This window comes from Tamandua tetradactyla, chromosome 11, assembly GCF_023851605.1.
Source record: "Tamandua tetradactyla isolate mTamTet1 chromosome 11, mTamTet1.pri, whole genome shotgun sequence".
NCBI classification, from domain to species: Eukaryota; Metazoa; Chordata; class Mammalia; order Pilosa; family Myrmecophagidae; genus Tamandua; species Tamandua tetradactyla.
Window position 1 is genome coordinate 96,618,064 of NC_135337.1, and position 68,928 is coordinate 96,686,991.

Genomic DNA, 68,928 nt, shown 5'->3' on the forward strand with positions numbered 1-68,928 from the left:
GGTTGCGGTCGGGCCATGGCTGAAGAAGCCACTGGAAAAACACGGATCCCACCGCAGGGCCCGACTTAGGTTTCACCAGGAGGGAGCAGCCGCCGGTGCTGCTCCCGAGGAATGTCCGCTCTCCGGCCCTTTGGAACCTGCTGTCTGGGGAATCTGGTCTCGGGGTGGCTGCTCTCAGCCCCCTTTCGTCAGGCTGTGACCCTTGGGTGTGTCCTAGAACACACCCTGGCCCAGCCATACTCCAGATGCTATTGGAGACTCCTTATCTGCTTGCATGCCTCTGATGACAGGGAGCTCACCCCCTACTGGCCATCCCTCCATTTCCATAGGAAGCCCCAGAATGGAGGTAAGCGTGGCCTGGGCCACCTGGCACCCTCCTGGGCCTCTCCCCCGGCACTTAAATGGACCAGAATGCCTTTCTCCAAAACCCACTTATCATCCCACAGGTCTCAGCACCCTCCATCTCAGAGCCACAGGCCTGGGAGGGGGTCGGCACATCCATTGGGCACCTGCTGGACATGGAAGCACTCATATCTCCTCACTGCCCCTCCCAGTGAGGCTGGTCCCACGATTTGCCCACTTTACAGATGGGGAAACGAAGGCTCAGAGGGTTCACTTGGCTTCCTGGAGCCGCAGGCACAGATTCTGGAAGGAGGAACTTCTCCCCTCCCAGCGTGGGGCACCTGGCAACCTCGTGTGCAGGCTGGGGCAGCCCCTGGTGGCTGAAAAGGGACCTGCAGCCTGGGCCTTGTGGCTGTCCCCTCCCCTCCCCCACTCACCGCCCCAGGACCCCCTCGTTGGAGCAGGGGCGCTGGGTGACCTCTGTTGGGCCCCACAGAGACCCCTGAACCCAGAGCACGGACCTGTGAGTCAGAACCAGGCCCTGTGGCAGCCCACCATTCACCCTCGCAGCCTCAGTTTCCCCAGCTCTGCCTCGAGGTCATGACTGTGCATGGGTGGCATGCAGTAGGCGCTCAGGAATTGCAGTTGTCTACCCTCGGTGACATGCAGGAGAGGGGCAGGGACTCCAGCTGAGTGTCCTGCATGGCCCTGTCTCCCCTCCCACGGGATCTCGCTGGCCAGCACCATCTCAGGAAGGCCTGGAAGGGCTCGGAAAGGTCCAGAAAAGCCCAAGGCCACAACTGTTGCATAAACAAAAGCTGCCTCCTCCGCCTCCTCTGAAGGGAAACGAAACTGAAAGCCTCAGCCTGTAGACAGCCCACTACTCCAGGGCTTCCAAGGTGGGAGGTCATTGCCAACAAGTGGACAGCCTAGAAGGTTCCTGCGTGGCTTCAACCCCCCCCCCCCACGGAGGTGTGGATGGCACCCACCTTTTACCACCATTCTCCTGTGCCCATGGCTGACCCCTGGAAGGAGCTGGAGCCAGGGGGCCGCAAGCTGCCGTGGCTTCTGGGTATCCTGCTGCTCCTGCTGGCTGTGGGCCTCACGGGCCCCCTGATCTTCTTTGCAGTCAAGGCCAACAGGGAGGCCTGTGCGGACGTCCTCCAAGCTGAACGAGCCAGTCGCAACAGCACCCATCAACTGCAGCGCCAGCTGACCTGGGCCTGGGAGGATTTACAGGCCGCCGAGACCCGTGCCCTGACCTGCAACCAGACTGCGGTAAGCTGCCCTGACTCCCACCAGGCCCTGTGTGGGGTGCCTAGAAACTCTCCCCAGAAATCCCCGCAGGGGCCAGGTGGAGGTGGGGGAAGCCTTGTAACTGCCTCTGGGCCCCCAGGTCAGGGGTCTGGTCTCCCCGTGGGGCTGAGAGACCTCCAGCCTCTCTCCATGGGCGTGGAAATCCCCACCAGGGTCTGGATGGGGTCCCACCAGACCCTGAAGAAGAGGCCCTTGCCACTTCTACTGCACCCCTGGACCCAAAACTTTCACCAGTGGCTCTGATGTGGGGAACCTGGAAACTCCCGTTGGACATCTAAGTTACACCCAGAAACCCCCCCTTGATGGGGTTCCAGGGGGACCTCTAGATCTTCCCAGTCACTCGTCCAGGAGATCTGGAAATTTCGACTACAGTATGCATGTGGGAAGCCTTAAAACCCCCCTTTAAAAGGATCCCATCCTTTTTGGCGGCCCTGGGAGGGTGGGAGGTGCGGCCATTCTTCCAGGTTGGAGACTGAGGCCAGGGGAGGGCTGGAGGGACGCTGGAAGCGGATTTAGCTGGAGTCCCTCCGACTCCGGATTCCGGGAGGGAGCCCAGGCCCCAGGGCCAGCAGCCAAGGCCCCAGGGGGGCCCTGCTCGCTGACCGGCCCCTTCCGCGCAGGTGGGCCTGGAGAACTCCCTGGCGCTGGAGAGGGCTGGGGGCCAGCAGCTGCAGGCGCAACTGGAGGAGCTTCGGGGTGAGTAGGGGAGGGGGCCGGGGTTCCAGGTACGGGGGCGCGACGGGGAGGGGGTGGAGTCTGTGGGGGAGGGACCAGGAGGGGAGTGGTCACTGAAGGGGCGGGGCCAGGAGCCCGTGGACGGGGGCACGAGCAAATCAAGGCTCCGTTGGGGGCGGGGCCTCCAGGTAGAGGGCGGGGCCAAATCCCCACGAAAGGGGCGTTGCTTGGGGGGCGGGGCCGCGGTGCTGACACGCCCCCGCGGCCCCGCCCCCAGGGGAGGTCGCCGATCTGACGCAGAAGCTGCAGGAGGCCTCGGCGGAGGTGGAGCGACTGAGGTCGGAGACCCCCGCCCCCGGCCACGGCCCTGACCCCACCCCTCCCGAGAACCAGGACCCCCTTCCCCCCACCCCGAGTACACCTGGGGCGGCCGCCCACCCTCTACCCTGGAGTCCTGGGGGGCCCCGCCTGACCGCCCCCGTCTCCGCCACAGGAGGGAGCAGTGGGCCCCGGGCGCCTCCGCGGGCAACTCGGGCAGCCCCGGCCCCGGGCCCTGGATGGCCGCCACGCTCCTGCTCCTGCTCCTGGGTCTCCCGGCGCTGTGGACCTGAGGTCCCCGACGCCGACCGGTGAGGAGGGGGCGGCCCGGGGCGAGGGTCCCCGGGGAGTGGCGGCGGGGGTCCTGGGGGGTTGGGGGTCCAGGGCAGAGGGGGTGCCTGACTGGAGTGGGCGCGTCTGCGCGCTGGGCCTGGCCCTGAGCCCCCTTCCTTGTCTTTTAGGGCGCAGCCTGCCCTGGTCCGCTCGGCTCAGCTCCCCACTTCTGCGCCGCTGAACCGGGCCACTTCCAGAAGGCCATGGGGACCCGGACAGTGGGGTGGGCACGGTGAGGGGGTCAGCCTGGAGGTGGAAAAACCGCCCAGCCGACTCCCGCCTGCCGCCCCAGAGCCGAGTAGGGCCGGAGGCTCCTGGGGGACTCTCTCTCCTGGGGTCTGTAGGCTCCCCAAAGTAATAAATAAACACCGTTCTGTGCATTCCTGGCGTGTTCCTGGGGCCTCCTGTGGCTGGCCAAACCCACTGTTCCCGCTCCAGAATGTTCCCGAAGCCCTGGGGTTCAGGCCGGCGATCCCCGCAGTGCTTCCCCTGTGGTGGTGGTAAAGACTCCCGCCTGCTCACCTGACCACTGCCCAGGGCGTGTTTCACTTGCTTGTCTGATGTCTGTGGTTCAGGGGAATCGGGTGTTGTGATGGGCCCCCTGGCCCCCCACTACACACGTACACAATGTGGGGGGCAGGAATTCAAATCTGGATCTGCGGACACTCATAGGTTAAGCCTTTGTCAGAATGTTACCCCTCCTCCATCCCCTGTACTCTTATGCATCCTGCAGCACCCAGCTCTGGGAAACCCCTCATCTGGAGCTCCTCTCTGCTTCTCCCAAGCTGAGGCCTAAAGCCCTGACAGAGCATTCACCCACTGTCCTGGACCCCCACTCCACTCCCCACCCTCAGCCCTGTCTGGCAGGTGAGGAAGCTGAGGCTCAGGGAAGTGGCCGCACTAGCTCAGGGCTTCCCAGCTGGTCAGTGGCGGAAATGGCAGTGGAGGCCCCCACTTCCAGAAGGTTCCCTATCGCCCAGGAAGCAAACCCTTCCCACGCGGTCTTGGTGCTCCCCCTGCCCCCCCATTTCCCCTCTTCCACTCCCCAGCCCCAGCCCGGACACTGGAAGGTCCCAGAGCAGCGTTGCCCCTTCCCCTTCAGCCCGGGCTGGGTTTGCCAGGGAGGAGGTAGCTTGGCCTGATAGGAATTCTGCTCATTTTGCCCCCCAGACATCCACCCCCCCACCCCAGCACGGGTATAAACTCCCCTCCACCCTCCCATGTTGTCCCCTTCTCGCGGGGCATGGCCTGGCCAGGCATTTCTGAGCAAGGGGGGGCGGTCCTGGGGCCGAGTGGGTGCAGCTGGGTGCTGGGAACTGGCAGGAGCAGCTGGAAGCTGTGGGGGGGGGCGAGAGGGGGGCAGGGGGCCCGTGTCACAGCCTCTCTGGGCCCTTCTGGCCTCATCTGGAATCTGGGAGGGGAGGTGGGGGAGGGGGTGTCACTGGGCTTTTCATCTCTTGGCTCCTATTCCGTTGTCACCTATGTACGGGGTGCCGCCCACATGGGCATTGAGGCCGAGGTGGGCTTTCTTTTAGGGCTCACCCAGGCTGAAGGGGGAGGCAGCGGGCACCAAGCACACACAGCAGCGGAAAGTGGGGGAGCAGGTCAGAGGGGCCTGAGCGAGCGGGGGCGGGGTGCCCTCTGGAGGTGGGCTGGGAGGTGAGGGGCAGTTAGCCAGGTGGTGGGGGGATGCTCAGGCCAAGGGAGCGGCAGGTGAAAGGCCCGGGGGTGGCATGTATCAGCTAGGGCACAGGTGAAGGGGGTTTGACTGGGTCTTGAAGCCAGAAGGCTCCCCCTGAGTCCCAATGTGTGTCTCCCTGTGTGCCCCCGTGTGTGTGAGCCCCCATGTGTATCCCCCCTGTCCCAGGACACCTCTTTCTCCATTAGCAGCAGGCGCCTCACCCTTTAGCATGGGACCGCAGGAGGACTTTCTCTGGGGGCTGCGTGGTGTCTGGCGTCAGGAACCTCCTCTCGGAACAGGTGGGACGCAGCTTCCCTGGCCTGGGCCAGACCTGAGACCCCCAGTGCCCCCGCGCTGGCCCCGGGCGCCCCGGGCACAGGAAGCCCTCCTGGACCCAGCCATTCACCGCAGTACCTGCTCGAGGTCCCCCTCTCCAACCCCCTCTTCCCCCCTCCCCCATCCCCACCTACCACCCCCCCTGTCTTCCCCCTCCCCCTGCCCCCTCTCCTCACACATCCCCCCAGGTGGAGCCAGGCAGCCTCAGATTCTGTCACCGTGAACCACCAAAGTGGCGGTTAGTGGGCCTGGAGGGGCGCGTGGAGCCCATCTGATGGCAGAGGGGCTTGGGTGGAGGGTAGGGGCCAGGCCCCAGCAGCCAGGGACAGTGCGCGGGGCAGGGGGCGGACTTCGTCCTCCCCTCCCTCCCCTAACCAGCCCCTCAGCTCCCTCCCATCTCTTCTCTGGGGACACCTTGGCATGAACTGCTTTCGCCACTTTGTGAAACTGCCACCTCTTTCCCAACTTTGTCATCACCCAAAACAGGAACTCTGCCCCCATTAAGCAGGCCCCCCCCACCGCCCCAGCCCACAGCCCCAGTCCCCAGCCCCACTCTCTGTGCAGTGGACGCGTCTATCCTGGGGCTTCACACAGGCAGAGTCACATGGGGCGGGCGGCATCCATATTCAGGGGGCCCCTGGAGCCAGAGCTCGGGGGTCCCGCTGGTGGGAGCCCAGTGGCCACGGGGTGCACATTTCCGTTGTGCAACAGGAGACGCTAATAAAGGAGGCTCTGCACAGTGTGGCCTGGGGCTCCCCTGATTGAGCCACCCCAGAGCCCTACTCCTTCCCCCCCCCCGTGCCCTCCCCCTCACCCCCACTCTTGAGGCCCCCAGTCGTGCCCTCCCACCCCCTCCTTGCTTCCTCCTGCTGCCTCGCACACCTCACCTGCCAGCGTCCCTCCCTCTGCGCGACATTCACCCCTGCCCACAGGCCCAGGCCTGGCCTGTCCCCCTTCCTGGGCCCTGCAGCCCAGGGCGCTGCCCCCTCTGCCCCTGCTTGGCTGCGGCCTCATGCTCCCCACTTCTGGTCTCCCCGAGGCCCCAAGCTCCCCACTTCTGGTCTCCCTGAGGCCCCGAGCACACCCCAACTTGGAATCAAGCAGACTGCCTCTGGGCCTCCACCCGGGTAGTTTGGCTTTCAGTGCTGTATTTGGTCTTCATCTTTGTTCATATGGAATTAGGGGCGAGCAATTTTTAGTTGGAATTATTTCCCAGAAGACAAAATACTTCCCTGGGTAAAAGTATATTTACTTCATAAGAGGGTTCGTGATTTATCAAAGAAGAACCATCTCAAGCATTTCCATTTTCAGTTTGAAAATATTTGCAACTCCTGTAGACCCTACAGAAAGGCCCCCCAGGACACCCCCCCAGGGCTCCCCCAGGATGCCCCCCCAAGGACACACCCCCAAGACTCTCCCCCCAGGACACCGCACGCCTGACGATGCCTTGACCTCCCATTGCCCGCTGATGCCTCATCGGGCGGTTTCTGAATGGGGGGTGACAGCGAGGTGAGCACGAGAGGGTCCCTGGGTCCGGCCAGCCAAACCAAGTCCTGCTTGGCCCTCGGAATCCCGCCTAGGGACACAGAGGGCTGCAGCCTCTCCCAAGGGTTTCATTTTTGCAGATTTAAAATAGAACAACAGATAATCCTTGAAAGCATTTTCGTTCAGTGTGAGGTAGGGTCACCATCATCCCTTTGCATGTGGAGACCCAGCCATCTTTGTGAAGTCTCTTCTTTCCCATGAATTGTCTCAGGACCCTGGTAGAAAATCAGTTTACCATAAACATGTGGGTTATCATTCCTGCACTTTCAATTCTATTCCATTGATCTATTTGTCTGTACTAAATGAATGGCATTTTTTCTTTCATTTTTGAACATCCGCTTTATTGAGATATAATTTACATTCAGTAAAAGTCCTTTGCTCTAAGGGTACAGTTAGGGGTGTTCTAGTCTGCTGCCAGACTGCAATATACCACGAACAGAACGGCTTTTAAAGGGGAATTTAATAAGTTGCTAGTTTACAATTCTAAGACTGAGAAAATGTCCCAATGAAAACAAGTCTATAGAAATGTCCAAACTAAGGCATCCAGGGAAAGATACCTTGGTTCAAGATACCTTGGTTCAAGAAAGCCGATGAAGTTCAGGGTTTCTCTCTCAAGTGGAAGGGCACATGGCGAGCACAGTCAGAGTTTCTCTCTCATCTGGAAAGGCACATGGCGAGCAGTCAGGGTTCCTCTCTGATCTGGAAGGGCACATGCGAGCACAGTGTCATTTGCTACCTTCTTCTTCTCCTGGTTTCTTGTTTCATGAAGCTCCCAGGGAGGCATTTTCCTTCTTCATCTCCAAAGGTCGCTGCCTGGTGGACTCTGCTTCTCGTGGCTATGTCACTCCGCTCTACTCTCTCTGAATCTCTTTCATGCTCCAAAATGTTTCCTTTTTTATAGGACTTTAGAAACTAATCAAGACCCACCCAAATGGGTGGAGACATGTTGTCACCTAATCCAGTTTAACAACCATTCTTGATTAAATCACACCCCCAGGGAGATGATCTAATTACAGTTTCCAACATACAGTACTGAATAGGGATTAGAAGAAATGCTACCTTTACAAAATGGGATTAGGATTAAAACATGGCTTTTCTAGGGTGCATACATCCTTTCAAACCAGCGCAGGTGAGTTTTGACAAACACCTACGCTCACAAAACTGGCACTACGACCAAGTACAGACATTTTCATGACTCCCCCCATGCCCCCATGCCTCAGCTCACCCCTGCCTCCAGACCACCATGCCTTCTGTCCCTGTAGTTCTGCTTTCTCTATAATTTCATAAAGGTGGAATTGTACAGTACATAGTCATGTTTCTTTCATTGAACATGCTGCTTTTGGGATTCATTTGCATGCCAGTTACTTTGTTCCCTCTTTTTGCTGGGCAGTATCGCCCTGTATAAATAAAGCACAATCTGTCTGTCCATTTATCAGGTGATGATCATTTGGGTTGTTTCCAGTCTATGCTATTCCTTAATAAAGCTGGTATAAGCCTTTGTGTACAAGTTTTTGAATGAACGTGTTTTACTTTCTCTTTGGTAAATATCTGGGGTTTGTACAATAAAAGTATTTGTTTTAACGTGAAATATAACATATACCAAAAAAAGCAATAATTTTCAAAGTACACTCTAACAAGCAGTTACAGAACAGATTTCAGCATTTTCCTTCTAGCTGCTCTAAAACACCAAAGGCTAAGAGAAATTTCATTATAGTGATACTCATTTGTTGAATCCTATCTTTGCTGTTAAAACTCCTCCTTCTTTCTTTTTGTTGAAAAGGGATGATGATAATATAGAAATGGGGAATGAAATTAGTGATGTTCTGGAAGGTTGGATACTCTGGGTTTCAGGACTCATCTGGCTGAGTAATCCCCTGGAGGTTATGGGTTCCAGGAACATAAATTTAGTGCATGAAACTTTTATAGAGTCCCAGAGCCTTGGGTGAAGGGATGGCATTTAAAAATATATATATATTTTTATTGACAAATCTTCGCACACATACAGTCCACATATGGTATACAATCAGTGGCTCACAATATTATCACCTAGTTGTGTATTTATCACCATGATCATTTTTATAACATTTGCATCACTCCAGAAAAAGAAATAAAAAGAAAAAAACTCATACATCCCATACCCTTTACCCCTCCTTCTCATTGACCACTAGTATTTCCAGATACCCAATTTATTTTATCCCTCCTCCCCCCTATTATTTATTTACTTTGTATCCATATTTTTTATTCATCTGTCCATATCCTGGATAAAAGGAGTAACAGACACAAGGTTTTCACAATCACACATTCACACCATGAAAGTTGTATCATTATACAATCATCTTCAAAAAACAGCTGGAACACAGCTCTACATTTTCAGGCATTTCCCTCCAGCCTCTTGGTTTACACCTTAACTAAAAAGGTAACATCTATTTAATGCTTAAGAATAACCTCCAGGATAACCTCTGGACTCTGGAATCTCTCAGCCATTGACGCTTTATTTTGTCTCATTGCTCTCTTCCCTCTTTTGGTTGAGAAGACTTTCTCAAACCCTTGGTGCTGAGTAAGGGGTGGCATTTTAAAGTAGAAGGCCGGGACTGCTGTGTTCAGACTGGACGGCAGGAAGGCGAAGGTGGAGCCAGGAGGTACGTGAACAGGCCAGAGAGGGTGAGGGCCTGCATTAGGGTTAAGGAAGTGGACGTAAAAAGTAGGTGGGTCTTTGCTTTGGGGGACGAAATTCAAAGGACCTCCTGATGCACTGGAGGTGGGGTTTCAAGAAGGAGGTGATACGAGGCTAAGTCCCCGGCCTTCCGTCCCTACCACCTTACATCATGCCTCAGCTTCTGCATAAAACTCCTTCCATGGCCCACAAAAGGGATTCCACAGTTTTGGTAACTTATGAGGAAGAGAAAACAGAGGTCTGGACTTTGCCCCTTCTTGCCCAGCAGCTGGGATGCAGGCGCCCTGGCTGAGAGGGCAGAGGTGGCAAGATGCGTGCACCTGGGTGGCAGACCTGCCCTGGGGTGGTCACTTATTTCCCAGCCTGTGACTTACTCCCGCTAGGCCCGGCAGGCTGAGGAAAAAGCTCCCAGCCCCATGCTGGGGAGGGTGGGGGATCTCTGTCTCTGAGGAACTCAGCTGTGCTGACAGCCAGAAGGACTGGGCCTGTCGCAGCCTCACGCTGCTGCCCGGAGACCCCTGACAAGGGCTCAGCACCCCTGACTCCCACTACACAACCAGGGCCTCATCGGAAGAGCACAGGCAGGCTGCAGACGTGTGGGGACTCTGAGCAAGGGCGTCATTTGGAAAGCACTATTTTTTCAAAAGAAACAAAGAAGAAAAAAAAGAGAGAAATACTGGGGTAATTAAGAAAGCCATGCAAATCTCTACTGGCAGAAAATACATAACGAATCACACATGTAAACAGCGAATAAAGGAAAAAGAGAGGTTGAGATAAAGCTCCTCCTCCTAAGAACAGCCTGCCAGGAGCTTATGCAGCCACCCACAGCAGCTCCCGGCACCCACGGCCGCTCCCAGCACCCACGGCCGCTCCCGGCATCCACGGCCGCTCCGGGCAGCCACCACAACACTTGTGCCTCAGGAGCTGGAAAGGGGCTGTTCTCCACTTGGTTCCATTCAACCTGCAGCATCTCCCTGTCCTGAAAATCTCATTCCCATTCAGCAGGGACCCCGACGTATGAAGGGGACCGGGGTGGGCCCTGGACCTCTCTGCGGGGTGAGCTTAGGGCACAAACCCGGGCGGCTTTGCCCTGTCCCCGCCAGGATGGAATGTTTTCTCCCCATGCTGGTCAACGTGGTGGCCGCCTGCCACGCCACGAGTGAGCCCTGAGCGGTTGGAAGGGGCAGCGCCGAGGAGAAACGCGACCTTCCATTTTAGACCATTTCAATTGTAAAGGGACACTGTGGCTACCACAGGGACGGTGCAGCTCCTGGCATTTTGACCGCGTACGGGCCAGCCCCAGAGGGCTGGGAGCCCGCCACCGCCTGTCACTCCCCGAGCAGGGAGGCTCTCGGGGCAGGAGCTGTGGGCCCGGGTCACTGCTCTGCTGGTTTCCATGACCTTCCCTGACCCTTCGGAGGTCTAGGGCTCTCAGGCCTTCTTGGGAATCTCAGTAACCCCTGCTGTGAAGCAGCTTCCAGGTTCCAGGGTCCCAGTAGTTCCGAAGCCCCCGAGGGTGTGGGGCTTATCTGCAGGGGCTGCGGGAGGGTGCGAGGCCTGCCACTGAGTTTCAGGGGGATCCCTCTACAGAGCACCCTGGCAGGAGGCAGCAGCCCTGACCACAAGCTGAGGCACCCAAACTGCACCTAAGGGTCATCAGGGGGAGCAAACAAAATCACAAATGTAAGCTCGAACGTGCCACAAGGTTTATTATCATTATTAAAAATAAGGCTACGTGTGATACAGCAAGTCTTTGGCAAACGAGATGATTTTTTTTTACTAGCCTTGTAAAATAAATGAATGAGAGAGTGCCCAGCGGAAGGTCTGTCAGAAGATGCAGGACTGCCCCTTCCCCAGGAAGGGCCCAGAGCGCAACAAGGAGGGTCAGAGGCCGGGGGAGACTCTAAAACCCCCATTGTGCTGACTGGGAGGCGCGTCCTCCCTCTCCGGGGAGCATCCCCAGGCCCCAAGCTGTGTCTTCTCCCGAGTGGACAGAAGGGCCCTCTCTGCCCCGACGTCCAAGGATCTCCCAACCTCAGAAAGAGGCAGGAAACCTGGAGCCTACCAGCAGGTGGCAGCCAGTCCGTGACCCCCCCACCTGCTCAGTTTCTAGGTCTCAAAATGAAAAGACGGGCTTTGGGGCCCGCAGGACACAGTCGGGTTCCACGGCGGCAGGTGGATGTCTGCGGGGCCTGCCACAGGCCCTGAGGCCCCGCTGACCTCTCCGGCTCACAGCCGGGCCTATTGGACGCACTCAGCCACTCCTGGGGACTGCAGGAAGGGCCGGTGGGCTCCACACTTCGCGCTCTGCCACTGCTCTGCTCCCAGACCTCACCCGGACCCCAGCCCCCACCCGGGCCCCAGCCCCCACCCGGGCCCCAGCCCCCACCCGGGCCCCCAACCCCGACGCCCCTCCCTCCGCGACCCACGGCGCAGGGCCTCAGCTTCTCCCAGACCCACCCCGGGATCCCTAGGTACCCCCGCACCGGTCCGGGGACCCAGCGACTCACCCCCGGCTGCCGCCTCCACCGCCCAGTTTCCGCCCCCGCGTTGCGACCAGCCAATCGGCGCCCGACTCTGCCCCCAGGTCCCGCCTCTTTCAGTGACCGGCCAACCTCCGCCCGGCCCTGCCCCTGGGTCCCACCTGCTGCCGCGAGCAGCCAATCGCCGCGCAGTGCCTAGGGCTATCCGCCCAACCACCTCCAAAGACTCCGAAGTCTACGGCGGCTGCCGTGACGATGGCGCCCCCCCGCCTTCGGGAGGAAGGCGCTGGCGCTGCCCCTGCCCCACCCCGACGCGCACGCGACCCCCAGCCCCTCGGCCCAGTTCCCCTCAGCCGGCTCCCCCCACCCCTTCTCACTCATCTCCTCCCCACAGCGCACAGTGCACCCAGTGGGTCGGGAGGGGCCTCCGCGTCCCTGTCCCGGCCTGGGTCCTCGCTCCCCCCACTGGCTCCACCCTCCGGGCCCAGAGCCGGGCGGGAGGTCGTGGCCGGTGTGTGGGATCCCGGGTCCCCTCAGCGCGCGTCGGCCCGCGCGGGGCAGGGAAAAAGCAGGAAAACCGTGTGAGAGCAGCGCGCAGGGCGCCCTGGCGACCCGGGGTCCTTCGGAGAAGGGGGTCCGGGGCCGTGGAGGAGGGGAAGAGGCCCTCCGACCCCGAAGGCTGCAAGCCGAGGACGCCCGCTAGGGGTGGGGCCCAGCCCAGTGCCCTTGGGGACCTGGGTCGGCACCGGGGCTTTTCCAACGGGAAGCTGGGACCCGTTTTAATGGAGAAAGACCTGAAAGCGGGCCCCGGGCGCCGCGGGCTTCCGTCTATGAACCAGGCGAGGAGTCTCCCTCCCACGTCCCGTGAAAGCCAGCGCGGACGTGTGGCAGGACGCGGGACACTCAAAACGCAGCCAGGCGTCGGCGCAGCTCCGGCTCTCTCCAAGCCGGTCCGCTCTGGGCGCCTGGATTCACAGGCCTAAGGCCCCAGGCCGGCGGGAGCGGGGTGGCAGGGGTATAAGGGGGAGCAAACCGCTGAGGGGAGAGAAAGAGATGACAAAGCTGCAGGACAGAGGACACAAGACGACCAGTGTGTGTGTGTGGCGGGGGGGACGGGGCACGGCTGGGCCAGAGGGGTGGCGCGGGTAGGGCAGGAGGGTGGACCCCGCGGAGCGCGCCGCTGGGGCGTCAGTGCTCACGGACACAGTTTGGCCCCTCGACACCCGCCTCACGGCCACGGTCCCTCCATGCTGCCCCTCGACACCCAAAGCACAACATCCCAGGGACCCTCTGCCCGTCCCCAGGCCACCGGGACATGCCGGGTGGAAGTGGGTTCCAAAGGCCCACAGCTGGGGCGCCTGACGAGCCAGATGGTGCTGGTGGCCACCGAGTTCCGGCCTGGGTCCGGGCGGGCGCTCGTTCACCTTCGGGTCTGGCCGCCTGTGGGTCGGGCTCCCGGGCCCTCCGGGGGCTACAGGCTGGAGTCCATCAGGGGCTGGCCGTTCTCGGGGAGCACTAGGCGTGCGGCGCCTGCGTGGGAAGAGGGCGTGCAGTGCGGCGCGCGGCGGAGGCAGCAGAGCAGGCGGCGGAAGGTGCGGCGCATCTCCGCGTCGCGGCACGAGTACACCGCGGCGTTGACCAGCGAGTTGGCCTCAGCCAGGAGCAGGAAGTATTTCTCCACGGCCAGCACGTTGCAGGACTCGCAGCCCAGGCCGTCCAGGAGCAGCACCACCTGGGCAGGGGTCCAGCAGACCACGAACGCGCCTGTGGGAGGGAGCCTGGGTGAGAGGGCAGGCGTCCCTGGGGGCCGGCTGGTCGCTTCGCCCCAGTGCGTTCTATGTGCACAGACCCCCTCGTCCCACTCTAGGCCCCACGTGACCCAGATCCCCGCTCCCAGCTGCGCGCCCCCCCCCACGCTGCCCCCCCCCGACACACCCCTGGACCTTCCTGGCACTGTCCGCAGCCGCACCGCTCACCCAGGATGATGGCCACCGTCTTGACCAGGCTGAGTGTTGTCTCGCGGTAGTGGGGGTGGCAGCTGACGTGCTCCGCCATGCGCTGCACGCGCCGCCGCACGTAGAAGTAGATGCGGGCATAGACGGTCACCATGAGCAGGAAGACCAGCAGGCTGGACAGCGCCCACACCGCCAGGTAGGTGCGGCTGAGCAGGGGCGCCATGCGCGAGCAGCGATCCAGGGCGCACAGGCAGTGCCAGACGCGGGGGGGCAGCAGCCCCAGGACCAGCGCAGTCCCCCAGACGCCCGCGATGAGCAGTAGAACGCGGCCGCGGGGCAGGCGGCTGTGCAACTGCACGGCCATGACGCTGCGGTGCCGCTCCACTGCGATGGCCAGCAGCGTGGCTACTGACGCTGTCAGGCTGGCGTCCAGCAGGCCCTGGCGCAGGAACCAGCTGCGGAGCGAGAGGCGTGCGGTGCGGGGGCCGGTGTGGAACATGAGGAAGAGGTAGGCGATGCCCGCGAAGAGGTCGGCGGCTGCCAGGTTGCCCAGCAGGAGGTAGATGGGCTGGTGGAAGCGGCGGTTGGAGGCGATGGCTGCGATGACCAGCAGATTGGTGAGCAGCACGAGCACGCTGACCGTCAGCCCCAGCGCCACCACCAACACGTCCTTGGGTCGCCAGTGGGAGGTGAGCTCCTTGCCGCTGTTGTTGTAGAAGAACCGGATGGTCTCGTTGAAGTGACAGCGCTCCATGGCCCGCATCTGGGGGGACACGGGGGTGGGGGGTCAGGACCAGCAGGGCCCCAGCCGTAGACCCCTGCCGGGGCAGGCTAGGGTGGCCCAAGGACAAGCAGTCCATGGGGTGCAGTGGCTAGGACCAGGCAGGTTGGCCAGGAGGTCCTGTCCTTGCGAGCGGGTTCCTTCCCTGACCCGAAGCAGCGAAACCAAGCCCACGCACGTGGGGCCATCTGAGTGAGGGCGGGGCAGTGGGGCGGAGCCATGGGAGGACACTGGGCGTTTCCGGCGGGGTGGGGGAAGGGGTAGGGGGCTGGGAGGAAGGGGTAGGGGTGAACGGCGGGGTGGGTGGGATGGGGGGCTACAGGAGGGGGAAGGGGTAGGGGGCTAGGAAGGAGGGGGGCAGCGGGTGGAGGCGGGGCGTGGAGGGAGGGGGGAGATAAGGGGGCCACTGAAGGGGGAAGGGGTAAGGGGCTAGGAGGAAGGGGTAGGGGTGAACGGCGGGGTAGGTGGGATGGGGGGGCTACGGGAAGGGGAAGGGGTAGGGGGCTGGGGGTTAGCGGGAGCTGGGGGAAGGGGCGGTGCCCCACCTCCGCCGGCAAGTGCGGCCTGGAGAGGCGGTGGACCCTGGCGCGCCCTTCCCGTCCCGGCCTTACCTGGGCGCTGCCGCACCGCGCCGGGGTGCGCTCCCGCGGGGTCGGGGGGACCGGCCCGAGGCCCACGGGCTGGCAGCGGGAGGGGTGGGGCCAGGGCGGGGGCGGGGCAGAGCCGCCGGGGCGCCCCGCCCCGGAGGCAGCCCTGCTCTGGTCTCGCGGGGGTCCGGTCCCTCTCCCTTTCAGGCGCGTCCCCCACCCGCACCCCACCCCCGGCTTCCGCACACCTGAGGCGCCCACAACTCCGATTAGCGGGACTGGGCGGCCTGGCGGCCGCAGGATCCCACTAAACCCTCGCTCCGCCCCGGGCAGTTCCGGGTGGTCGCAGGCCGGCGCCCCCGGCCCGCCCCCGGCCCTCACGCCCAATCGGCGGCCGAGCTGCAGGCCCCGCCCTGATCCGACCAGGCTCGCCCCGCCGCGACCCCCGCCCAGCCCCGCCGTCCGGGTCGGGATACCCTGTGCGCACACCCCTTCCCGGGCTCCCCCCTCGCTGCCGAGCGCGCAGCCCCCTTGTCCCCGCTGCGTGCGCGCCGCGTGCACGGGCTGTGTAGGGCGGGATCGACCCAAGTTCCGGGAGGCCGGTGACCCAGCACGGGCGCGCAGGAGCGTCTGGGGTGAAGGGAAGGGGTCTCGGGGACCCTACCGCTGTCCCCTGGGAAGGATGCACGCGCACTCATGTCACAGTTTATTCAGTACCAGGACTGGGGAGTCGGGTCTGGGCTGCCCCCTCCCCCTCCAAGATACCGGCCCCCTGGTGTCAGTGGAGGGGGGGGCAGGAGCGCTCGTAGACCCCAACAAAGTTGCCAAGAGACAGGGTGGACCCCAAGGATCCCATGACCTGTGACCCTGACACTAACCCTTGTCTGGTGGGGTGGGGACTCTTGGGACACTGCCCAGAGAGGGCCTTAGGCCACCCCAGTCCGCCTGACGGTTCCTTTCAGGAGCTCTGCAGGAGCCCCCAGCACTGCCCCCTGGCCCAGTGTCTGGCCAGCAACTGGGGCTGGGGAGGCGGGTCCATCCTCTCAGTAGAGCCACCCACCCCACAGTCGGGGCTGGGTGGGGGGGTCAGAGGTGGTCCTCAGCCTCCTCAGGCCGGGTGTCCGGGCAGCATGTGGCCTTGGGCACAGCGTCGCTGTGCAGCTTGGAGAGAAGCCGCGCTGTCTCCTGGGTGATCTCAAAGTGCTTGGGCAGAGGGGCGCGGCGCAGGGGGCTGCCCTCAGAGGAGGTGGGCGCAGGGCCTGACCGCTGGCCCCGCAAACTGCCCTGTGGCCCCGATGTGGGAGGGGTCTCTTCACACAATGTGGAAGCCACCAGGGCCAGGCTAGACAGCTGGTGGGTGACAGGCCGCACGCCCCCCCGAGGGCACTTCACTGGCTGGCGGCTGAAACGGCCCCGGGACTGTGTCCCCAGGAGCGTGTCCTCAGGGCCTGAGGCAGGGCGGGAGGGTGGTCAGGCCTTAGGACGTGTCCCCCACCAAGCCACCCAAGCAGGGGCACCCCCCCCGAACTGCGGGCTGCTTCCCAACGGGCTCACCTTCCCCTGTCCCGTCTTTGCAGGCTTCAGCCACTTCCCCTCTCTGGTCACTCTGTGGAGAAAAACCCAACAGTAAGGCCTGTGGCTCTCGCCAAGGTTCGCTCCTGGATGCACTTCTGCTCCCTGGGGCCACGGAGCCCTCAGTCTTTCCGCCTTTGGGTTGTGCATGTGACCGGAATACATTTTTAACAACCCAGAAGTGTCCTGTGCCACTGTGGACTAGAGTTAACAGTGATGATGACTCGGCAGCCAAGACGCTCGCCCCGGGAAACCGCGTCAGGGAGCACCGTGTGGCTTTCCTGCGAACCCACAACGGCTCCAACGAAAAGTAAAACACAAGTGGGAGTGCTGGCCTCCCCACACAGAGCAGCGCTGGGGCTTCGGGCTGGGGTCCCTAGTTTAGCACTGTTGGAGCCCCTCTGGCTGCACCTCGGTTTATCCCCTTAGCCACTGCTACCAGCACCGGAGCCCTTTGCTCAGGTGCGTCAAGGCCGCCCTGTTTCTGAGAACCCCCAGCTCGCAGGCAGCCCCTCGCCCCAGCCCGGGGCAGCTGACAGGCCAGTGGGGGGTCCTGAAGAACAGGGCCTTCGCCTGGGCCGTGCTGGCTGCCCAGAGTGGCTGACTTACCGCTGGCCTGGTGCACAGCCATGCCCAGGTGCTGACACACCCCTCCCAGGAGAGGCTTTCCCGCCTGGGTGACAGGAAGCTGAGAAAGCGCCTGGGTGTGGCAGCCACGCGGTGTGGCTTCCTACATCGGGGACTTTGCACCTCTACCTGGAGCACTGTCCACCCTTGCCCCGTGACCCTGTGGCCACCCACCGCCCCCGGCCCAGCTGCCCCCTTCCTGTTTTCTGTCTCTGTGATTTAATGTTGGCCTCGCCCTGATGAGAGGCATCTACTGATCCATCAAAGTGATTCTCGACTGAGGCCTGGTGTCGTGTGGGGACGGTCACCCATGAGCACATCACAGGCCCACGCTGCCCATTATGGGCTGCCCCATTCCCCCGTCCCCTCCAGAGTGAGCTCAGGTGAGACCAAGAAGGGCTGAAGGGGACTCGGGGTGGCGGAGAGGGAGGAGAGGGCAGTGAGGAGGGTGGGCGCCTACCTCGGGGGGCGAGGCCTCAGGGAGCTCCTCCATGGCGCCCTGCAGCACAGGATCTGGGCTCGGGTCTGGGGCCAGGGCTGGGGGCTGGGAATCTGGGGGTGGGGGTGCTGGCTGGAGGCTGGTTGTGAGGGGCCCGGAGTCTGGGCTGGGGTCGCAGGGCAGGGTCTCGAGGGTGGGGGACAGCTCGTCCATCCCGAAAACCTGCTCATACTGCGTGATGAGGAACTCCACAAGCTGGGCCTGGTGCCCGGAGTCCAGCAGGCAGGTGACGGGGCTGGCAGCCCCCAGCCCGCCCGGCGGCCGCAGCAGCGTCGGCCCGAACACAATGCCCAGGTTGTTGGCAGACATCTTGTTCTCCTCGGACCGGGCAGCCACCCTGGGGGTGTGGGGAGGAGGGTCAGGCACAGTGTCACGGTCACCAGCCAGGGGTCCCGGGTCGGGCACCTGTGCACCTGAACAGGTGAGCCACCAGGTGCCGCAGGGTGTTGTAGTTGGAGTCAGGCAGCTGCCCCAGGAGCGTCTTCAGCAAGTGGATTGCCTCGGAGCAGGGGGTCCCGGGGTCGCCCCCGGCTGCTGCAGGCAGGGCTGTGGCCAGAGCGATGAAAGCATCGTAGAGGTGGAACGGGACCACAGGGTCGGTCAGCTGTGGGGACACGGGGCTGGGTGGCCGCACAGGCTCCTGGCCCGCCCGCTGTGCCTTGCCGCCTGCCCCTGAGCTCCCACCTCCTGGAGAAAGCGCTTGAGGACACCAGAGACGTCGTGGGGGGAGTTCCCCGACAGTTCCACCAGGGCTCGGCCGTTCTCAAAAGCTTGGCACAGCCGCTCCACGCGGACCCGGGACCCACTGATCCTGTGGATGCCCTGCAGGGCAGGAGGACAGAGCTCAGCTTGGGGGCCGCGGCCACCAGCAGGAGGGCCCATCCCGGGGAGCAAGGTCCAGGGTCTGGGGGGAGCGGCACCTGCACACCCAGGGCGCGGTGCTCTATTTCGGCCGTGCACCTGCTGACCACAAAGGGCACCTCTTCCGGGAAGTCCCTGGGCAGCTGCAGGAAGTCGACCCCAAAGAGGGGGGTCCGTGCCGGGAGCCTCCTGTGCCCACAGAGGATCAGCAGGGTCTCCAGGCAGCGCTTGTGGCAGGTCAGGAAGCACTGGGGGGTGGGTCACAAGGGTGAGGTCGAGGGCCATGGGAGATCCCAGGGGTCACAGGGGCCTGGGGTTATGGGGTTAACAGGGGTCAGTGGGAAAGAGGAGGTCATGGGGATTCTTGGAGGCCATGGGAGATCCCAGGAGGTCACATGGGAGATGCTGGTAAGGGGGACATGGGAGTGGGGGTCAATGGGGAAGAGATCATAAAAATCCTTGGGGTTGGGGTCATGGGAGGTCCTGGGGTCACAGAGTCAGAAGGGGTCAGTGGCCAGGCAGTACCTCCTCGCACTCGATCCCGCTGACCATGAAGGCCTCACAGTCGCGGCACTTGGCGGGGCCCCGCAGCCGCCGTAGCCGGTGGGTCTGTGCTGCGCTGGACAGCGTCCACTTCCTGAAGGGGCTGCCCGTGCCGTTCTCCAGACCGTCTCCCAGGTCTGTGGGCGATGGGGTCAGGCCTGGCCCACCCCCGCCCCCCAGCCACCCTCCCTGCCCGCCTGCCCGGCCTCACCAGTGTCTCTCTCCTCAAGGTCATCCGAAGACTCGGTGCCTGTGGACAAGGCCTTTGCCAGTCGCCGCGAGCCTGGAGGCCAGGGGTCACAAATCGGGTCACAGGGGTCATGGGGAGGTCACAGGGGGAGGGAACACTCCCGGTTTTCAGGGCTTCCGGGACCACCACGTTAGGGAGCAGTCTCAGCGGTCAGGAGGCAATTTCTCAGATAAGTCATAGGTTGAGGGAGAAGAAGGATCAACGGACAGCAGAGCCATCAGAGGGCAGCTCAAGGGCACAGCTTAACGCTTAGGTTAGGGACTGTAGGTCAGAGTGTGGCCGGTGGGTGGAGGAGAGCGGGGGTCAGGGGTAGGTCAGAGCCAGGTCCTGGGCCCACCTGGGCTGGAAGAAGGAGAGTCCAGGGAGTGAGATTCGCTGCTGCCGCCCACACTATCCACGTTGCTGGCCGGCACGGTGCCTGGGGTCCCTCGGAGAGACCAGGTCAGTGAGGACAGCAGCCAGGAGGATGTACTCAGGGAGGGTGTGGCCAGGGAGGACATAGGGAGGACGTGGGCAGGGAGGACATAGGGAGGATGCGGCCCGGGAGGACAGCAGTCAAGGAGGATGTACTCAGGGAGGATGGTGACCAGGGAGGATGCAGCCCTCTGGCAGCTCGGCGCCCACTTCAGGTGCTCACCCTGCCCGCCATGTCCAGCGTCCTCCCCAGGGCCTGGCTGGGGCACTGCCTCGTCCAGCCGTGGTGGAGGAGGCCCACAGGGCTTCTTGCTGCCGTCCAGGGTGGAGCTGAGGGAAGAGCACGCTCAGGGCTTGCATCCTGCCGGCCCCCACCTGCTCTCCTCAGCATAGGCAGTCCCCAAAGGACAGCCCGCCCCCCCACCTCCGCCCCCAATACTAAGGGAGCTCTTGGGCCCCATGGTGCCGCACGGCCCTCCAGCGTGGGTGCCCACCCGCTCCGCGGCCCACCTGTGCAGGAACTCCTGGAAGGAGAAGGCGGGCGGCGGGGCCTCGGGCCGCAGTGCCTGCACGAACTCCTGGTAGCGCTGGCCCGGCTCGAAGGGCGCGCAGCACTCCGCCAGGGCCGCGAAGGCGTGAGGTCCGCGCTCCGCCTGCGCCTCCCGCAGCCCGAACAGGCCCAGGGTCACCTGCGGGACGAGAAGGCGTCGTCGGGGCGCGGCCCAGAGGGGGCGGCGGGGCTGGGAAGCGGGAACTGGCCCGTCCGGGGCCCTGGGGGCCTCACCCGCTTCAGCACCTCGTCCCCCTGCAGCACCAGCTTGCGCACGTGCGACACGATCCGCTGCTTGGCGGCCTCCAGGTCCTGCTGCCGCGCGTTGGCCTCGCGGACGCAAGCCCGGTACAGCGCCTCTGCCTCCTGCGCCTGCGGGAAGCGGGGCGCGGGGCGGGGCGTGAAGGGGCGCGGGGCGGGGCATGTGGGGCGAGGGCGGGGCTTGAGGGGCGGGGCGTGAAGGGGCGCGGGGCGGGGCATGTGGGGCGAGGGCGGGGCTTGAGGGGCGGGGCTTGTGGGCGCCGCACCTTGGCCTGGGCTTCCTCTCGTGAACGCCGCCGCCGCTCCTGCTGCTTGCTGGGTCCCAGCAAGGCCTGGGGGCCCGGGTCCTCGGGGGACCCCTGGGAGCGCGCCTGCAGGTCCTCGCTGCGCTGCACGTACTGGAGCTGGGCCCGCCGCAGCGCCTGCACCGCCTCGTTCTGGGGGCGGGGAGGGGGTGGGTCAGTGGCCCTTGCCCCCTCGGGGCTTCCCCCTCCTGGACCCTAGCCGGGGCTCACCATCCGCTTCTGCTCTTTCACCCACTGCTCCTTGAACTCCTTCCGCCACTTCTCCATTTCCGTCCGTTTGGCCGCGAGGGGCTGGGGGTGGGGGCAGGAATGGGGGGTCCGGGGCCTGGGAGTCCGCATGGCCCCTCCCTCGCTGCGTGGGCTCCGCCTTTCCTCCTCCCTTCTCTGGGTCTGCGTTTCTCCCCCTCCTCGCCCAGGCTGCCCTCCTCCGGGCACCCCAGCCTGCCCTCCTCCGGGCACCCCAGCCTGCCGGCACCCAAAGGCCCCCCACACTTTGACCACTCGCAGGGGCAGCAGGGTGGGTGCTCGGCCGGGTGGCCGGGGGCGAGCCCCCACCTGGTAATAGTCTTTCTTCTGCTGGGCCACCGTCTGCTGCGCCAGAGTGCCCAGGCCGAGATCACGTTCCAGAAACAAGGTGTAGACGTCCTGTAGTGGCATGTGGCTCTGCGGGGTATGGTGGGGTCAGGGGCGCGTCCCGGGGGGGGGCATGGGGGCGCGCAGGCTCTGCAGCTTTCCTGCCTACCTGCTGGTGCAGCGACACCCTGCCCGCCTCAGCGATTTTCATGACGCTTTTGGCAAACTCCAGCTCTGGGGGGAGACACAGAGGGTTCCGTCCGGCCAGGGACTGGGCTGGGCTGGGGCGCTGGGCTCTGCGCACAAGGGGTCTCACCGTGGCTGGCTCTCTTCTCGGTCCAGGCCAGCAGCTCCTTGGCGTAGCGGCTCCAGGTCTTGGCGTACTCCAGGGCTGCATCCACACCCCCCTTGGCACGTACCAGCCGCAGGTCCAGCTCCTCCCCTGGGCAGATGGGCACACCCCTGCCCTGAGGGGATGCCATCCCTGCACCCTTGTTCCCCGAGCAGGGTGCCCCGGGACACTCTCTGGGATCACTTGTCCTGGTGGTGATTTTACACTGCCTGGAGGGAGGGCTCTGGCCTGCTGCCGTGGCCCCAGGCCCCTACCTGTGAGGCGGGCTGGGACTTCGGGAGAGGGTTTGCTCCAGCAGCTGGTTTCACTGGTCTGGGGCTGGAGGGGGAGAAAGGATTTAGGGGCCAAGCCTCCTCAAGGAACCCCCCCCCCCGAGCCCCCTAAGGACTCCCCTCCTGGAACCCCTCCCCTCTCACCACCGCAGCTCTAGGGGTCTGGTCAGGGTCAGGGTCTCCAGCCAGCATCTCGAGGGTCCTGTGGGGTTGGAGTGGAAGGAAGTCACTCAGCCTGCCCCCCCAGGGGTGCTGGGGCCCCAGGGTATTTGAGGTGGGCCCTGGGTATCACTGCTACGGCCCCTCTTGTATCTGGGAGGTCTGAGGTGGTTTTTTTTTTGGGGGGGGGGATGGGACAGGTGAGTTTTTAATGGAATTTGGGAGAGGGTTTTAAGGCCCCCTGGCAACTTTGGGGTTCATAGAGTAGGAGAATAATTGGAATCCCAAATGTTTTCAGGGACCACAAGCAGGATATGTGGGGTGCTAGGACCACTTTGGGGATTTCCAGTGGGTTTGGGGATTGCCTTTAGGATTGACAAGGGCTCGGTGGGTCCCCTCTTAGGGTCTTCAGGTTATTGGGTAAGTGGTCCCAGGTGTTGCAGGTGCCTAGGGCTTCAGGGCATTAAAGGGTTTGGGGTATCCCACCAATATTTCTGGATGCCCCAGACTCAGACTCACACATTCTCCAGTGAGATCTCGAGGTTGTCCAGGCTACGGAAGATATCACTGTACCTCTTCTTGCCCTCCGGAGCTGGGGGAAGCCCTAGGGGGATAGGGGAGTCCCAGGTGGGCCAGCTGCTGCTGCCCTCCCCCAGGGCTCTTCCTGTGAAGGCCCTGGATGTGCGAGTGTGCGACTGTCCTTCCCTCCTGGCCCTGTGCCGGTGTGGGACACGTGGGGTGCTATTGCAGGACTGGCTGGGATGGAGCAGATGGGCTTAGCGGGGACAGATTCCGGGCAGTCTGGCCAAGTGGAGACCCAGCTGCTGCGAGGGGCAGAGACACCCCCAGGGGCACAGAGCAGGTGCCTGAGACAGTCGGGGGAGCCGCCTTGACAGGGACCCCAGGGACCCCAGACCAGGTGGAGACACACCTGGGAGAGCCTGAGGCAGAACCACGCAGGAGGCAGCGGACACCAGTGAGGGACAACAGGATGGGGTGTCCCGCCCACGCTCGACAGACCGACACCAAAAGCCGGTCCTGCGGCAGGCGGAGCCGTGGGGCCCGCGCGCCTCTCCGCCAGCGGCCTGACACCCTGCCCCCATTGCAAGATCCAGAAGCAGAAGCGGCCACTTCCCCTTCCTGGGCCCCCTCCCCCAGGCATCCGGGGTGAGGGCTCCAAAGGGGGAGGGGGCCAGGGCTGCTGGGGTCCCTCCGGCCTGGGGTCCCCGCAATGAAGGACCGCGGCCGCCGCGCTCAGGGAACTCCTCCCCCGGCCCCCAGGAGCGGGAAGGCCAGGCAGGGCCCTCAACTGAGGAACTCGGGGACTGTCGTGGGGACCCTCCCGGGCCCTGACCCGGGCACCCTACCCGGCTCCGCTGCGTCCATGGCCCGGCCCAGCCTGGAAGTACTTCGGCAAGGGGACGGTACGGGGATGGGGTCGCGTGCCGGCTCGACCGGCTCCGGTTTCCTGCCGCCGCCGCCGCCACCGCCGCCGCCCTGCTTCCTCGTAGCTCCGCCCCCAGCGGGGACCCACCCTCACCGCCGAAGCCCCGCCCCTACCGCCCCCACCCTCACCGCCGAAGCCCCGCCCTCACAGCACAAGCCCCGCCCCCGCAGCCCGTTCCACGGAGGCCCAGCTCCCCAAGCCTGTGTGGCCTCAACGCCCACGAGCCCCAGCTGCCCACAGTGCCCAGTCCTCAGGATTCGCTGAGGGCACCCCCAGCTTCAGGCCAGTCGAATCTGAAGTCCCAGGCTGAAGACCCCTCCTTGGGAACCCGTGACTTGTCAGGCACCCGGAGGTGGTCTCCCAGGAGTCTTCCCAGTAGTATTTGAGTAGACTGCCCCCGGGGCTCAGTGAACCCCCCCCTTGCTGGGTCCGCCATAAGGGACCGCACACAGGCGGAAGCCCCTGCTGCACCCCCAGGCCCAGGCCCTCAGTGCATCTTGTACAACCGACAGAAACCCACTCTCATGCCCCATTCAGTGGGGTCTTCTGCCTGGAAATAAAACCCTTAAAACTTGTCACAACACCAGGAGACACACGTGGCTTTATTAGATTTAGGGCTGTGGAAAGGGGGAAATGCAGACCAGCTGGGGCCCCTCAGGACTCATTCCAGTTCCTCAGGGTCAAAACGTGAAAGCCACGTTCCAGCACAAAGGGGCTCAGCGCACCACACAGGGCTGTGTCCCTCTGCCCTGAGCCAGGACCTGCTTTGATGACACGGAGACCCCAGCCCAGGTCCAGACCTGTGGCCCCCACACCCCACGAGCGCCAGAGACAGGGAGGCGAGGCTTCTGGAAACGTGATGCTGCTTTATTGAGCAAGGTGCCCCGCACACGGGCAGGCTGGCGCGGGGGCCGGGCCCCAACCCGGGGATGGCCCTGGGCAGCTATGACGCTGGCACCGCTGCCTCAGGAAGGCACTTTCAGCTTCGGGGTCCCCAGGAAGAACTGCAGGGTACGGTCCGCCAGGAACGCCAGGCAGAAGTCAAGCAGCAGGACCTGGACGATGACCAGCTTGAACTGGCCGGGGTGGGTCGCGTGAGTTTGGGCCAGCAGGCCAGGGGGCTGGTCCCCGCGTGGCCGCACTCACCTCCACGGGGATGTCCACAAGGCCAAACTGGCCGTTGAAGTCGGGCGAGGAGCCCAGGAGCAGACCCAGGATGGCCAGCAGCGACGCGGCCAGACTCCAGACCAGGGGCTTGTTCTCAGGCAGGCTCTCCATGAAGGGTGGGCCCTGCGGGCAGGTGGGAGTGAGGGGTGTGCAGGAGCAGGGCACCAGGCGGCGAGGCACGGGCGGCGGGGCACGGCCTCACCTTGTAGTTGATGGCGAAGGTGGCTGTCTGCATGGCCATGGCCATGATGTACACGGTGCTGTTGACCAGGGTTGGCTCGAACTCCTTGTCCAGGTCCACGAACCGCTCCTGCCTGCGGGCTGCGGTCAGCCCTGGCCACGCCCACCTCCCCGCCCCCCCAGGCCAGCCACCCCTCCCAGAGGCGGGGGACACGCACCTCTCGGGGCTCCGGGCCTGGGCCTCGCGGTAGAGGAAGATGAGGCTCAGGAAGTGCACAAGGAACTGCAGCAGGACCGTGAGGACCGTGTACGCGTTGAAGATGTTCGGCAGCGGCCGCTCTCGAGACAGGGTCTTGAGGGGCTATGGGACAGGCAGGGGGAAGGCCACAGGCTTGCCCTGGGGTCCCCATCCCGCTCGACAGCCTGGCCCTGGGCTCCCCTGCCGCCCCCTCCCCAGCCCACCCAGGGTCCCCAAACCATCAGGCCATTCAAACCCTCACGGTCCCTGTGTGTCCAGCCCAGCAAAGCCCGGACCCTGCCCCGTGGCACCCTCTCCTTTTCAGAGGACACAGTGGTGGCCTCTGACCAGGTCTCAGCCCGCCCCCCCATGGGCCTGACCTTCCTCTCTCCCTCCTACTGCGTGTGTGGCCAAGACCCCCCACCTTGGAGCGTGAAATGAAGAGGAAGCAGCCGGCCAGCAGCAGCCCCTGCAGTGTGGCCTGGAAGTCGCTGAACTTGACGCCCTCCAGATAGAGCACGCTCTGGCTATAGGCCAGGATCAGCGCATTCAGCGCCAGGATCTTGAACATCTGCAGCGTCGTCACCAGCGTGCAGCGACCCTGCTTGATGACGTGGCAGACTGCGGGGGGGGGGGCATGGTCTGGGTGACCCAGGGTGGGGGGGAACCCAAGGATGAGGGGCCGGGGCCTGGGACCAGGGGTGGGGCCATGGGCAGCCAGAGGGGCAGGAGGGGCTCACTGCACTGGATGGAGGAGAGCTTGGAGGTGAAGGGTGCAGCGATGCTGGCGTCACCCAGCTTCACGAGGGGTGTGCTCTCATCCTCGAGGTCCCGCAGCACCTGGCTCAGGCGGTCCTGCAGGGAGGGGCCCATGAGGCCCTGGCCGTGGGGTGGGGGGCACCACACCCCGTCCCGAGACTCACCCGCTGGGACATGGGCAGCTCGTCGGTGGGTGGAGGCCCTGCCCTGGGCCTGGCCACTCTCGGGGCCACCCTGATGCTGCCGCTCTGGACCGGGCCATCCCGGGGCCGCCGCCTGCGCTCCACCAGCCGTTCGGGGGCGCTGGCCAGGAGTGCCACACCTGGGGGCAGGCAACGTGGGTCTGCGTTCCGGGCTGCTGTTCCACAGCCTCAGAGCGCGCTGCTCCCACCCAAAGTCCTGGGGAGACCCAGGGAGCTCCGGCTCTGCTTTCTACCAAAAACAAAGGGAGTCTAGGTGGTCACAACCCAACAGCCTCCAGGGCAGAGGCTGTGGGAGGCCAGGCCGGTCCTCCGTCTTCTTGCCTCCCAGGCCTGCCTTGGCTCACCCACGTCGGCGTGCTTCAAGGCGCCCACGTCGTTGGTGCCGTCCCCGCACATGAGTGTCACGTAGCCCAGCTCCTTCAGGCTGGTGATGACCAGCTCCTGCGCAGGCGAAAGCTGCTGAGCCCGGACCCTGCACCTGTCCCCCAGGACCCCGCTGCGTCCCTGGCATCACCCACCTTCTGCTTAGGGGCCACGCGGGCAAACACATGCACGTGAGGGATGAGGTGGAGCAACTGCTGGGGGTCCGCAGCCTGCAGGTGGGCCAGGCCGTCCCCCGTGAGGCACAGCGCGTACTTGTCAGCCAGCGCCTTCACAGAGCCCGGGGTCAGGGGCAACACGACGCTGCCATCGATGGAGTGCCACTCCCAGGGTCGGCCTGTATTGGGGTGCCCGGGGTCAGGGGCAGGTGGGGTGGCCTGCAGGCCCTGCGACGTGCTCCCATGCCAGCCCACCCAGGGCTGCCCCGAACCCGCCCGTCTGCCCCACCCAGTGTGGGACCAGCCTCCTCTGTGGTGGACCAGGGGCAACCCCGAGACCCCTGCCAGACACAATGCCCAGTCAGTGTACCCCAGCCCCAGGGATCCCTGCCAAGTCAGGCTGACTCTGTCTCGCTGGCCCATGATGCATGCCCACTCCCCAGGACCCAGTACGAGGTGGCACCCCATGACCCACCTCAGGGGACACGAGAGACCATGTGTTCTGGGCAGGTGGTCTCCCCACACGTGCCCGACAGGCTCCCGCCTACTCTGGGGGCAAAGATGTGAGAGTGCCCGTGGCCCTGGGGGTGCGGAGGGCGGTGCCCACCTCTCTCGAGCGGCGGCTGCAGGATCAGCGTGTGCGCCTTGTCAGTGAAGCGTAGCTCCCGGGCCACGTGGCAGGCGGTGAGCGGGTTGTCCCCTGTGACCATCACCACCTGAGGCGCGGAGGCCGGGCAGTCAGAGCAGCCCCTCCAGGACGAGGCGGCCCACCCCCACCCCAGCACGGCTGCTCCATGTCCGCCCCCCAGCCCCACCCAGGCGCCTTGTGTGACCTCACTTCTTCCTCCCAGGAGTGGGCCATCCCCCTAGGGAGGGACTTGCGGGAGGTGGCAAGCTGGCCCCCAGGGTGGCCCCAGGCACAGTCGGCTGAGGGGCAGCCTGGAGCCAGAGGTTGGGCGCGCACCCGGTGGGACGCATTCTGGATCTCACGGATCACGGCCTTGGAGTCGGCCTTGAGTGGACAGGAGACGACGATGAAGCCGACAAACTTGAGGCTGCACTCGAGGGCTTCGCGCCTGACTTCTCGGGCCTGTGTGGGGACACGCGAGCGCCCTCATCACTACACCTGCCCCACCACTGCATCCAGGTTGAGCGCGGACTGGCGAGGAGGCCCTCCTCATTGTCCTGTCTGGCACCCAGTGCCACAGGCCCCCAAGGAGCTCAGCCCTACTTGGGGGCGATGGAGGAGGGGGGCCGGGGCTGGGTGGGGTCGTGGCCTCACCTGCTGGTGGGAGAGGTGCCCCAGCTCCTTGTACCCCAGCGCCAGGACGCGGGCTCCTTCCCGGGAAATCTCAGTGTGGATGTGGTGGTAGTCGGGCGGGCACTGGGAGAACTGCAGGGGGCACGCGTGCCATCAGTGACGGCCCCCTCTCCCACCCCAGCCCGCGCCCCACGCCCTGTCCAGGGCTGGCTCACCATGGCGTGCAGGGTTTCGGGGGCCCCCTTCACGGCCGCGATGTAGCAGAGATCGGGGGAGCCGAGCTTCTCGTAGGAGGCAAGCACGGACATTCGCTTTAGGGCACTGGCAAAATGAAAGCGCTGGTGAATTTTCAGCCCCTGAGTTTTAATACTTCGGGGGAATACTTTCTCATCTGGAAACAAATAAGTAGGAGTCCTGAGGGGCTTCGCTCAGGAGAGGCCACCCAGCCAGCCTCTCCCGACCGCCTGCGCCCCTCACCCAGGGGCTGAGAGCCACACGGGGTTTGGCACTCAGGGAGACCCCACCCAGGACCCCCAGGGGTGCAGCCTGGCCCTGAGAGGGGCTGGGGGCTCACCTCGGGTCAGCGTCCAGTCCACGGCCGTCAGCATGGCCTTCTCAAGGGGGTCACCCACGAGCGTGCCGTCATCCAGCTGCATGAGTGAATGGCACGAGGCGAGGGCGCGATGTGTCTCCACTGGGATGCTCGACACGGGTGTCACCTCCCCATCCCTGCGGGGTGGGCACCACAGCAGTCACACGGCAGGGGCAGGGCCCACCGGCCACAGAGCAGGGGCAGGGCCTGATAGAGGCACCGGATGCCCGCAGCTACCCACCTGAGCCCAGCCACGCCGCGCACCACCAGACTGTCGCTGGTCAAGGTGCCAGTCTTGTCGAAGCAGCAGACCTCGACCTTGCCGGCGAAGGGGATCCGGAAGGGCTCCGTGCAGTACATGTCTGGGGGAAGCTGGGGTCAGGCCTGGCCACCCCACCCGCTGCCCCGCCCACCGCCCCGCCCGCCCGAGGCCCTCACAGAGCTTCGCCAGGGCAATGAGGGAGGTGTTGACGGCCAGAGACAGCTCGATGGGCAGCTCGGGGGGCACGACGGAGGTGAGGATGAGGGTGCACTCGAGAAACAGCTTGTAGCGGTTCCGGCTGGGGTCCTTGGTACCTGTGGGGACAGGGCTGCCAGCCTGCGGTGGCCGGCGTTACGCAGCCTGGGCAGGGGGCGTAGCTCACCTTCCACCCACACGTAGGCGGCTGCCGCGACAGCGAAGACCAGGAGGAAGAGGATGAAGATGAAGGTCTCCAGGTTGTTGGCCGTCACCCTCTTGACGCCGAAAAGGATGGTGCGCAGCAGCCGGCCCTGCAGGTGGGGTGCGGGGGGTGGGGAGGTGGGCAGGGCTTCTGGAAGGCACCGGGTCCTTGGCCCCACAGTGCAGAGACAGCCGCCAGCCGTCTACACTCCCCGAAAGCCCCAGCCACAGGTGGGCGTCCCAGAGCACACTGCCGGGGGGGGGGGGCATCCTGCGGGCTGAGGCGGTGTCCCTACCGCCCCCCACAGAGGGCAGCACCCACCTGCGATGTGTTAAAGCCGGTCCTCAGAACGAAGGCCACACACCCACTGTCCACCGCTGGGGGGAGGAAAGCTGCCGTCAGCCTGCAGCTACCCCAACTCTGCCTGACCCCACCTGGCCTCCCCCAACCCCTCGGGCAGCCTCGACCCCACCCGACCCCCCAGCTGGCCCCGGGCACCTACGCTTGAGGCCCGAGGCGGCCTTCTGTGGCGGGATGTGCTGCACCACCTTGGTGCCCCCAAAGACGACGTGGAGCCGCGCATCCGCCTGCAGGTCCAGCACCCGGGTAGGGTCGAGGTCTCCGATGGGCTCCTGAGAACAGGGTAGGGTGGACCCGGTGCCACAGCCACCCACTCCCTGCCCCAGCTCCCCCTGGGCCCCAGCCCTCCTGCGGCCCCCACCCTCACCTTCATCTGCGGCACCGACTCCCCCGTGAGCATGGCCTCATCCACGATGCAGCGGCCTCGCAGCAGCAGCACGTCGCAGGGCACCAGGTTGTCCTGGGGGGAGCGGCCTGTGGGGCAGGGGAGGGTTGGCAGTGCCCTGGAGGCGGGCCCCCCGGGCAGGGCCGGGCCTCACCGATGGAGACGATGTCCCCAGGCACGATCTCGTCACTGGCGATGGGCCTCCACTTGCGGCTCCGGTAGACCTGGGCGGGGCCAGGCAGGGCGTCCATCAGGAGTCCCCTCTGGGCCGCTGCAGCTGACAGGGAGCCCCCGGGCCCACCCTCCCTGGCCCAGGCCCGCCCCGACCTGGATGGCGTGTGGCTTGTTCCCCATCTTGCGGATCTCAGACATGTTGCGCATCTGCTGCTGCACAAGTGAGGCCTCGAAAGCCACCAGCATAGAGAGTGTAAAGACGCTGTAGTACCAGTACTCATCCAGGCACCAAAGCCCCACACACAGCACCTGTGGGACAGACAGTGTGCATGGGCCCTCAACCCTGGGCAGACGCTCTGCCTGCCACCAGCCGCGGCCCACGAGGACAGGGAGCAGCAGACAGGCTTGCCCCGACCCCAAAGGACCCAAGGACAGAGGAGGCGAGAACGGCGGAGCTGCCGCTTTACCTGAAACACAAAGAAGGGGGCTGTGGCTCTCTCCTTGAACAGCTCAGAGAAGTCAGGCACCACCATCTCGGCCCTGGAAGACATCACATGCCCGCCCTGTTCCTGGCAGCACTTGTCCTGCAGATGGGGGACTCCAAGGCTTGTCCAAATATGCCTGGAGCAGAGCCCCAGTGTGCAAGAGGCAGCTGCTCTGCAGGGGCCCAGGCTGCCTTCACTCTGCCCCAAAACCAAGAAGGACCCTGCCACAGGACAGGGTCATAGCAAAGGCAATTGCAGCACGAGACCCCGGGATGGGGTGCTAGGGGCCCTGCAACAAGCAGCAATGGTGTGAAGGGCCTGCCCAGGCTGTCAGTGGGGATGACATTATGAATCTCTGTGTTACATCGTAGTTCCGTCAATGCAGTCACCATTTGTGAAAACCAGGTGAGTGAGGACAAGGGTGCCTAGAGGTTCTGCGGGCTCCCCGGCTTAGGACGGGTACCATGATAGCTGTGACTGGGGCTCTGACACCAGGTGACTGGGTGCGTAGGCCAGGATGCCCCTCCCGGCCGACGTCAGTCCCTGCGGTGTTCGAAGTGATGCAAGGAGAGACGTGGGCAGAGTGGTCACTGCCGCCCATGGCTTTTTTACCACTGTTCCTAGGTGCAGGAACGCATGTGACAGTACCAGCAAAGACATAAGCTTAAAGCAGGAGAACTTGGGAAAAGGGCTGTGGCAAACACGGGGCCAGAAGGGGGGCTCACCTATTACTCCCAAACTTTTTCTCGGCTGCCCGGATCTCTGTGTCTTCCTGGAAACCTCTGCTGCTCTGGTAGTAGGAGAAGGTGTTTCCCACAGGAAAGGCAACAGGAAGGAACTGCTTCTTCTCGAGGGCATCATAGGAATACTTGATCTTCTGGAACTCGAAGGACAGCACCTCCTGCCCGTCCTCGTCCTGTGGTGGAAGGTGTGTTTGCAGCTGAGGCCCCAACTCGGGGCTGCGGGCCCAGGGGAATCTGCCAGTGGGGCCACCCTACCTTATCCCAGTGCAGGGCCACGAGTTCGGGGGAGCCGTTGTTGGGGGTCGGCACCACTTTCACGAAGGTCGCTTTGCTGGCATCATACTCCTGCGAGGGGCAGAGGACCCACTTCTCAACCAACAGTCCCCGGGGCCTTTGGGGAAGATGCGGCAAAAGAGCTGCTCAGATGAGCTCTGGAAAAGGCTGCCACAGGCTCTGCTGATGCCGGCACCTCATGCCGAGCTTAAAGCAGACCCAGCCACATCATCTGGCAGGTTCCCCCCACTGCCTCTTTCGCTGTCCTGGAGCAGGAGGGGCCCTCTGCTCTGCTGCCTCTGCCTGGAATATACAGCACACACCGGCTTTCTTGCTGCCTTCAGGTCTTTGTTCAAGCCTGCCCTTTCCTGAAGCCCAATCTAGTTCCAGCCCCGTTATGGCCTCAGCTTATCTTGGGCACTTACTGCTGGGTTCTTTCTCCTCCACTAGCTGCAAGAAGTGAGGTTTGACTATCTGTTCACTGCTGTCTGTCCAGCACCTAAAACATGGGAGGTGCTAGACGAAGCTTACTTAGACCCCCTCCCCGCCGACCCTGTGAACACACGGCTGCATTCACCACACCAATACTGCACCAGACCCTGGGCAGCAGTGACTGAGAAAAAAGGCCTCACCCCTTGGGGAGCTCAACGGCATGAAGCAGGGGGAAACCAAGACAAGAATCTAACTAAAATTCTGGTGGTACCACGTAGCAAAAGCACACGGTGCACTTCCATGCCAGCTCCATGCCACATGCCTTGCAGAAAGCACCCTCCACTTCTCCTCGCAAAAGCATTGTGCTTGGGTGTCACAGTTTCCATCCGACAGAAAGGGAAACCCTGAGAGCAGAAGTGTTCCTGGTGCAACCCCAGAGCTACCTCTCCTAACCCCATGGTTGTTGAGATCCCCCTGTTCTCGTCTCTGGAGAAGAAGTTAACAATGTCACTTTTTAGCTTCACGCCAATAAGCAAGTACAACTTTGTGTGCGTGTGTGTGGGGGGTAGCAACGTGCTCTTCCAATTCCCCTCCGTAATGCTATGGTTCCCTGGACTCTCATTATACCCACCTGAAGCCTCCATGGACAGAAATTTCAGACCCTCCCCCTGAAAAGATTTGTTAGAGAGAGCACAGGCCAGGCTGAGGTTACACTCTCTCAGAAGGGAGAATGTAAGGGTTCAGGTTCACAATCAGTGCCAGAGAAGCCTCCTGTCTGTTCTCACAGCCCTTGACGCTGTTCCCTTTCCCTCTTCTTCCAGTAAACACACACATGGAAGCTTTTGCAGGAAAGAAGGAGGACAAAGGGGGCTTTGGGGCAATGGGCTCTTTTCTTTAGGCCAGCTCAGAGGGGAGGCTCACTGGAGGCAGACCTCAGCGCCCAGGGCCCAAACCTGCTCAGGGCACCGGAGGTGTCTGAGGTCAACTGGCAACCCCAGAAGGCTCACAGCTACAGCCTCCTGCCACAGCTCTCACACATAGCATGCTGTGCTGAGCCACCCCACTGCAGGCGCACCTGGCAGCAGTCCTCCCCATCCTCCGCCCAGTTCACAGAGCCCACAGCAGCTAAGTCACCAGCTCACCATCAAACGGCTCCCGTTCCTTAAACAGTGTGACTAGCCCCGACTCGGGCTCACTGCGGGATCTAGGAAGACGCCCGAGACCAAACCACAGGACTCATGCCCAGTTCTGCCCTAGGGAGGACCACGCTCAGCCTCCGAGGCGTGGGAACCCACCCTGCAGGTGTCGCCAGGAGGAGGGAGAATCGACCAAGTCCTCGCTAGTACGGGGAGTGGACACTGATGAGTCCTCTGGCGCGATGACATCGAGCAGGCCCTGAGCTAGTATTTTTCTGAATCTCAACAAAAACGCAGGGAGCGATTCTAGAGACACGAAGCACCCTGCACTAGGGTCGTACGGCCGGACAGCAGCGGGGTCAGGTGAGGCCTGAGTCCAGGGCAGAGCAGAGGCCCGGGTCGGGGCCCGCCGGAACGCGCACACTTACCGGGGTGCAGGTGAGCGCACAGCGCGCGTGCACGGACCAATGTCCCGAGAGGACGGTGAGCGCGTGCGTGAGGCAGATGGCGGCGAGCACGAGCAGCGCGGCCTCGGGGACTTGCGTCCAGCTCCCACCCCAGCAGCCAGCGGCCGCGGCGCACAGCCAGGCCGGGTACAGCAGCCCCGCGAACGGCAGCACCGTGAGGCGCCGCAGCAGCGCCAGGCGTCGGCAGGGCCACACGGCGGCGACCAGCTCGTCGCCGCTCGCTATGAGGGCCGGTCCGGCGGCGAGGGGCGAAGACGGCTGCGGCCGGGCCTTAGGCGGCCCGCCGGCCCGGGCCCCGCCAGGCACAGCATTGCCCACCACCGCCATCTTTTTCTGCGCCGCGTTCGCTTCCGGGCGGAGGCACCGCCTCATTTCAAAGGTTTCACTTCCGGTAAGCCCTGGGCGCCGCCATGGCAGCCGGGTCTACGAAGGGTGAAGGCAGCAGGGAGGGCTGACCACGAAGTGGATAAATGGGCGCCGCCATGACGCGCTGCGGCCGGAAGGAGAAGCCAGGGGCCGCCATGACAGGGAGGGCACGAAAGGCTTAGGGCCACTTACCCGCGCTGCCACGCCAGACTGACACCGGAAGAGGCGGGGTGTACTGGGAGCCACTGTGACAAGCTGGGCCGGAAGAGGCGGTCCGTCTCTCTGGGGTTTCGCGGGCACTCCCCAGTCCGGGCCCGAGGGGCGGGACCTGACGTTCCGAGACGCTGCGAGGAAATGGGGCGGGGCCTGCGGCTGCGGAGGCGGGATTGGCGGTGGGGGCGAGGCCAGCGCCCGGGAGGTGGGGCCTGTGGCCTCCTCCAGGAAGCCCACCGCCCTCGGAGCGCTGCGCACGGAACGACGAAAGGGGTTGTGTGTGAGATGACATCGGTAAGGCTTGCTTTCCAGATGCGTAACTGCTGTTATTTAAAATAAACCTCCTTAGTAATTAATATACATTAATAAACCAACGACTGTGAGAAAAATGGAGCGATGTTTCGTCGTTTGTCATCTGATGCAGCGTCCTCTCCTTTTTAAGCCCCTTATTGGATATTTAAATGTTGTAGCCCAGGTTGTGGTATCTTCTGCAGACATTTAATGTGAGTCTTTTAAAAGACAGAATGTAAACACAGTAGGACTTGCTTAGCTTACTATACCCTCAATTTAATAAAAAACAATGGTATTGCTTTCTGTGCGGAAACAGCAGGGCATTTCCACCGGTCTGACTTTCTTATCCGAAGTCGCCCTTTAACCCTAACCCTAACCAACCCTAACCAACCCTAACCTTGACCCTAACCCTGTAACCCTAACCCTAATCCGAAGTCATCCATTAACCCTAACCCTAACCCTAACACTGACCAACCCTAAGGCTAATCCTAACCCTAACACTAACCCTAACCAACGCTAACCCTAACCCTTGAACCCTAAACCTAACCCTCACCTGAACCAACCCTAATCCTAACCCTTAGGCCTGGCAGGGGTAGGAGGTGCTGAGGCGGGCTCTGCGCTTACCCAGCTGTGCTGATTGGTGCATCAAGCGGAATCGTGTCTGAACTAGAGCATTTGAGCATGGATTTTACTTAGTAGCAAGAGCAGGGTTTAAAAAAAAATTTTTTTTGCTTGTGAAATATATGTACACAAAAGCAATAAATTTCAAAGTACAGTTTAGCCAGTAGTTATAGAGCAAATTTCAATGTATGGTATGGGTTACAGTTCCACTATTTCAGGTATTTCTTTCTGGCTGTTCTAGAAAATACACTAGAAACTAACAAGAAATATCTATATAATGAGCCAGTTGTCATAATCATCTGTTAAACACTAACTTCTCTGTTACCTCTCCCCCCTCTCATTTGATCCTTCTCTCAATCTTCTGGGTATTGGCCTATGACCATTCTAACTTCTTCATGTTTAGAAGGGGTGTCGACATTATGGGGTAGGGGGAGGCAAAGGTTGGTGTTTTGGGAAAGACTGGTCCTCTAAGTTTCAGGGCTTATCTGGCGAAGGAATCATCTGGAGGTATTAAGTTTCTGAAAAATAAACTTCATGATTAAAACTTTCATAGAGTCTTCGATACAGCCTTGGGTTTTCAGGAATACTGTTGTTTGAGGCTTGGCATACCATAAGAGCACATTTTTTGACTTGTAGTAACTGGTTTCCAGCTTCCCCAAAATCCACTTTTTATCTCCAGGTCTGTTGATAGACCAGCTCTTTGTCATTCAGTCCTTTGCACCTATAAATTCATCATATAGACTATCTTTATCCAATTTTTCCATTGCTTTTTTAAAAAGTTTTTTATTAATTTAAAAAAATTACAAGAAACAAACATTCCCAACACATACACTCAGCAATTTACAATATCATCACGTAGTTACATATTCATCATCATAATCATTTCCCAGAACATTAGCATCAATTCAGAAAAGGAAATAAAAAGACAACAGAAAAACATAACAAACAGAAAAAAAAAATTTTACAGGCCATACCCCTTACTGATCCCTTTCATTGATCACTAGCATTTCAAACTAAATCTGTTTTAACATTTGTTCCCCCTATTATTTATTTTTATTCCATATGTTCCTCTCATCTGTTGACAAGGTAGATCAAAGGAGCATCAGACACAAGGTTTTCACAATCACACAGTCACACTGTGAAAGCTATATCATTATACAATCATCATCAAGAAACATGGCTACTGGAACACAGCTCTCCATTTTCAGGCAGTTCCCTCCAGCCTCTCCATTACATCTTGGATAACAAGGTGATATCTACTTAATGCATAAGAATAACCTCCAGGATAACCTCTCAACTCTGTTTGGAATCTCTCAGCCATTGACACTTTGTCTCATTTCACTCTTCCCCCTTTTGGTCCAGAAGGTTTTCTCAATCCCTTGATGCTGGGTCTCAGCTCATTCTGGGATTTCTGTCCCATGTTGCCAGGAAGATCCACACCCCTGGGAGTCATGTCCCACGTAGAAAGGGGGAGGTGGGAGAGTCTGCTTGCTGTGTTTGCTGGAGACAGAGGCCACATTTGAGCAACAAAAGAGGTTCTCTTGGGGGTGACTCTTAGGCTTAATTTTAAGTAGGCTTGACCTATCCCCTGTGGGGTTAAGTTTCATATGAACAAACCCCAAGACTGGGGGCTCAGCCTATAGCTTTGGTTGTCCACACTGCTTGTGAGACTATCAAGAATACAACTTGGGGAAGTTGAGTTTTCTCCCGTTCTCACCATTCCCCAAAGGGGACTTTGCAAATACTTTTCCACTCACTGATCAAATCACTCTGGGATTCATCAGGGCATCACCTGGACAAACCAACAAAATCTCATGTCCTATACAAAGTTCCATGTACTTAAGGTATTCAATCAACTTTCTACATAAGTTATATTAGGAGATGCACTAGTTAAAGTATAGATTTGTACCAAATAAACATTTTTTGCTTTAGTCTCACACATAAGTTGAAATTTTAAAATATTAAGTACTGTCTATTTTCAGCACACTGCAGTAATGACATTCTTTTGTTCTTCCTCATACAAAAACATTTTTTAAATTTGTACATTTAGTCACTATCATTATACACTCTAGGCATTCCTAGATTACACCATCTCAATCTTTATCATCTGTCTTTCTTTGTGATTTCATTTATGCCCCAGCCCTCCTCCCTCTATCATTCTCATGTGCAGCTTCATTCAGTGTTTTAACATAATTGTATTACAGTTAGGTAATATTGTGCTGTCCATTTCTGGGTTTTTATATTCAGTCCTGTTGCACAATCTGTATCCCTTCAGCTCCAATGACCCAATATCTTACCCTATTTCTATCTCCTGATGGTCTCTGTTACCAAGGAAATATTCCAAGCTTATTCACTTATGTCAGTTAAATATTCCAAGTTTATTCACTTATGTCAGTTCATATCAGTGAGATCATACAGTATTTGTCCTTTTGTTTCTGGCTAATCACACTCAGCATAATGTCCTTAAGGTCCATTCATGTTGTTACATACTTCATAACTTTATTCTGTCTTACAGCTGCATAATATTCTATCTTATATAAATGTCACAGTTTGTTTAGCCAACTGTCTGTTGATGGACATTTTGGCTGCTTCCATCTCTTGGTAATTGTTAATAATGCTGCTATAAAGATTGGTGTGTAAATGTCCATTTGTGTCCTTGGCCTTGTGTCCTTTGAATAGAGACAGCATATAGATGGGTCCTGTTTTTTAATTCATTCTGCCAGACTATGTCTTTTGATTGGAGAGTTTAATCCATTAACATTCAGTGTTATTACTGCATGGGTAGTACTTTCTTCCTCTATTTTGCCTTCTGGATTTTATATGTCATATCTAATTTTCCTTCTTTTTACCTTTACTCATAGTCTTCCTTTCTACACTCTTCTCCACACCTCTCTCTTCTGTCTTTGTATCTGTCTGTAGTGTGCCCTTTAGTATTTCTTGCAGAGCTGGTCTCTTGGTCACAAATTCTCTCAGTGATTTTTTGTCTGAAAATGCTTTAATTTCGCCCTCATTTTTGAAGGACAATTTTTCTGGATATAGAATTCTTGGTTGGCAGTTTTTCTCTTTTAATAATTTAAATATATTATCCCACTGTCTTCTTGCCTCCATGGTTTCTGCTGAGTTTCCATTGCTTTTTAAAAAAATCTTTTATATTTAAATAATTTCAAACTTACAGGACAGTTGCAAAAAATACAAACTCAGTACAGAGAACTCTGACATATCCCCACCCCTCCTAGATCCCCAGGTCCACCCATTTTAATATTTTTCCACATTTGCTGTATCATTCTACTGATCTAACCATTCACCCATCTGTCTGCCTGTCCATTTATCAATGTATTTTCTGAACATTTGATTGTAGTTTGTACACAGCACGTTCCCAATACTGCTGGGTCCCTTTCCTAAGAACAAGAATATTCACTTATAGCCATCGTAAGTGCAGTTGTCAAGTTCAAGAAACTTAGCATTGATAGAAAGCAGTCTATATTCCAACTTTTTCATATATGCTGATTAAGTCCTTTTTGGCCTTTTCTCCTCCCTTGTTGGGGCCCATCAGGGTCACATATTCCATTGAATTGTCATGTCCCTTTACGGCCACCGTGTTCACACATTGGGTGTATGTTTCTCAGGGAATGAGTTTAAAAGCATAGAAGTAATTTGAACATGTGAAGTTGAGGTTGAATTACCAAAAAGTTACATTTTTGGGAAAGAACCCACAGAGTTCTGCTGTAGGTGGCAGCCCTTGTCTGCTGTTTACGTTCTGAAGCAGTCATTTCAAGAAATGAGTCCTTTTGGACTGATCTTATTTATTTATTTATTTATTTATTAAAAAAATTTAACAACAAACGAACAAAAACATTAACATATGATCGTTCCATTCTACATATATAATCAGTAATTCACAATATCATCACATAGTTGCATATTCATCTTTTCTTAGGACATTTGCATCAATTCAGAAAAAGAAATAAAAAGACAACAGACAAAGAAATAAAACGCAAACAGAAAAAAAAGATTATACATACCATACCCCTTACCCCTGGCTTTCATTGATCACTAGCATTTCAAAGTAAATTTATTTTAACATTTGTTCTCCCTATTATTTATTTTTATCTTTTGGACTGATCTTTTGTCTCAAACTGCAGATAACATCGAGCAACTCGGGACAGTCAGTTTATCCTTTTCTAGGTTCCATATAGTTTCTTCAAAGATCCTCAAGAAGCATGGGGGACACAGGCTATACATTCCAGTTTTATTGTCCTTTTTCTCTAACCCAGGACCAAAGTGGGTCTGCAGGCTGCATATGGGTGTGTATTCATCACCATGATCATTTTTCAGAACGCTTGCATCACTCCAGAAAAATAAGTAAAAAGAAAAGAAAGCATACGCACCGTGCCCCTTATCCCTCCGTCACAATGACCACTAGTATTTCCATCTACCCAACTTATTTTACCCCTTATCCTTTGTGCCAGTTTGAAAGGATTTGTGCACCCTAGAAAAGCCATGTTTTAATCCTAATCGCTTTTGTTGGAGGAACCATTTCTTCTAATCCCTATTCAGTACTATAGGTTGGAAACTTGACGAGGTTATCTCCACGGAGACCTGACCCATTCCACGTGGGTCTTGATTACATTACTGGGATCCTTTAAAAGAGGAAGCATTTTGGAGAAAGCTGGAGAATGACGAGAGCCACAGCCCACAAGCCAGTGACTTTTGGAGATGAAGAAGGAAAACTTCCCCGGGGGAGCTTCATGAAACAGGAAGCCTGGAGAGAAAGCCAGCAGACGTCTCCGTGTTCACCATGTGCCCTTCCAGTTGAGAGAGAAACCCTGAACTTCATTAGCCTTTCTAAATATTTTATTTAGGAGGAATTGAAAGTGGTAACCTGCTTATAAGTCATCTTAAGTGTGCTTTTTAAATTGTGAGGTATACATCCAAACCAACTTCCACATGCACTTTGCAGGCAAAACAGATTAGGCTTCTTTGTACTAATAATGCCAAGTGATGGATATTCCAGAGGTGTGGGTTTACTACTACTTGGCAATTACATTTAAATTTGAGGACATTTTATATAAAGCAAAAAATATAGACCTGGTAAGCCTGGCATAGTCATTAAATTAGTGTTAATATTTTTTCTAGAACACAGGTGATGCTTATATCCGTGAAAGACATTTTTATGTAAAATCTACTGCCTCAGTTTAGTCCCATCGACAAACTTAGTTTCTCTTGTAACAAAATAATCACTCCAAAAATTTGCTTTACCCCACCAAAGCAAGTTCAGGCTTAAATTAACACTCTAGAAGTTTTTACTAAGGACTGTTTTCATAAAATCATCATTTCCTAATTTAGAATTTAGTTTAAAAGGAAGAGTAGACATTCAGTAATGCCCACATTGTGCCAAAACAAAGTCTTAAGTGACTAGGCACCCTTAAAACAGGTAATATTCAGGATTTTCCACGTGAATCAGTGAATGTAAGGTCTACAATATTACAACCACTGTTGTTAAACAGTCACTCAGTGCAAATGGACAGCCCAGTTTATCCAGGATAGCTGTAACCAATTCATATTTACTTTTGACATCATGTTGTGGGTAAATACACACTGAAAAATAAACCAAATAACTACAGTAATATCTAAAAAATCATACCTACCTTTTGTAAACTATGTTTGTGGAAAACTTTTCATTTTTCCCAAATAGCTTACACATTTCAATATTTTGAATAAATCAGTGTTAATTTTGAGCTAGCAGAGATAACCTAACAAACTATTACTGTGTTTGGTACTAAAGGATATAACTTTCAATAAAATTACTGAAATGAAAAAAAAAGGCTCTATCATTATACAACTGTCTTCAATAACGAAGGTACTGGAACACAGCTCAGAGTTTCAGGTATTTCCCTCCAGCTACTCCAATACTCCATAAATTAAAAAGGGATGTCTACAGAATGCATAAGAATTATCTCCAGGAGAACCTTTCAACTCTGTTTGAAAACTCTCCGCCCTGACACTTTTTTTTTTTTTTGTAGGTGGTATTTTTTTTTTATTAATCAAAAAAAAAGAAAAGAAATTAACACAGTATTTAGAAATCATTCCATTCTACACATGCACTCAGTAATTCTTAGTATCATCACATAGATGTATGATCATCATTTCTTAGTACATTTGCATCGATTTAGGAAAAGAACTAGCAAAACAGCAGAAAAAGATATAGAATGTTAATATAGAGAAGAGAATTAAAATAATAATACTAATAAAAAATATATATATATAAAGGAAAAAGAAAAAAACAAAAACAAAAGATACAAACAAACAAACGAAAAACTATATTTCAGGTGCAGCTTCATTCAGTGTTCCAACATAGTTACATTACACTTAGGTATTATTGTGCTGTCCATTTTTGAGTTTTTGTATCTAGTCCTGTTGCACAGTCTGTATCCCTTCAGCTCCAATTACACATTATCTTACCCTGTTTCTAACTCCTGCTGGTCTCTGTTACCAATGATATATTCCAAGCTGATTCTCGAATGTCAGTTCACATCAGTGGGACCATACAGTATTTGTCCTTTAGTTTTTGGCTAGACTCACTCAGCATAATGTTCTCTAGGTCCATCCATGTTATTACATGCGTCATAAGTTTAGTCTGTCTTAAAGCTGCATAATATTCCATCGTAGGTATATGCCACAGTTTGTTTAGCCACTCGTCTGTTGATGGACATTTTGGCTGTTTCCATCTCTTTGCAATTGTAGATAATGCTGCTATAAACACTGGTGTGCAAATGTCCGTCTGTGTCTTTGCCCTTAAGTCCTTTGAGTAGATACCTAGCAGTGGTATTGCTGGGTCGTAATCCATTCTGCCAGTCTATGTCTTTTGATTGGGAAATTCAGTCCATTAACTTTTAGTGTTATTACTGTTTGGATAATATTTTCCTCTACCATTTTGCCTTTTGTATTATATATATCATATCTGATTTTCCTTCTTTCTACACTTTACTCCATACCTCTCTCTTCTGTCTTTTCCTATCTGACTCTAGTGCTCCCTTTAGTATTTCTTGCAGAGCTGGTCTCTTGGTCACAAATTCTCTCAGTGACTTTTTGTCTATAAATGTTTTTATTTCTCCTTCATTTTTGAAGGACAATTTTGCTGGATATAGAAGTCTTGGTTGGCAGTTTTTCTCTTTTAGTAATTTAAATATATCATCCCACTGTCTTCTAGCTTCCATGGTTTCTGCTGAGAAATCTACACATAGTCTTATTGGGTTTCCCTTGTATGTGACAGATTGTTTTTCTCTTGCTGCTTTCAAGATCCTCTCTTTCTCTTTAACCTCTGACATTCTAACTAGTAAGTGTCTTGGAGAATGCCTATTTGGGTCTATTCTCTTTGGGGTGCGCTGCACTTCTTGGATCTGTAATTTTAGTTCTTTCATAAGAGTTGGGAAATTTTCAGTGATAATTTCTTCCATTAGTTTTTCTCCTCCTTTTCCCTTCTCTTCTCCTTCTGGGACACCCACAACACGTATATTTGTGCGCTTCATATTGTCATTCAGTTCCCTGATCCCCTGCTCAAGTTTTTCCATGCTTTTCCCTATAGTTTCTGTTTCTTTTTGGAATTCAGATGTTCCATCCTCCAGTTCACTAATTGTAGCTTCTGTCTCTTTAGATCTACCATTGTAGGTATCCATTGTTTTTTCCATTTTTTCTTCTTTGTCCTTCACTCCCATAAGTTCTGTGATTTGTTTTTTCAGATTTTCTATTTCTTCTTTTTGTTCAGCCCATGTCTTCTTCATGTCCTCCCTCAATTTATTGATTTGGTTTTTGAAGAGTTTTTCCATTTCTGTTCGTATATTCAGCATTAGTTGTCTCAGCTCCTGTATCTCATTTGAACTGTTGGTTTGTTCCTTTGACTGAGCCATATCTTCAATTTTCCGAACGTGATCCATTATTTTCTGCTGGTGTCTGAGCATTTGATCAGATTTCCCTGGGTGTGGGACCCGGCTGGTTGAAAGGTTTTTCTGTGAAATCTCTGGGCTCTGTTTTTCTTTTCCTGCCCAGTAGGTGGCGCTCGTGGCGCTCATCTGTATGCGGGTCCCACCAGTAAAAGATGCTGTCGCTTCTTTAACTTGCCAATCCGAATCTCGCAGTCGGCCCGGGAAACCGCGTGTGGAGTGGGGGTCGCCGGCCACCGCGGCTTGGGGGAGTGCCGGTCCAAATTGCCCAGCTGGCCCAAGACGCCAAGCATGGCGGGAGGGCCCCACTATCCAATGTTCCCAGTCAGACTGGGGAGCCACGTGCGTGGAGGGGACCCCAGTCGCCAGCTGCCCCAGCCGGGAGAACGCGCGCCCCTCGTGTATCTCACCACAGCGGATTCTCCCTGCCCGTTCAGCCATTCCAGAATGGGGTACGCTGTCTTTTTGGCCTCTGTCGTGGCTCCGGGAGCTGTTTCATATTGTTTCTGTTTCTTTAGTTGCTGTTCTGGAGGAGGAACTAAGACCCGTGCGTCTTACTAAGCCACCATCTTCTCCGGAAGTCCTGTAGGTGGTATTTTAACCAACTTCTTTTTCTTGGTTCAAGATGGCTGATAAAGTTCAGAGTTTCTCTATCATCTGGAAAGGCACATGGCAGACACAGTCAGGGCTTCTCTCTCAGCTGGAAGGGCACATGGCCAATACGGCATCATCTGCTAGCTTTCTCTCATGACTTCCGGTTTCACGAAGCTCCCTGGGAGGTCTTCCTTCTTCATCTCCAAAGGTCGCTTGTTGGTGGACTCTGCTTCATGGTGCTGCTCTTTCTGAATCCGCCCTGACACTTTTTATTTTGTCTCATTTCTCTCTTCCCCTTTTTTGGTTAAGAAGGCTTTCTCAGTGAGTTCACCTGCCAAGTTGGCTTAGAGAGAGAGGCCACATCTGAGCAACAAAAGAGGTTCTCTGGGGGTGACTCTCAGGCATAGTTATAAGTAAGTCAAGCCTATCCTTTGCAGGAATAAGTTTCTTAGGGGTGAACCCCAAGATCAAAGGCTCAGCCTGTTGATCTGGTTGTCCCCTCTGCTTGTGAGAATATCAGGAATTCCCCAGAAGGGGAAGTTGAACATTTCCTCCTTTCTCCCCAGTCCCCCAAGGGGACTTTGCAAATACTTCTTTATTCTCTGCCCAAATTACTCAGGGATATATTGGGGCATCTCACTAACCTGGACAAACCAACAAAATCTCACACCCTATTCAAGGGTCTATGTGCTTATGGTGTTCAATTAAACTGACCACACAAGTTAAATTAGGAAATGCACTGCCCAAAATACAAATTTTGCACCAAATAAACATCTCTCCCTTTAGTCTCACACAGAAGTTGAAGTTTTAGAACATGGACAATATCATCCTTTACCCTGTGTTCTGATCAGTCCTGTCCAGACCAGCTTCCATCATGTCTCGAGAAGTCTGAGCCCTTCGTCAACCTTTTAAGCAGCTCCTGTATTGGGCACTGCTGAGTTTTGTGGCTTCAGAGCTCTCACTCCGAGTCTCTGGTGTCACACAATAACAGAAGCTTCTGGAAAAGTCCATGTTATATACAAACAGCTCAGTATCTCCGAATTTAGAAATAACAGTTACACCTCCCGAGTAAATGTTTTGGCTGTAAGGGCTTACAATCTAGGACCCTTTACCATAAGCCCCAGCCTGATAACCCATGCTCTGACTTAGTTCACTGAGTTTTTATATTATAGTTAGTCCGTGTGAGTGAGGCATGGTAATATGTGCGTTTTTGTTCCTCACATTTCATTCAATGTACAGTCCCTAAGCTTCATTTGCTTAGGTGCATGCCTCACAACTTCATTCCCTCTTGTGGCCGCTTACTCGTCCTTTGTGTGTGTACACCCCAGTTCCTGCTTCCTTCCCTCAGCTGTTGTTCCTTGGGCCACCTCCATCCATCGTGGATTGGGAACATTGAGACACTGGTGTGCAAATGTCCATTCCTGTCCCCACACTCAGTGCCTCCAGGTATGCACTGAGCAATGGGGCTTCAGGATCACACAGCAGCCCCACCCCCACCTCCCGTGGACCCACCATGCTGCCCTCCAAGGGGCCACACCTCTCATTTCCCTACCGGCAGTGAATAAGCACATCCCTTTCTCTGCATTTTTAGCACTTGCTTCTTTCATTCATTTTATACAGTTTCATTCACACATCATACAATCCAACCCAAATAAATAGACATGCCTTCACCACCATAGTCCATCTGAAGACATTTCCTTTACTTAGACAAGGAATCCATACCCCACCCCAATTTACACCCCCCACCCCCCCACCTGTGACATTAAGTTTTGGAATAACGCCTTTGTTACATTCAGTAGAAGCACGTTACAATATTTACTGTTGACTAACCTCAGCTTCCATTGCTTGCACTCCACCTCCCACCACCCATTTTTAGCCCCTGGCAATGTTGACATTCATTTGTTCCCGCTCATGCAAAAACTTTTTTTTTTAGTTGTACATTTAATCACCATCATTGCCCACTGTAGGCATTCCTAGATTATACCATCTCAGTCTTTCTCTTTCTCTTTCCTTTTGGTTTCATATGTGCCCCCAGCCCTCCTCCTTCGAGCATACTCATATTCAGCTTCATTCAGTGCCACTTACATGATTGTGCTACAATCAGGTAGTATTGTGCTATCCACTTTTGAATTTTTACAGTCAGTCCTGTTGTTGTACAATCTGTATTAGTTTAGCACCAATTACCCAATCTGTACCTTATTTCTATCTCCTGAAAACCTTTGTTCTTAACTTCAATTCTCCAATTTCGTTCATTAACATTAGTTCATATTAGTGAGACCATACAGTACTTGTCCTTTTGTCTCTGGCTGATCTCACTCAGCATAATGTCCTCAAGATTCATTCATGTTGTTACATGTTCTATGACTTTATTCTGTCTTGCAGCTACATAAAATTCCCTCATATGTTTATACCACAGCTTGTTTAGCCACTCATCTGTTGATGGACATTTGAGCTATTTCCATCTCTTGGCAATTGTAAATAATGCTGCTATAAACATTGGTGTGCAAGGTCCGTTTGTGTCCTTGCCCTCCGGTCCTCTGAATATATACCTAATCATGAGATTGCTGGATCATATGGCAATTCTATACTTAGCTTTCTGGGGAACAGCCAAATTGCTTTCCAGAGTGGTTGCACCATTTGAAATTCCCACCAACAGTGGGTAAGTGTGCCTCTTTCTCCACATCCTCTCCAGTACTTGTCGTTTTCTGTTTTATTCTGTTTTCTGGTGGGTGTGAGATAATATCTCATTGTGGTTTTGATTTGCATTTTCCTAATAGCTATTGAAGTTGAGCATCTTTTCTTGTGCCTTTTGGCCATTTGTTATTTCCTCTTCTGAGAACTGTCCATTCATTGGGTTGTTTGTCTTTTTGTGGTTGAGTTGAATAATTTCTTTATATATTCTGGATACTAAATCCTTACTGATATGTGGCTTCCAAGTGTTGTCTCCTATTGCATAGGCCACCTTTTTACTTTGCTGACAAAGTTCTTTGAGGAGTTCCCAGTTATCTATTTCTTTCTTCAATGCTCGTGCTTTGGGTGTAAGGTCTAGGAAACCACCTCCTATTTCAAGATTTATAACATATTTTCCTACATTTTCTTCTAAAAGTTTTATGTTTTTAGCTCTAATGTTTAGGTTTTTTAAATCCATTTTGAGTTAATTTTTGTATAGGGGGTGCAATCGGATCCTCTCTCATTCTTTTGCATGTGGATATCCAGTTCTCCAAGCTCCATTTATTGAAGAGACTGTTCTGTCCCAGGTGAGTTGGCTTGACAGCCTTATCAAAGTTCAATTGTCCATAGATGAGAGGAACTACACCTGAATACTCTATTCAGTTTCATTGGTCAGTATACAAAACTTTATGCCAGTACCATGCTGTTTTGACCACTGTAGCTTCATAATACGCATTAAAGTCAGGTAGTGTGAGACCTCCAACTTCGTTTTACTTTCTCAAGGTATTTTTAGCTATTCATAGTACTGTGTCCTTCCAAATAAATTTGTTTTTTTGTGTTTCTATTTCTGCAAACTAAGTTGTTGGGATTTTAATTGATATTGCAATGAATCTATAAATCAATTTAGGTAGAATTAACATGTTAACTGTATTTAGTCTTCCAACCCATGAACACGGTGTGCCCTTCCACTTATTTAGGTCTTCAGTGATTTCTTTTTTAGCAATTTCTTGTAGTTTCTATGTATTGGTCTTCTGTGTCCTTAATCTATTCCTAAATATTTGATTGCTACTGTAAATGGAATTCTTTTCTTGATTTCCTCCTCAGGTTGCTCATTACTATAGTTGTGTATAGAAACACAACTGATTTTTGGGTGTTGAGCTTTGCTTTACTCATTTATTAGCTCTAGCAGCTCTGCTGTAGATTTTTCGGGATTTTTGATGTGTAGTATGATGTCATCTGCAAACAGTGAGAGTTTTTCCAATTTGGATGTCTTTTATTTCTTTTTCTTGTCTAATTGCTCTGGCTAGAACTTCCGACACATTGAACAACAATGGTGACAGTGGGCATCCTTGTCTTGTTCCTGATCTTAGAGGGAATGCTTAGTCTTTCCCCACTGAGGATGGTGTAGCTGTGGGTTTTTCATATATTACCTTTATCATGTTGAGGAAGTTCCTTTCTATTCCTATCCTCTGAAGTGTTTTCATCAAGAAAATGGATGTTGAAGTGAATAAAAAAGTATTTGCAAAGTCACTTTGGGGGAATGATGAAAAAGAGGGAAAATTCAACTTCCTGAAGTGGAGAATTCTTGATATTCTCACAAGCAGTGGGGACAACAAAAGCAATAGCTGAGCCCCCAATTTTTGGGTTTGTTCATATGAAACTTAAGCCCACAAAGGATAGGCTAAGCCTACTTAAAATTAGGCCTAAGAGTCACCCCCAAGAGAGCCTTTTTTGTTGCTCAGATGTGGCCTCTCTCTCTAGACAACATGACAAGCAAACTCACTGCCCTCTCCCTGTCTAAGTGGGATATGACTCCCAGGGGTGTGGAACTTCTTGGCAATGTGGGACAGAAATCCTATAATGAGCTGCGACTCAGCACCAAGGGATTGAGAAAACCTTCTCAACTGAAAGGGGGAAGAGAGAAATGAGACAAAATAAAGAGTCAATGGATGAGAGATTCCAAATAGAGTTGAGAGGTTATCCTGGAGGTTATTCTTACGCATAATATAGATATTACCTTTTTAGTTAAGGTGTAATGGAGAGGCTGGAGGGAACTGCCTGAAAATGTAGAGCTGCATTCCAGTAGCCAAGTTTCTTAAAGATGATTGTATAATGATATAGCTTTTGCAATGTGACTGTGTGATTGTGAAAACCTTGTGTCTCATGCTCCTTTTATCTACCTTATCAACAGATAAGTAAAACATATGGATTAAAAATAAATAAATACTAGGGGGAACAAATGTTAAAATAAATTTAGTAGATTGAAATGCTAGTGATCAATGAAAGGGAGGGGTGAGGGGTATGGTATGTATGAATTTTTTCCTGTTCTCTTATTTCTTTTTCTGAATTGATGCAAATGTTCTTACTAAGAAATGATCATGATGATGAATATACAACTATGTGATGAAAAAAGAATGTTCATATCGTATGTTGATTGGTTTCATTAATAAAATAAAATTTTAATACACCCCCCCAAAAAAGACAATGGATGTTGAATTTTGTCAAATACCTTGTCTGCATCAATTGAGATAATCCTGTGCATTTTCTGCCTCGATTTGTTGATGTGGCACATTACATGCATTGATTTTCTTATGTTGAACCATCCTTGCATACCTGGAATAAATCTCGCTTGGTCATGGTGTATAATTCTTTTAATGTGCTGCTGGATCCAAATTGTAAGAATTTTGTTGAAGAGTTTTGCATCTATATTCATTAGAGAGATTAGTCTGTACATTTCTTTTTTTGTAGTATCTTTGTCTGGCTTTGGTATGAGGGTGAGGTTGGCTTCATAGAATGAGTTAGGTAGCCTTCTCTCCTTTTCAATCTTTTTGAAGTATGAGCAGGATTGGTACTAATTCTTTCTTGAATGTTTGGTCGAATTCACATGTGAAGCCATCTGGTTCTGGACTTTTCTTTCTGGGGAGCTTCTTAATTCAATCCCTTTACTTGTGATTGGTTTGTTGAAGTTGCTTATTTTTTCTCAAGTCAGTGTTTGTTGTCACACCTTTCTAGAAAGTCATCCATTTCATCTACATTGTCTAGTTTATTAGCATAGAGTTGCTCATAGTATCCTCTCATTATCTGCTTTATTTCTACAGGGCCAGTGGTTATGTCCCCTCTTCCATTTCAGAATTTATTTATTGCATCCTCTCTCTCTTATTTTTTGTCAACCTTGCTAAGGGTCCATTGATTTTATCGATTTTCTTAAAGGTGCTGGATTGTTGATTTTCTCTATTGTTTTAATATTCTCAATATCATATATTTCTTCTCTAATCCTCGTTATTTCTTTCCTTTTGTTTGCTTTGGGGTTAGTTTGCTGTTCTTTCTCTGGTTCTTCCAAGTGAACTGTTAATTCCTTGATTTTTGCTCTTTCTTCTTTTTTAATATGGGCATTGTAAAGCAGTAAATTTTCCTCTTAATACTGCCTTTGCTGCATCCCATACATTTTGATATGTTGCATTTTCATTTTCATTTGCCTCAAGATATTTACTGATTTTCTTATAATTTCCTCCTTGGCCCACAGGTTGTTTAAAAGTGTGTTGTTGAACTTCCACATATTTGTGAATTTTCTGTTATTTCTGCCTGTTACTGATTTCCAACTTAATTCCATTATGACCTGAGAAAGTGTTTTGTATTATTTCAATATTTTTAAATTTATTGAGACTTGCTTTGTGACCCAGCATATGGTCTATCCTTAAGAATGATCCATGAGCACTTGAGAAAAAGGTGTATCCTGCTGTTGTGGGTGTAATGGTCTATAAATATCTATAAGTCTAGTTCATTTATTCAAAATCCCTGTTCCTTAGTGATCCTCTGTCTAGATGTTCTATCCATTGATGAGAGTGGGGAATTGAAGTCTCCAAATGGGAGATGTGTCTATTTCGCTTTGCAGTGTTTGCCTCATGTATTTTGGAGCATTCTGGCTCAGTGCATAAATATTTATGATTGTTACGTCTTCTTGATGAAGTGTTCCTTTTATTCTTACATAGTGTCCTTCTTTGTCTCCTTGAATTGTTTTACATTTGAAGTCTAATTTGCTGGATATGAGTATAGCTACTCCTGCTCTTTTCTGATTGTTATTTGCATGAAGTATCTTTTCTTCAACTTTTCACTTTCAACAATTTTTGCCCTTGGTTCTAAAATGAGTCTCCTATAGAGGGCACATAGATGGGTCCTGTTTTTAATCCATTCTGCTTTTGACTGGGGAGTGTAATGGTTGGATTCTGATGTCAACTTGGCACCAGAATGCTCAGTTGTCCAGTCAGGCAGGCACTGGCAAAGATATTCTGTGGGTGGTTGATAAACTGGAATGCTGGTGTATTCCAGCAGCTAAATATACCTGCAATCAAGTAAGACATGTCTCCCACAATGAGATAATCCAATCAGGTGAAGGTATTTAAGGGAGAAGAGAGATTCTTTAGCTGCTTCTTCAGCTGTGAGCATCTCCTGTGGATCCTTCATTGTGGCTGCCAGCTTCACAGCCTGCCCTGTGGATTTTGGACCCCTCCATTCCCACAGTTGTGTGAGATACCTTTGTAATTCCATATTTATAGGCCTCTACTGTTGGTTCTGTTTCTTTACAGAGCCTTAACTAACACAGCTTGGTATTAGGAGTGGTTCTTGGGAAATAGAATCTTTTTTTTTTTTTTTTTTTTTTAGAATTTTTTATTTTTATTTTTTATTTTTTTATTAATTAAAAAAAGAATTAACAAAACAATTAGAAATCATTCCAATCTACATGTACAATCAGTAATTCTTAATAACATCACATAGTTGCATATTCATCATTTCTTAGTACATTTGCATCGATTTAGAAAAAGAAATAAAAAGACAACAGAATAAGAATTAAAACAATAATAGAAAGAAAAAAAAACAAAAAAAACAAAAACAAAAAACCTATACCTCACATGCAGCTTCATTCAGTGTTTTAACATAATTGCATTACAATTGGATAGTATTGTGCTGTCCATTTCTGAGTTTTTATATCCAGTCCCGTTGTACAGTCTGTATCCCTTCATCTCCAATTATCCCTTCTCTTTTTTTTTTTTTAATTAACAGAAAAAAAAGAAATTAACCCAACATTTAGAGATCATACCATTCTACACATGCAATCATTAATTCTTAACATCATCACATAGATGCATGATCATCATTTCTTAGTACATTTGCATTGGTTTAGAAGAACTAGCAACATAACCGAAAAAGATATAGAATGTTAATATAGAGAAAAAAATAAAAGTAATAATAGTAAAATCAAAACAAAACAACACAAAACAAAACAAAAACCTATAGCTCAGATGCAGCTTCATTCAGTGTTTTAACATGATTACTTTACAATTAGGTATTATTGTGCTGTCCATTTTTGAGTTTTTGTATCTAGTCCTGTTGCACAGTCTGTATCCCTTCAGCTTCAATTACCCATTGTCTTACCCTGTTTCTAACTCCTGCTGAACTCTGTTACCAATGACATATTTCAAGTTTATTCTCGAATGTCCGTTCACATCAGTGGGACCATACAGTATTTGTCCTTTAGTTTTTGGCTGGATTCACTCAGCATAATATTCTCTAGGTCCATCCATGCTATTACATGGTTCATAAGTTTATCTTGTCTTAAAGCTGCATAATATTCCATCGTATGTATATACCACAGTTTGTTTAGCCACTCTTCTGTTGATGGAGATTTTGGCTGTTTCCATCTCTTTGCAATTGTAAATAATGCTGCTATAAACATTGGTGTGCAAATGTCCGTTTGTGTCTTTGCCCTTAAGTCCTTTGAGTAGATACCTAGCAATGGTATTGCTGGGTCATATGGCAGTTCTATATTCAGCTTTTTGAGGAACCGCCAAACTGCCTTCCACAGTGGTTGCACCCTTTGACATTCCCACCAACAGTGGATAAGTGTGCCTCTTTCTCCGCATCCTCTCCAGCACTTGTCATTTTCTGTTTTGTTGATAATGGCCATTCTGGTGGGTGTGAGATGATATCTCATTGTGGTTTTGATTTGCATTTCTCTAATGGCCAGGGACATTGAGCATCTCTTCATGTGCCTCTTGGCCATCCGTATTTCCTCTTCTGAGAGGTGTCTGTTCAAGTCTTTTTCCCATTTTGTAATTGGGTTGGCTGTCTTTTTGTTGTTGAGATGAACAATCTCTTTATAAATTCTGGATACTAGACCTTTATCTGATATATCATTTCCAAATATTGTCTCCCATTGTGAAGGCTGTCTTTCTACTTTCTTGAAGAAGTTCTTTGATGCACAAAAGTGTTTAATTTTGAGGAGTTCCCATTTATTTATTTCCTTCTTCAGTGCTCTTGCTTTAGGTTTAAGGTCCATAAAACCGCCTCCAGTTGTAAGATCCATAAGATATCTCCCAACATTTTCCTCTAACTGTTTTATGGTCTTAGACCTAATGTTTAGATCTTTGATCCATTTTGAGTTAACTTTTGTATAGGGTGTGAGAGATGGGTCTTCTTTCATTCTTTTGCATATGGATATCCAGTTCTCTAGGCACCATTTATTGAAGAGACTGCTCTGTCCCAGGTGAGTTGGCTTGACTGCCTTATCAAAGATCAAATGTCCATAGATGAGAGGGTCTATATCTGAGCACTCTATTCGATTCCATTGGTCGATATATCTATCTTTATGCCAATACCATGCTGTTTTGACCACTGTGGCTTCATAATATGCCTTAAAGTCAGGCAGCGCGAGACCTCCAGCTTTGTTTTTTTTCCTCAAGATGTTTTTAGCAATTCGGGGCACCCTGCCCTTCCAGATAAATTTGCTTATTGGTTTTTCTATTTCTGAAAAATAAGTTGTTGGGATTTTGATTGGTATTGCATTGAATCTGTAAATCAATTTAGGTAGGATTGACATCTTAACTATATTTAGTCTTCCAATCCATGAACACGGTATGCCCTTCCATCTATTTAGGTCTTCTGTGATTTCTTTTAGCAGTTTTTTGTAGTTTTCTTTATATAGGTTTTTTGTCTCTTTAGTTAAATTTATTCCTAGGTATTTTATTCTTTTAGTTGCAATTGTAAATGGGATTCGTTTCTTGATTTCCCCCTCAGCTTGTTCATTACTAGTGTATAGAAATGCTACAGATTTTTGAATGTTGATCTTGTAACCTGCTACTTTGCTGTACTCATTTATTAGCTCTAGTAGTTTTGTTGTGGATTTTTCCGGGTTTTCGACGTATAGTATCATATCGTCTGCAAACAGTGATAGTTTTACTTCTTCCTTTCCAATTTTGATGCCTTGTATTTCTTTTTCTTGTCTAATTGCTCTGGCTAGAACCTCCAACACAATGTTGAATAATAGTGGTGATAGTGGACATCCTTGTCTTATTCCTGATCTTAGGGGGAAAGTTTTCAATTTTTCCCCATTGAGGATGATATTAGCTGTGGGTTTTTCATATATTCCCTCTATCATTTTAAGGAAGTTCCCTTGTATTCCTATCTTTTGAAGTGTTTTCAACAGGAAAGGATGTTGAATCTTGTCGAATGCCTTCTCTGCATCAATTGAGATGATCATGTGATTTTTCTGCTTTGATTTGTTGATATGGTGTATTACATTAATTGATTTTCTTATGTTGAACCATCCTTGCATACCTGGGATGAATCCTACTTGGTCATGATGTATAATTCTTTTAATGTGCTGTTGGATACGATTTGCTAGAATTTTATTGAGGATTTTTGCATCTGTATTCATTAGAGAGATTGGTCTGTAGTTTTCTTTTTTTGTAATATCTTTGCCTGGTTTTGGTATGAGGGTGATGTTGGCTTCATAGAATGAATTAGGTAGTTTTCCCTCCACTTCGATTTTTTTGAAGAGTTTGAAGAGAATTGGTACTAATTCTTTCTGGAACGTTTGGTAGAATTCACATGTGAAGCCATCTGGTCCTGGACTTTTCTTTTTAGGAAGCTTTTGAATGACTAATTCAATTTCTTTACTTGTGATTGGTTTGTTGAGGTCATCTATGTCTTCTTGAGTCAAAGTTGGTTGTTCATGTCTTTCCAGGAACCCGTCCATTTCCTCTAAATTGTTGTATTTATTAGCGTAAAGTTGTTCATAGTATCCTGTTATTACCTCCTTTATTTCTGTGAGGTCAGTAGTTATGTCTCCTCTTCCATTTCTGATCTTATTTATTTGCATCCTCTCTCTTCTTCTTTTTGTCAATCTTGCTAAGGGCCCATCAATCTTATTGATTTTCTCATAGAACCAACTTCTGGCCTTATTGATATTCTCTATTGTTTTCATGTTTTCAATTTCATTTATTTGTGCTCTAATCTTTGTTATTTCTTTCCTTTTGCTTGCTTTGGGGTTAGCTTGTTGTTCTTTCTCCAGTTCTTCCAAATGGATAGTTAATTCCTGAGTTTTTGCCTTTTCTTCTTTTCTGATATAGGCATTTAGAGCAATAAATTTCCCTCTTAGCACTGCCTTTGCTGCGTCCCATAAGTTTTGATATGTTGTGTTTTCATTTTCATTCGCCTCGAGGTATTTGCTAATTTCCCTTGCAATTTCTTCTTTGACCCAGTCGTTGTTTAGGAGTGTGTTGTTGAGCCTCCACGTATTTGTGAATTTTCTGGCACTCTGCCTATTATTGATTTCCAACATCATTCCTTTATGGTCCGAGAAAGTGTTGTGTAAGATTTCAATCTTTTAAAATTTGTTAAGACTTGCTTTGTGACCCAGCATATGGTCTATCTTTGAGAATGATCCATGAGCACTTGAGAAAAAGGTGTATCCTGCTGTTGTGGGATGTAATGTCCTATAAATGTCTATTAAGTCTAGTTCATTTATAGTAATATTCAGATTCTCTATTTCTTTGTTGATCCTCTGTCTAGATGTTCTGTCCCTTGATGAGAGTGGTGAGTTGAAGTCTCCAACTATTATGGTATATGAGTCTATTTCCCTTTTCAATGTTTGCAGTATATTCCTCACGTACTTTGGGGCATTCTGATTCGGTGCGTAAATATTTATGATTGTTATGTCTTCTTGTTTGATTGTTCCTTTTATTAGTATATAGTGTCCTTCTTTGTCTCTTTTAACTGTTTTACATTTGAAGTCTAATTTGTTGGATATTAGTATAGCCACTCCTGCTCTTTTCTGGTTGTTATTTGCATGAAATATCTTTTCCCAACCTTTCACTTTCAACCTATGTTTATCTTTGGGTCTAAGATGTGTTTCCTGTAGACAGCATATCGAAGGATCCTGTTTTTTAATCCATTCTGCCAATCTATGTCTTTTGATTGGGGAATTCAGTCCATTGACATTTAGTGTTATTACTGTTTGGATAATATTTTCCTCTAACATTTTGCCTTTTGTATTATATATATCATATCTGATTTTCCTTCTTTCTACACTCTTTTCCATATCTCTCTCTTCTGTCTTTTTGTATCTGACTCTAGTGCTCCCTTTAGTATTTCTTGCAGAGCTGGTCTCTTGGTCACAAATTCTTTCAGTGACTTTTTGTCTGAGAATGTTTTAATTTCTCCCTCATTTTTGAAGGATAATTTTGCTGGATATAGGAGTCTTGGTTGGCAGTTTTTCTCTTTTAGTATTTTAAATATATCATCCCACTGTCTTCTAGCTTCCATGGTTTCTGCTGAGAAATCTACACAAAATCTTATTGGGTTTCCCTTGTATGTAATGGATTGTTTTTCTCTTGCTGCTTTCAAGATCTTCTCTTTCTCTTTGACCTCTGACATTCTAACTAGTAAGTGTCTTGGAGAACGCCTATTTGGGTCTAATCTCTTTGGGGTGCGCTGCACTTCTTGGATCTGTAATTTTAGGTCTTTCATAAGAGTTGGGAAATTTTCAGTGATAATTTCTTCCATTAGTTTTTCTCCTCCTTTTCCCTTCTCTTCTCCTTCTGGGACACCCACAACACGTATATTTGTGCGGTTCATATTGTCCTTGAGTTCCCTGATACCCTGTTCAAATTTTTCCATTCTTTTCCCTATAGTTTCTGTTTCTTTTTGGAATTCAGATGTTCCATCCTCCAAATCACTAATTCTATCTTCTGTCTCTTTAAATCTATCATTGTAGCTATCCATTATTTTTTCTATGTTTGCTACTTTATCCTTCACTTCCATAAGTTCTGCGATTTGTTTTTTCAGTTTTTCTATTTCTTCTTTATGTTCAGCCCATGTCCTCTTCATGTCCTCCCTCAATTTATCGATTTCATTTTTGAAGAGGTTTTCCATTTCTGTTCGTATATTCAGCATTAGTTGTCTCAGCTCTTGTGTCTCATTTGAGCTATTGGTTTGTTCCTTTGACTGAGCCATATTCTCAATCTTTTGAGCGTGGACAGTTATCTTCTGCTGCTGGCGTCTGGGCATTTATTCAGATTTCTCTTGGTGTTGGGCCCAGCAAGGTTGTAATATTTTTCTGTGAAATCTCTGGGTTCTGTTTTTCTTATCCTGCCCAGTAGGTGGCGCTCGTGGCACCCGTTTGTCTGCGGGTCCCACCAGTAAAAGGTGCTGTGGGACCTTAAACTTTGGAAAACTCTCGCCGTCCTGGGGGTTCGCTAGCCGAAGCGGCTTGAGCCGGCCCTCGGTCCGAACGCAGGGATGGTTGCTGGTCGCTGCAGCCAGGGAAAGAGCCCGTCCGAATTTCCTAGTCGGCCCTGGGCAACAAGCGTGGCGGGAGGGCGCCAGCGGCAGCGGCCCGCCCGAGGGAGTGCACGTTCCCCGGGAGTCACGGGTTTGGAAGGGGCCTCCCCCACCCGTCACCGTTCTCCGCGGGCTGGGGATTTCCGATCCAATTCTCTCAGTTGGTCCGGGGGCTGCGCGTGGTGTGGGCGCCAGCCGTCTTTGTTTCAGGGGACCACCTCTCCAATTCTCCCAGCCGGCCCGGGAAGGGGGAAGGGAGTAACTCCGGCCGCTTGCCACCCCGCCCGGTAAGGCCCGCGCGCCTCGGCGATCTCACCCGAGCTGCTTCTCTCAGCCAGCCAGCCGTTCCAGGATGGGGTACGCTGTCTTTTTTATCTCTGTTGTGGCTTTGGGCGCTTTCTGTATCGTTTCTACTCCCCTAGTAGGTGTCCTGGAGAAGAAACTAAGATCCGCGCGTCTTACTAAGCCGCCATCTTCCAGGAAGTCTTGGGGAAATAGAATCTTAAAAATGGGTTTTTATAATTAGTTTTCTACAAGATGGAACTCACAGTCCATGGAGTGAGTTGGCATCACCATTAGATTCTGCTGATTGTGGGTTTATACGAGGCAATGCTCTGGGTGAGAGTGTTTTTGACACCTTTACAGAGTTTTGTGAAATTAAGAGGTAAAATGATATTGGCTGGTTGTTGTCAGATACGCTGAATACAGTAATGAGGGAAGGGGATGACCTGAAAAGGCTTCAAATTTGAAACTTAAGCACTGTATGTAAGGTGTAAATGTTTCCATGTGTGCCTGGAAAGAAAATCTTACTTCCTGTGGCTGCACACTTGAGATCTCTCAAAACCAGACACAGGGCCTCATTGTGTGAGCAACAGATTTACAACATAAACTAAATGTCAGCTTTGCAGGGTGGCTGCCATAAATTTAGGGCTTTGACTGGAAAAAAATGTGATCCTGAAACAGTATGGTGACATAGGGTTTGATCATGATGGCGAGGGGAGAGGGGATCCCTGGAGCCTGCTGAGCCCTTCCTAGATGGATCTGTAATGGGCAGTCCTGGGGAACAGCTTCCCGACCTCCAGTGTCCCCAGAGGGCTCTGCCGTCCAGCCTCCACCTAACGAGACCGACTCCTCGGTGCCTGCCAACCCTGTAACCACCTCCCTGGGAAAACAGCCCTCACTCCGCCTGAAGCGACTAATCCTGTTTCACCAGATAAAACCACCATGGAATGTCCTGAGGCTTGAAAGACACTTCTATTTCTCTCCAAAACCCCTCCAACCCCCCCCCCCCTTTTTAAAGACCTATAACTAGACGAAAGTCCCAACAGACCCCTAAAGGTGAGGTACAAAGTGTGAGGTACACGAGGAGATATGCTATACTCCAAAAGAGCTGCATGAGTTTTCCAATCCATATAGACAGAAATCAGGGGAATTTGTGCAGTAATGGATATTAAGGGTTGAGATAATGGAAGGAATATAAAGTTAGGTCAAGCTGAATTTATTGATAAGGGCCCACTAAGCAGAGATTCTGCATTCAATGTTACCACTTGAGGGGTCAGAACGTTCATTAACAGTCTTTTTGGATGGTTGGCTGAAACATGGATCAAAAGGTGGCCGACAGTTCCAGGTCAAGATGGCGGCTTATCAATGTGTGCATTTTAGTTCTTCCTCCAGAACAACTACTAAATAACCAGAAACAGAACAGAACATCTCCTGGGGCCACATCAGTGACCAGACGCACGGCGTACCCCAGTCTGGACCAGCTGGGCCAGCTGCGGGCACCCCCAGCACCGTGAGTTCCCAAGCGGCGGTGGCTGGCAGCCCTCCCCCACAGGCTGCTTCCCAGAGGGGAAAGGAAAGGACTTTACCAGCAGCAGGGACTGGGCACAATCAAACATCAATTGTGGAATTAATTAACAAATTCTGACTACTAAAAATAGGCCCCCAGCTTAGGTGAACCTGATCAAAGTGGGGGTTGCTCATATTTACCCTGGTGCCAAGGGGGTAGGGCTGGTGGAAAAAGGGGGAAAAAAGAGAAGGAAACAGAGGTTTGTGGCTGTGTTTCTACAAAGGCTTGAATGCCTTTGGATATAGCTGCAGGACTTCTCAGGCTGCAACTGCCCCAGGCATAGGCAGAAGTGAGCTCTTTTGGGGGCTTGTCTGGAGCCTGTGCCTTCCCCAGGGGAGGGGTGAAGCCCAACTCAGGTGGAATCCCTCCCTCAAGGAATTCAGACACCAGGGCTTGGTAATTTGAAGCAATTAAAACCAGCCTACAACCTCTACTCTGTCTCCACCATGCCTCCAGCAGGGAGAGTCTTCCAAAGTTAAAGGTGCAGCATCATCTTATGCTGGTGGGACCTGCAGTCAGACAAGCACCACATACTGGGCAGGATAAGAAAAACAGAGCCCAGAGACTTCACAGGAAAGTCTTTAAACCTACTGGGTCTCACCCTCAGGGAAAACCGATGCAGGTGACTCTTTCCTCCTGAAAGGAGGACAGCTTGGCCTGGGAAAATCCGGCTGGGGTCTATAATATCTAAGTAGACCCTCCTAAGTGTGGGGGGAAAAAGGCACCACACAAGCAGGGCAAGAAACAAGAAAACAAGAACTGAAAAATTCTCCTCTGTTAAACAAAACTTATGCTAGAGGTCCAGATAAAGCTGAACTGAATGTCAAAGAACAGATAGACAACAAATTCATCCATCAAGAAAACCCTAGGTAAAAGAAGTGAAAGCAATCTCCAGAATAAACTAATTAAGATAATTAAATGTCTAGATGCCAGCAAAAAATAACAAATCACACTAGGAAAATTGAAGATATGGCCCAGTCAAAGGAACAAACCAACAATTCAAATGACATACAGGAACTGAAACAATTCAGAATATACAAACAGACATGGAAAACCTCATCAAAAACCAAGTCAATGAATTGAGGGAGGATATAAAGAAGGCAAGGAATGAACAAAAGAAAGAAATTGAAAGTCTGAAAAAACAAATCACAGAACTTATGGGAATGAAAAGCAAGGTAGAAGAGATGAAAAAAAAACAATGGAAACCTACAATGGTAGATTTCGAGAGACAGAGCCTAGGATTTCTGAACTGGAGGACAGAACATCTGAAATCCAGCAAGAAAAAGAAAATATAGGGAAAAGAATGGAAAAATATGAGCAGGGGCTCAAGGAACTGAAAGACAATATGAAGGGCATGAATATACGTGTTGTGGGTGTCCCAGAAGGAGAAGAGAAGGGAAAAGGAGGAGAAAAACTAATGGAGGAAATTATCACTGAAAATTTCCCAACTCTTATGAAAGACTTAAAATTACAGATCCAAGAAGTGCAGCGTACCCCAAACAGAATAGATCCAAATAGACGTACTCCAAGACACTTACTAATCAGAATGTCAGAGGTCAAAGAGAAAGAGAGAATCTTGAAAGCAGCAAGAGAAAAGCAATCCATCACATACAAGGGAAGCCCAATAAGACTGTGCACAGATTTCTCAGCAGAAACCATGGAGGCAAGAAGACAGTGGGATGATATATTTAAATTATTAAAAGAGAAAAACTGCCAACCAAGAACTCCATATCCACAAAAATTGTCCTTCAAAAATGAGGGAGAAATTAAAACATTTTCAGACAAAAAATCACTGAGAGAATTTGTGACCAAGAGACCAGCTCTGCAAGAAATACTAAAGGGAACACTAGAGACAGATATGAAGACAGAAGAGAGAGGTGTGGAGAAGAGTGTAGAAAGGAAGACTATGAGTAAAGGTAAAAAGAAGGAAAATTAGATATGACATATAAAATCCAGAAGGCAAAATAGTAGAAGAAAGTACTACCCATGCAGTAATAACACTGAATGTTAATGGATTAAACTCTCCAATCAAAAGATATAGTCTGGCAGAATTTATTAAAAAACAGGACTCATCTATATGCTGTCTCTACTCAAAGGACATGAGGGCAAGGACACAAATGGACATTTACACACCAATGTTTATAGCAGCATTGTTTACAATTACCAAGAGATGGAAGCAGCCAAAATGTCCACAAACTGTGGCATTTACATAAGTAAATGTAAACAAACTGTGGCATTTACATAAGATGGAATATTATGCAGCTGTAAGACAGAATAAAGTTATGAAGTATGTAATAACATGAATGGACCTTAAGGACATTATGCTGAGTGTGATTAGCCAGAAACAAAAGGACAAATACTGTATGGTCTCACTGATATGAACTGACATTAGTGAATAAACTTGGAATATTTCCTTGGTAACAGAGACCATCAGGAGATAGAAATAGGGTAAGATATTGGGTCATTGGAGCTGAAGGGATACAGATTGTGCAACAGGACTAATATAAAAACCCAGAAATGGACCGCACAATATTAACTAACTGTAATACAATTATGTTAAAACACTGAATGAAGCTGCACATGAGAATGATAGAGGGAGGAGGGCTGGGGCATAAATGAAATCACAAAGAAAGATAGATGATAAAGATTGAGATGGTGTAATCTAGGAATGTCTAGAGTGTATAATGATAGTGACTAAATGTACAAATTTAAAAAATGTTTTTGCATGAGGAAGAACAAAAGAATGTCATTACTATCAGTGTGCTGAAAATAGATGGTAATTAATATTTTAAAATTTATACTTTGACTAGTATATCTCCTAATATAACTTATGTAGGAAGTTGATTGAACACCTTAAGTACATGGATCTTTGTATAGGACATGAGATTTTGTTGGCTTGTCCAGGTGATGCCCTGATGAATCCCAGAGTGATTTGATTAGTGAGTGGAAAAGTATTTGCAAAGTCCCCTTTGGGGAATGGTGAGAATGGGGGAAAACTCAACTTCCCCAAGTTGAATTCTTGATGTTCTCACAAGCAGTGTGGGCAACCAAAGCTATAGGCTGAGCCCCCAGTCTTGGGATTTGTTTATATGAAACTTAACCCCACAGGGGATAGGTGAAGCCTACTTAAAATTAGGCCTAAGAGTCATCCCCAAGAGAACCTCTTTTTTTTTTTTTTAACTTTTTTTATTAATTAAAAAAATTAACAAAGCAAAACATTAGCTATCATTCCATTCTACATATAGAATCAGTAATTCTTAATACCATCACATAGTTGCATATTCATCATTTCTTAGTATATTTGCATTGATTTAGAAAAAGAAATAAAAAGACAATGGAAAAAGAAATAAAATGATAATAGAGAAAAAAACCTATACGTACCATATCCCTTACCCCTCGCTTTCATTTACCACTATTTCAAACTGAATTTATTTTAACATTTGTTCCCCCTATTATTTATTTTTATTCCATATGTTCTACTCTTCTGTTGGTATAGTAGCTAAAAGGAGCGTCAGACATAAGGTTTTCACATTCCCAGAGTCTCATTGTGAAAGCTATATCACTGTTCAATCATCACCAAGAAACATGGCTACTGGAACACAGCACTACATTTTCAGGCAATTCCCTCCAGCCTCTCCACTACATCTTGAACAACAAGGTGATATCTACTTAATGCATAAGAATAACCTCCAGGATAACCTCTCGACTCTGTTTGGAATCTCTCAGCCATTGACACTTTGTCACATTTTACTCTTCCCCCTTTTGGTCGAGAAGGTTCTCTCAATCCCTTGATGTTAATTCTCAGCTCATTCTAGGGTTTTTCTCAGTCCTTTGATGTCGAGTCTCAGCTCATTCTAGGATCTTTGTCTCATGTTGCCAGGAAGATCCACACCCCTGGGAGTCATGTCCCGCGCAGAGAGGGGGAGGGTGGTGAGACTGCTCATCATATTGGCTGGAGAGAGAGGCCACATCTGAGCAACAAAAGAGGTTCTCTTGGGGAGCCTCTTTTGTTGCTCAGATGTGGCCTCTCTCTCCAGCCAACACAGCAAGCAAACTCACCACCCTCCCCCTGTCTACGTGGGACATGACTCCCAGGGGTGTGGACCTTCCTGGCAATGTGGGACAGAAATCCGAGAACGAGCTGAGATTCAGCATCAAGGGTTGAGAAAAACTCTAGAATGAGCTGAGATCCAGCATCAAGGGATTGAGAGAACCTTCTCGACCAAAAGGGGGAAGAGTGAAATGAGACAAAGTGTCAATGGCTGAGAGATTCCAAACAGAGTCGAGAGGTTATCCTGGAGGTTACTTTTACACGTTAAGTAGATATCACCTTGTTAACCAAGATGTAATGGAGAGGCTGGAGGGAACTGCCTGAAAATGGAGAGCTGTATTCCAGTAGCCATGTTTCTTGATGATGATTGTATAATGACATAGCTTTCACAATGTGACTGTGTGATTGTGAAAACCTTGTGTCTGATGCTCCTTTTATCTACCTTGTCAACAGATGAGTAGAACGTATGGAATAAAAATAAAAAATAGGGGGAACAAATGTTAAAATAAATTTAGTTTGAAATGCTAGTGATCAGTGAAAGGGAGGGATAAGGGGTATGGCATGTAAAAAATTTTTTTTCTGTTTGTTTTATTTTTCTGTTGTCTTTTTATTTCTTTTTCCGAATTGATGCTAATGTTCTGGGAAATGATCATGATGATGAATATGCAACTATGTGACGATATTGTGAATTGCGGAGTGTATGTGTTGGGAATGTTTGTGTTTCTTGTAATTTTTTTTAATTAATAAAAAATAAAAAAAAAAGTTACCACCTAAAGAAAAAAAAAAAAAGGTGGCCGACATTACCTGAGGCTGAAATGCCATAACTGCCCTGGTATAATGTAGATGAGGGGATCCAGAGGCTTAGAGAGATTGGGATGTTAGAGTGGATTTATCATGCAAAGCCTGCTCTTACACCCCAGGAATGTCCAGAAGATGCACCTTTTACCAGAACAGTGAGAAATAAGTTTGTGAGACTAGCACCATCATCCCTCAAGAGCTCTGTGGTTGCACTTCTCTGTAGGTCAGATATTACTGTAGGAACTGCTGTCACTGAGCTGGAATCCTTAAACACAATGGGGATGACAGGATCCCGAGTTGGCAGAAGCCAGGTGGCAGCACTTAATCACCAAAGACAGGGTAGACACGGCTATTATAATAGACAACAAACTCAAAGCGGGAATCAAAGTAATCTGACTCACAGGGACTGTGGCATTGGCTAGTAAATAATGGGGTACCGAGAAGTACAATGGATGGACGGTCTACTAAATTCTTGTTTGAGGCACATAAGCAAATGAGATCTAGGTCAAGTGAGCAGAAGCCTAACTTGTATTAAGAAAACGTAGAGTTGTGGTAAGGTAGTTACAAGTTTAACCTCAGTATTATTGTATAACTTTATGAATTTATGTGTATCACCTCAGTATTAGTGTTGTATGAGTTTATGAGTTTGTGTATCACTTTATCCATTCATGCATTTACTGTGTGTATACATCAATCACTATAAATTGATGCTCTCATAAAGGTATATACATATAATTCCTTCTCAAAGGAAGAAAAGCAGAATGTTGGCAGTGCTGTAAATCACATCCAGGCTTACTCACGCCTGTCCAAAGATATTGGTGTGCAAAGAAGGAGGCTGCCAGGCCACTTCTTGTCATGTCCAGGAGCTGCCCTTATCTCAGACAAACGAGTTCAGCTAAGGGCCAAATAGTAACTCCTGTTACTATTCCAGTGCTTACCATGTTCCCTTAGTAACTCTGGCCTTGCTCACTAGCCTATATTATCTAGAAACAAAGAAAATTTGGAGCTCAGACTTTGGTCAAAGGGTCCTCTGGGTCTGCTGGTAATAAAGTTTTGGCCACTTCTCAGAGGCTCAGACACTTTCTTGGGAAAATGGATTTTTCACTACTTCAGTGGCCCCTTAATCAATTCCTAGACTGGAGACAAATGAGGGGAGGGTCAGGTACCCTTGAGGAAGGACCCTTTTACACTGTCTAAAATTTACACTGAGACCTCCCAGGGTGACTGTGCATTGGGGAAAAGGAAATGATCAGACATTTTGGGGATTATTAGACACTGGTTCAGAAGTGACATTAATTCCAGGGGACCCAAAATGTCACTCTGGTCCACCAGTCAGAGTGGGGCTTGTGGAGGTCAGGTGACCAATGGAGTTTTCGCTCATGGCCATCTCACAGTGGGTCCAGTGGGCCCCTGGACCCATTCTGTAGTTATTCCCCCAGTTACAGAATACATAATTGGAATAGACATACTCAGCAACTGGCAGAATCCCCACATTGCTTCTCTAACTCATGGAGTGAGGGTTATTATGGTGGGAAAGGCCAAGTGGAATCCATTAGAACTTCACCTACCTAATAAAATAGTAAATCAGAAGCAATAGCTGATTCCTGGAGGGATTGCAGAGATTACCGCCACTCTTAAGGACTTGAAGGATGCAGGGGTGGTGATTCCCACCACATCCCCATTCAACTCTCCTATTTGGCCTGGGCAGAAAGTAGATGGGTCTTGGAGGATGACAGTGGATTATTGTAAGCTCAACCAAGTGGTGACTCCAATTGCAGCTGCTCTTCAGGATGTGGTATCATTGCTTGAACAAATCAATACATCGCCTGGTACCTGGTAAGTAGCTATTAATCTGGCAAACGCTTTTTTCTCAATATACTTTCACTGTCCTACCTCAGGGGTATATCAACTCTCCAGCCCTATGTCATAATCTGTCCGCAGGGACCTTGATCATTTCTCCCTCCCACAAGACGTCACACTGGCCCATTATATTGATAGTATCATGTTGATTGGACCTAGTGAGCAAGAAGTAGCAACTACTCTAGATTTATTGGTAAGGCATTTGCATGTCAGAGGATGGGAGATAACTCCATCAAAAATACAGGGGTCTTCCACCTCAGTGAAATTTTTAGGTGTTTAGTGGTGTGGAGCATGTTGAGATATCCCTTCTAAGGTGAAGGATAAGCTGTTGCATCCGGCACGTCCTAGAACCCCAAAAGAGGCACAAAGCCTAATTGGCCTCTTTGGATTTTGGAGAGAACATATTCTTTAGGGTGTGCTACTCTGGCCCATTTACTGAATGACCAGAGAAGCTGATAGTTTTGAGTGGAGACCTGAACAAGAGGAGGCTTTGAGACAGGTCCAGGCTGCTGTACAAGCTGCTCTGACACTTGGGCCGCATGATCCAGCAGATCCAACGATGCTGGAAGTGTCAGTGGCAAATAGAGATGGTGTCTGGAGCCTTTGGCAGCCCCCTAGAGGAGAATAACAACGCAGACCCTTGGGATTTTGGAGCAAAACTTACCATCCACTGCTACTGGGCCTTAGTAGAGACTGAACGCTTAGTAGAGACTGAACTAAGTTACCGTGAGACCTGAGTAGCCTTTCATGAGCTGGGTGTTGTCTGACCCACCAAGCCATAAAGTTGGGCATGCACAGCAGCACTCTATTGTAAAATGGAAATGGTAGATACTAGCTAGGGCCAGAGCAGGTCCTGAAGGCACAGGTAAATTACATGAGGAAGTGGCCCAAATGCCCATGGTCTCCACTCCTGCCACATTACCTTCTCTTTCCCAGACCAGAGCTATGGCTTTTTGGGGAGTTCCTTACAGTGAATTGACTGAGGAAGATAAAACTCGGGCCTGGTTTACAGATGGTTCAGCACGATATGCAGGTACCACCCAAAAGTGGACAACTGTACCACTACAACCCCTTTCTGTGGTGTCCTTGAAGGACAGTGGTGAGGGGAAATCATACCAGTGGGCAGAACTTTGAGCAGTGCATCTGGTTGTTCATTTTGCTCGGAAGGAGAACTGGCCAGAGGTGAGTTTGTTTACTGACTCATGGGCTATTGCTAATGGTTTGGCTGGATGGTCAGGGACTTGGAAGGAGCATTGAAATAGTGAAAACTGCATTTTCCCAAGAAAGCACCTGAGCCTCAGAGAAGTGGACTCAACTTTATGGCTGGCAGACCCAGAGGACTCGTTGTCCAACGTCTGGGCCCCGGATATTCCGGGTTTCCAGATTATATAGGCTAGTGAGCAAGGCGGGAACCGCTAGGGAGCCAGTGGTCAACACTGGAAAGGGAGGGGCTTCCTTTTGTGTGAAACGGGGCATGCACAGAAGACCCCTGGCCTGCGGTGTAACCCGGGGAAGGGTCTGCAGACGTGACCCGGGACAGACAGACGCCGCAGACATTTTGATCTACTCTCTGCTTTTTACATGCTTTAGGAGTACATAATGTCATGTACAGAGGCATAAGGTGATATGCACGAATACACATAAATTCATAAAGTTATACAACAATAATACTGAGGTGATACACAGGAATTCATGAAGTTATACAAAAATACTGAGGTTGAACTTGCAAACTGCCTCGGCATGATGGGAAAATTGGTGACAAAGAGGTCTGGGGAAGAGCTGTGCGGCCAGGCCTTTCTGAGTGGGCTAAAAGCATAAGCATGAAGCGCTTTGCGCCCCACAGGAATGTGCACCAGAGGGTGTCGTCAGCAGCGAAGGTTTTTTTTTTAATTTTTTTTAATTTAATTTAATTTTTTTTTATTAACGGAAAGAAAAAAAAAGAAATTAACGCAACATTTAGAAATCATACCATTCTACATATGCACTCAGTAATTCTTAACATCATCACATAGATGCATGATCATTGTTTCTTAGTACATTTGCATCGGTTTAGAGGAACTAGCAACACAACAGAAAAAGATATAAAATGTTAATATAAAGAAAAGAAATAAAAGTAGTAGTAATAGTAAAAAACAACAACAACAAACAAACCAACAAGCAAACAAAAACAAAAAAAAACCCTATAGCTCAGATGCAGCTTCATTCAGTATTTTAACATGATTACTTTACAATTAGGTATTATTGTGCTGTCCATTTTTGAGTTTTTGTATCTAGTCCTGTTGCACAGTCTGTATCCCTTCAGCTTCAATTACCCATTGTCTTACCCTGTTTCTAACTCCTGCTGAACTCTGTTACCAATGACATATTCCAAGTTTATTCTCGAATGTCGGTTCACATCAGTGGGACCATATAGTATTTGTCCTTTAGTTTTTGGTTGGATTCACTCAGCATAATGTTCTCTAGGTCCATCCATGTTATTACATGGTTCATAAGTTTATCTTGTCTTAAAGCTGCATAATATTCCATCGTATGTATATACCACAGTTTGTTTAGCCACTCTTCTGTTGATGGAGATTTTGGCTGTTTCCATCTCTTTGCAATTGTAAATAACGCTGCTATAAACATTGGTGTGCAAATGTCCGTTTGTGTCTTTGCCCTTAAGTCCTTTGAGTAGATACCTAGCAATGGTATTGCTGGGTCGTATGGCAATTCTATATTCAGCTTTTTGAGGAACCGCCAAACTGCCTTCCACAGTGGTTGCACCCTTTGACATTCCCACCAACAGTGGATAAGTGTGCCTCTTTCTCCGCATCCTCTCCAGCACTTGTCATTTTCTGTTTTGTTGATAATGGCCATTCTGGTGGGTGTGAGATGATATCTCATTGTGGTTTTGATTTGCATTTTTCTAATGGCCAAGGACATTGAGCATCTCTTCATGTGCCTCTTGGCCATCCGTATTTCTTCTTCTGGTAGGTGTCTGTTTAAGTCTTTTTCCCATTTTGTAATTGGGTTGGCTGTCTTTTTGTTGTTGAGTTGAATAATCTCTTTATAAATTCTGGATACTAGACCTTTATCTGATATGTCGTTTCCAAATATTGTCTCCCATTGTGTAGGCTGTCTTTCTACTTTCTTGATGAAGTTCTCTGATGCACAAAAGTGTTTAATTTTGAGGAGCTCCCATTTATTTATTTCCTTCTTCAGTGTTCTTGCTTTAGGTTTAAGGTCCATAAAACCACCTCCAGTTGTAAGATCCATAAGATATCTCCCAACAGTTTCCTCTAACTGTTTTA

General features: G+C 51.7%; 3 protein-coding genes across 9 annotated transcripts; 1 reads left to right on the forward strand and 2 right to left on the reverse strand.

Annotated features, from left to right (window-relative positions):
* The first annotated feature begins 1,136 nt into the window (after positions 1-1,136).
* On the forward strand, positions 1,137-3,365 carry BST2 (bone marrow stromal cell antigen 2). Its single transcript, XM_077122179.1, has 5 exons — positions 1,137-1,620; positions 2,280-2,355; positions 2,612-2,672; positions 2,828-2,963; positions 3,114-3,365. Exons 1-4 carry the CDS (start codon positions 1,321-1,323, stop codon positions 2,943-2,945), a joined length of 555 nt encoding a protein of 184 aa, XP_076978294.1. The 5' UTR covers positions 1,137-1,320; the 3' UTR covers positions 2,946-2,963; positions 3,114-3,365.
* Positions 3,366-10,910: 7,545 nt separating this feature from the next.
* LOC143650874 (lysophosphatidic acid receptor 2) lies at positions 10,911-23,780 on the reverse strand. Of its 7 annotated transcripts, none has more exons than XM_077122182.1 (22): positions 23,633-23,780; positions 22,785-22,869; positions 22,251-22,308; positions 22,089-22,152; positions 21,799-21,924; positions 21,652-21,716; positions 21,465-21,572; positions 21,120-21,200; positions 20,871-21,041; positions 20,578-20,715; positions 20,304-20,482; positions 20,017-20,123; positions 19,717-19,806; positions 19,341-19,412; positions 19,112-19,266; positions 18,646-18,834; positions 18,410-18,547; positions 18,139-18,329; positions 17,898-18,062; positions 16,582-16,633; positions 13,681-14,422; positions 10,911-13,468 (listed from the first exon to the last, which is right to left on the reverse strand). In XM_077122182.1, the coding sequence occupies exons 1-22, from the start codon at positions 23,649-23,651 to the stop codon at positions 13,176-13,178; spliced, it is 3,288 nt and encodes a 1,095-aa protein (XP_076978297.1). In that variant the 5' UTR covers positions 23,652-23,780; the 3' UTR covers positions 10,911-13,175. The 7 variants fall into 7 exon arrangements, with proteins under 7 accessions (XP_076978297.1, XP_076978299.1, XP_076978300.1 ...); XM_077122181.1 differs by having other exon boundaries at positions 13,247-13,468; positions 17,687-18,062; positions 19,717-19,797; XM_077122180.1 differs by having other exon boundaries at positions 13,247-13,468; positions 17,687-18,062.
* A 512-nt stretch (positions 23,781-24,292) lies between these two features.
* On the reverse strand, positions 24,293-34,291 carry ATP13A1 (ATPase 13A1). The gene is made up of 26 exons (XM_077122187.1): positions 33,730-34,291; positions 31,716-31,805; positions 31,443-31,633; positions 30,700-30,772; positions 30,386-30,541; positions 30,213-30,282; positions 30,041-30,147; positions 29,816-29,945; positions 29,635-29,690; positions 29,296-29,422; positions 29,090-29,227; positions 28,893-29,013; positions 28,634-28,788; positions 28,275-28,450; positions 28,081-28,191; positions 27,763-27,888; positions 27,406-27,514; positions 26,778-26,977; positions 26,604-26,700; positions 26,221-26,378; positions 26,038-26,152; positions 25,722-25,918; positions 25,278-25,420; positions 25,082-25,193; positions 24,859-25,002; positions 24,293-24,788 (listed from the first exon to the last, which is right to left on the reverse strand). The coding sequence occupies exons 1-26, from the start codon at positions 34,138-34,140 to the stop codon at positions 24,678-24,680; spliced, it is 3,624 nt and encodes a 1,207-aa protein (XP_076978302.1). The 5' UTR covers positions 34,141-34,291; the 3' UTR covers positions 24,293-24,677.
* Between the last annotated feature and the right edge of the window lie 34,637 nt (positions 34,292-68,928).

What these genes read in the sequence shown, in the direction of transcription:
- BST2 (XM_077122179.1), top strand. Translation starts at nt 1,321, where the DNA reads ATGGCACCCACCTTTTACCACCATTCTCCTGTGCCCATGGCTGACCCC. An exon ending in GCAACTGGAGGAGCTTCGGG is followed by an intron (nt 2,356 to 2,611) that starts GTGAGTAGGGGA and finishes CCCCGCCCCCAG; the next exon opens with GGGAGGTCGCCGATCTGACG. An exon ending in GCGGAGGTGGAGCGACTGAG is followed by an intron (nt 2,673 to 2,827) that starts GTCGGAGACCCC and finishes TCTCCGCCACAG; the next exon opens with GAGGGAGCAGTGGGCCCCGG.
- LOC143650874 (XM_077122180.1), bottom strand. An exon ending in ACCGCGCCCTGGGTGTGCAG is followed by an intron (nt 18,548 to 18,645) that starts GTGCCGCTCCCC and finishes CCTGCCCTGCAG; the next exon opens with GGCATCCACAGGATCAGTGG. An exon ending in CAAAGACGGGACAGGGGAAG is followed by an intron (nt 14,423 to 16,581) that starts GTGAGCCCGTTG and finishes GTGTCCCCCCAG; the next exon opens with ATGCGGGCCATGGAGCGCTG.
- ATP13A1 (XM_077122187.1), bottom strand. Translation starts at nt 34,140, where the DNA reads ATGAGGCGGTGCCTCCGCCCGGAAGCGAACGCGGCGCAGAAAAAGATG. An exon ending in CTTGAAGCACGCCGACGTGG is followed by an intron (nt 26,379 to 26,603) that starts GTGAGCCAAGGC and finishes GCCTGCCCCCAG; the next exon opens with GTGTGGCACTCCTGGCCAGC. An exon ending in TCTTCATTTCACGCTCCAAG is followed by an intron (nt 25,421 to 25,721) that starts GTGGGGGGTCTT and finishes CCTGTCCCATAG; the next exon opens with CCCCTCAAGACCCTGTCTCG.